At 36.0% G+C, this 72,089-nt stretch overlaps 4 protein-coding genes and 1 pseudogene across 4 annotated transcripts in view; 3 read left to right on the forward strand and 2 right to left on the reverse strand.

Annotated features, from left to right (window-relative positions):
• The first annotated feature begins 10,096 nt into the window (after window positions 1–10,096).
• LOC129282301 (beta,beta-carotene 15,15'-dioxygenase-like) lies at window positions 10,097–27,361 on the forward strand. Its single transcript, XM_064112715.1, has 10 exons — window positions 10,097–10,163; window positions 10,567–10,717; window positions 11,643–11,895; window positions 13,944–14,085; window positions 14,529–14,983; window positions 18,949–19,057; window positions 20,027–20,121; window positions 20,752–20,863; window positions 21,431–21,626; window positions 23,916–27,361. The coding sequence occupies exons 1-9, from the start codon at window positions 10,118–10,120 to the stop codon at window positions 21,583–21,585; spliced, it is 1,518 nt and encodes a 505-aa protein (XP_063968785.1). The 5' UTR covers window positions 10,097–10,117; the 3' UTR covers window positions 21,586–21,626; window positions 23,916–27,361.
• Window positions 27,362–35,835: 8,474 nt separating this feature from the next.
• LOC135157441 (probable E3 ubiquitin-protein ligase HERC4) lies at window positions 35,836–51,906 on the reverse strand. The gene is made up of 9 exons (XM_064112716.1): window positions 51,791–51,906; window positions 50,797–50,892; window positions 50,254–50,469; window positions 49,543–49,638; window positions 49,184–49,302; window positions 48,224–48,424; window positions 41,178–41,361; window positions 39,534–39,636; window positions 35,836–38,356 (listed from the first exon to the last, which is right to left on the reverse strand). Exons 1-9 carry the CDS (start codon window positions 51,872–51,874, stop codon window positions 38,148–38,150), a joined length of 1,308 nt encoding a protein of 435 aa, XP_063968786.1. The 5' UTR covers window positions 51,875–51,906; the 3' UTR covers window positions 35,836–38,147.
• Window positions 43,745–44,432, forward strand: LOC135157523 (uncharacterized; annotated as a pseudogene).
• A 10,231-nt stretch (window positions 51,907–62,137) lies between the features above and the next one.
• On the forward strand, window positions 62,138–66,483 carry LOC129281841 (uncharacterized). The gene is made up of 2 exons (XM_054917768.2): window positions 62,138–62,304; window positions 63,807–66,483. The coding sequence occupies exon 2, from the start codon at window positions 63,850–63,852 to the stop codon at window positions 64,537–64,539; it is 690 nt and encodes a 229-aa protein (XP_054773743.2). The 5' UTR covers window positions 62,138–62,304; window positions 63,807–63,849; the 3' UTR covers window positions 64,540–66,483.
• The window catches only part of LOC129281840 (probable E3 ubiquitin-protein ligase HERC4), a 16,480-nt gene continuing 9,316 nt past the window's right edge, over window positions 64,926–72,089 (reverse strand). Inside the window, exons 6-11 of the mRNA XM_064113281.1 lie at window positions 71,195–71,325; window positions 69,415–69,649; window positions 68,420–68,604; window positions 67,826–67,931; window positions 67,066–67,261; window positions 64,926–65,612 (exon numbers count right to left, since the gene is read on the reverse strand). Coding sequence (XP_063969351.1) covers window positions 65,359–65,612; window positions 67,066–67,261; window positions 67,826–67,931; window positions 68,420–68,604; window positions 69,415–69,649; window positions 71,195–71,325 — 1,107 coding nt within the window. The 3' untranslated portion in view covers window positions 64,926–65,358. The remainder of the gene's footprint in view (window positions 65,613–67,065; window positions 67,262–67,825; window positions 67,932–68,419; window positions 68,605–69,414; window positions 69,650–71,194; window positions 71,326–72,089) is intronic.

Genomic DNA, 72,089 nt, shown 5'->3' on the forward strand with positions numbered 1-72,089 from the left:
AGAACACACGGCTGTGTTTCTGCCTTATATGCGGACGTGAGTGTAAACTAATTTTGCTATGATCGAGTGATAGAGGGGCTCGAGTTAAGTTACGATGTGTTGATTGTTATAATTGTTGTAGCAAAGTGAGATCGTGTTTTTTTCCAGTTGATATTCATATTTTGTTGAGGATTTGGGAGTAATTTCTGTTGCTATTCCGTCTCGTGCATTTTGAGAAAAAATATGTTTTCCGTGATTTTCCGTTTGAAAAGCCGCTTTCCGTCTCAAAAGGCCGATTCTGTGAATTCCGTCCGTTTCCATGATACTCAGAAAATCACTGTCCTTATATTGTTTAAACTGTTCTTCTTCTTCTTCCGCTTATATCGGAGATCAACAGCAGGGTGTTGCATTTAAACTAAGAGTACACTTACAGAGACTGAGGAAAGAGATGTAATACGGCTAATATGGAGTTTATACAGGAAAGTCAATGTAAGCGAAATAAGCTCTTCATTTAGTTGGGAGGTGAGGTAAAGAGAGCATGGGAGTAACACCGCTCTTGTGAATGCATCTCCTTTGGTTGTATCATAGAGGGAGTAGATTTCATCTGGCAGGCGTTTACTTCTAAGCTTGTTGCAGAATTCTTGTCTGTGAGTGTCTACATGTAGGTGAATACATGATGCTATAAAATGGACAATGTCTTCTGCTCTTTCTTGCAGAGCCTCCGGGGGGGGGGGGGGGGGGTACTTCCATTGACGAGTGGATACCATGCGTGACCATGGGGTCTCGAAAAGCACCCTAAACAAGTATTTTCCATATTCTGAAAATGCACCCCTTAACAAGTATTGGCGTGTGAAACCCTGCCCTTAACAGGTATTGGAAACAAAACGATACCCTTTGGCAAGTATTCCCTGATTTGAACCCCTAAACAAGTACAGCGATATTTTAATTGTTATATGTCATGGATGTCGGTTTTACATTTAGTTATCTACATCATTGGGTTTAGTACGCCCCACATCCCACACCTCGCGTAAATCGGACTCTAAACACGTAGTGTTGACTCTTTGGTCAAAAAGTACCCTTTATATTACATTTTAGTCTTTTTTATACCCTCCCAAATTTGGCCCTAAACACGTACCTTTCCTAGCGAAACAGATACCCTTTTTTCATTATTTGAGTGTTTTTGACACCCTCATTACGTTACGTACAGTGTACGTAACATGCCCTATCTTGAAAACGACATCCTTTTTACATGTTTTTGTCGTGCAAATGGTATCCGCTCATCAATGTAAGTTCAAGAAACCCCGTCTCCACCATCGGAAGAAGAGCGATTCCTGCTCGAGCGAGGCATCAATGCATTATGGTCTGACACCGTGAATAAATAATCCCGAGTGGGCATTTTCACGGTAACTGACATTACACGGCACAATGTTTTCACACCTTTCATTGTGTTTATCTCTAAAACAACAAATGATGGGAGTTTGCTTTTGATAGAGTTAATAAAGTGAACCTTGCTGTATACTCTGATACTAAGTTTTCCTATGTAACCACATTTTTTTACGCATCAGCAAGCAAAAATGTGTCGGTAACTGACATTACGCAAAAGGACATGCAATTTCAGGGTGTTCATTAAAATTGAAATATCTCATGTCCCTGAGTAGAGAGATTAATAATTTGAATATGTAAATATACCTCCTTTACTAGGTTAAGATGTGTCAAAATATTAAACAATTCGTTTTTGTCTTTTGGGGGCTATGATAATTTTTCCACAACCATGCTGGTAACTGACATTACACTTAATTTGCCATAGAGATAACACATGGAAATCAAATGTGTGGAATCATTGCATTGTATCTTCTGTGCAGGGCTTCACATGAAAGTGAGCTTGATGTGGAAGTATACCCGAGTTTCTAGGAACATTTCAATGAAAAAACTTTTTCTTTTTCTTAGTTCCTTTCTTTGATTTGAACATTTTTATCATAACTTGTCGGTAACTGACAATACACATTAACATTTACCAGTGCTATATGATTTTCAAAGGCATAATTTTCTTGGTACTTATATGTAAGGCTTTTTAAAATCATAAAAGTTTCATAATACTTCACATTTTTAATTATCAAAAGATAAGAAATGTATGTTTTACTTACTCGGGGGGGGGGGGGGGGGGTGGGGTCATAGCAGCTACATGTTTTCCTATAGTAATTTAATATTGCATTGACTGTACACATGGATTTTTCTGACTATACACCCCTAATATATTCATCAGTTTTATATTGACTTTTTAAACCTTTTCCTTCTCCAACCTCCCCCTCCCCTCAAAAAAGGCAAAATGAATAAGGGTCTCCTCCCCTAGGCTACACGTACCTCTCCCCCGAATCTCATGCAGCCATGTAGTTTTATTGATTTCTATTCTGGTCAGTGCAAGCAGTGCTTATTCATATCTGTCGGATTTCAATTCACTTCATAATTTGTTTAATCATTTTCTTTGCTAATTTCTTTTTTAAGCTGTCAACAAAAAATAAACTCCAGCTTCTAAACTGAAACTGAACTATTTGTAAATTAGAAAAAAAAAACAGTTTTAGTAGATCCATGCAACATTGATCAGAACTGTCAAATATCACTTTTCATCTATACTTGTACACCAAAAACAAAATTGTATCACACATCCACACTACTAAAAGGTGTATAAAAACCAGGAATTTACTTTTAGCGAGGCAATGCTCAAAAGAATCCTAGAAACTAAAAAAGGGACCCTGGAAATCCCCTTCATCACAATGTTAAGCTTTAAAAATGTTGCAGATTTAGGCAATAGGTTGGGAAAAGTACCCCCTACCCCCCAAAAAAAAAAACCAAACAAAAAATTGTCTGATACAAATAATTAGGTACTTGGTAAGTGCATGTACAAAACAATTTCATAGTAATTTTTTTTTGCACGATGGGAATGCAACTTCCTTCATAATTTCAAATAGTATTCCTTGTGAACTATACCTTTTAAAAGTGAATAGCAAGCTCCTTCTGGTGTGACTTTTAAAGTGAAAGACTTAAATAACAAGTATACAATATTTCTTCACCATAAAATTGACCACATATTTGCATTTCAATATTGGTAACCAACGTTTTATCATGGTAACTGACATTACATCTCGGTAACTGACATTACATTTTCCACTTGGTAACTGACATTACATATATTTAATGGTACCCTATGGCTTCATTGTTAATTGGTAATCTTTAATTTTGGTGTAGAAGGGAGGGGTGTTACCTAGAGAGGAAATCTACCAAGTTTCATATAATATATCCTCTTTTCCAGGAAATGAGAAAAAAAAGTTCATGTTTTTGGTAACTGACATTACATACCATATCACATAGTTCATCAATGTTTTTCTATCAGATGAATGAATTACTGGTGTTTCTTTCTGTGGGATTTTAAAAAGTGTTATAATAGCAAGCTAAATCACAGGCGAAAACATCATGATCAAACCTGTTCTTTAAAAATCTGTCAAAACAAAATATGTATCAATATACTATTTTCAACACTAATTTGTATCCATACTTTGGCAGCCATTTTGAAATAAAAAATGGCTGCCAGAGTCGGAAAAAAATGTTGTCTCAGAAACTTCAGGTCTTGTTTTATTAAAAAACATAAAGCATTTGACATGAATATCAACTTGATTTTTTTGCCTCTGTGTCCATCTGTGGTGAAAATGCCCAGTGCGTCTGCACCGACGAATTAGCGCGATAATTCGTAAAATAGCGCACTATTTTGCAAATAATCCCAAGTTGACTTGGGATTGCAATCTCGAGATTAATCCTATGAAGGGCATTTTCACCACAGATGGACACAGAGGCAAAAAAATCAAGTTGATATTCATGTCAAATGCTTTGTGGTTTTTAATAAAACAAGACCTAAAGTTTCTGAGACAATTTTTTTTCCGACTCTGGCAGCCATTTTTTAATTTCAAAATGGCTGCCAAAGTATGGATACAAATTAGTGTTGAAAATAGTATATTGATACATATTTTGTTTTGACAGATTTTTAAAGAACAGGGGAGCGTTTCATGAAAGGACTTGTCGGATGTTTTATCCGACAAGTCCCATTTTATCCGACAGTTACCATAGTAACAGTACCTCTCAGCCAATCAACATCAGAGAAAGATGTCAGATCTGACAACTTGTCAGATGAAAATGTTGATGAAACACTCCCCAGGTTTGATCATGATGTTTTTGCCTGTGATTTAGCTTGCTATTATAACACTTTTTAAAATCCCACAGAAAGAAAGACCAGTAATTCATTCATCTGATAAAAAAACATTGATGAAGTATGTGATATGGTACGTAATGTCAGTTACCAAAAACATGAACTTTTTTTCTCATTTCCTGGAAAAGAGGATATATTATATGAAACTTGGTAGATTTCCTCTCTAGGTAACACCCCTCCCTTCTACACCAAAATTAAAGATTACCAATTAACAATGAAGCCATAGGGTACCATTAAATATATGTTATGTCAGTTACCAAGTGGAAAATGTAATGTCAGTTACCGAGATGTAATGTCAGTTACCATGATAAAACGTTGGTTACCAATATTGAAATGCAAATATGTGGTCAATTTTATGGTGAAAAAATATTGTATACTTGTTATTTAAGTCTTTCACTTTAAAAGTCACACCAGAAGGAGCTTGCTATTGACTTTTAAAAGGTATAGTTCACAAGGAATACTATATGAAATTATGAAGGAAGTTGCATTCCCATCGTGCAAAAAAAAATCACGATGAAATTGTTTTGTACATGCACTTACTAAGTACCTAATTGTTTGTATCAGACAATTTTTTGTTTGGTTTTCGGGGGGGGGGGGGGGTAGGGGGTACTTTTCCCAACCTATTGCCTAAATCTGCAACAATATTTAAGCTTAACATTGTGATGAAGGGGATTTCCAGGGTCCCTTTTTTAGTTTCTAGGATTCTTTTGAGCATTGCCTCGCTAAAAGTAAATTCCTGGTTTTTATACCTGTTAGTAGTGTGGATGTGTGATACAATTTTGTTTTTGGTTTACAAGTATAGATGAAAAGTGAAATTTGACAGTTCTGATCAATGTTGCATGGATCTACTAAATCTGTGTTTTTTTTCTATTTTACAAATAGTTCAGTTTCAGTTTAGAAGCTGGAGTTTATTTTTTGTTGACAGCTTAAAAAGAAATTAGCAAAGAAAAGGATTAAACAAATTATGAAGAGAATTGAAATCCAACAGATATGAACAAGCATTGCTTGCACTGACCAGAATAGAAATCAATAAAACTACATGGCTGCATGAGATTCGGGGGAGGGGTACGTGTAGCCTAGGGGAGGAGACCCTTATTCATTTTGCCTTTTTTGAGGGGAGGGGGAGGTTGGAGAAGGAAAAGGTTTAAAAAGTCAATATAAAACTGATGAATATATTGTGGGTGTATAGTCAGAAAATCCATGTGTACAGTCAATGCAATATTAAATTTTTATAGGAAAACATGTAGCTGCTATGACCACCCCCCCCCCCCCCCGAGTAAGTAAAACATACATTTCTTATCTTTTGATAATTCAAAATGTGAAGTATTATGAAACTTTTATGATTTTAAAAAGCCTTACATATAAGTACCAAGAAACTTATGCCTTTGAAAATCATATAGCACTGGTAAATGTTAATGTGTATAGTCAGTTACCGACAAGTAATGATAAAAATGTTCAAATCAAAGAAAGGAATTAAGAAAAAGAAAAAGTTTTTTCATTGAAATGTTCCTAGAAACTCGGGTATACTTCCACATCAAGCTCACTTTCATGTGAAGCCCTGCACAGAAGATACAATGCAATGATTCCACACATTTGATTTCCATGTGTTATCTCTATGGCAAATTAAGTGTAATGTCAGTTACCAGCATGGTTGTGGAAAAATTATCATAGCCCCCAAAAGACAAAAACGAATTGTTTAATATTTTGACACATCTTAACCTAGTAAAGGAGGTATATTTACATATTCAAATTATTAATCTCTCTACTCAGGGACATGAGATATTTCAATTTTAATGAACACCCTGAAATTGCATGTCCTTTTGCGTAATGTCAGTTACCGACACATTTTTGCTTGCTGATGCGTAAAAAAATGTGGTTACATAGGAAAACTTAGTATCAGAGTATACAGCAAGGTTCACTTTATTAACTCTATCAAAAGCAAACTCCCATCATTTGTTGTTTTAGAGATACACACAATGAAAGGTGTGAAAACATTGTGCCGTGTAATGTCAGTTACTGTGAAAATGCCCTGAACTAGCGCAATAATTGCGTCTCCATTGCAAATAATCTCGAGATTGTTCAGATCGGGATAATATGCCGGATCAGAAATAGCACGCTAATTTGAAAACTTGGGATGGTGCAGACGGCCCTCATGAGGTCAGGATGCAGGAGTGATGTTTTTGGAATCCAAACTGAAGTTCATCTTGAATATTGTTTTCTTCAAGGGAATGCTGGATCCTTAGTTTAAGGGAAGTTCAATCAATTTGCGCAAGGTAGAAGTCAGAGTTATTCCACGATAGTTTCTTGGGTCTTTCACATCTTTGCCTTTCCCTTTGTGTAGAGGAAGAACAAGTCCATTCTTTAGACTTTGAGGGGTGAATGATGATACGAAGAAGGAGTTGAAAACTAGAAGTATAAGATGCCTTGCAGTTACACCAAGATATTGGATGTGTTCTGGGCTGATATCGTCAGCTTTCCCTTTCTTGAGGCTGGCGTTGGCTACATCAAGCTCATGAGAGGTAATAAGGGCTGATTCCTGTAGCATTCGGACAACCTCATTGAGTTCATATTGATCATGAATTGTTATCTGAGAGATTACAGCATTCGGTGTAGGCTGAGCCAAATCTGTGAAGTAGCACTTCATATTTACATAGTAGTATTCAGTTATTGATGAGGGCCAAAATGGCACAAGTGAACGATGTGCACATGCCAAGGTGGACCAAGTTTGACAAGCCCAAGCAGGATGCATAGATCTAACATAGATAACGTAGATTTAACATTTTGTAGACAACAACTGTCTTTCCTGGGGATTTATCAATAAATTTCAGACACTTTACTATCATCCCCAGACACATCAATTGGTGAGCGTAGCCAATATAGCTCAGCGGAACAACCAATGTATGATAGGGATCTAAACTTCTAAAAGCTACGCACTTTGTTAATACAAACTATAAAAACTATGCCAATTTTAATATTTGAACAAATTATCTTTCACTAATTTTTGGTAAATATTCTAAAGATCCATAACCAAGAAGAAAATATCACAAAACTAAAAAATGCGAAAATTCCGCCATGTTTTCTGAACAGCTCTTGATTTTGCCGCCTGATGTAGAAGGGGTCCTAAAGCTACGCACTCGATTATCATGCAAAAAATTGTATTTCCTGTGCCTCAATTTCTAAAATATATTCATAATATTGTAGGAAAATATGAAATTAAAGTGAATATAACTCCAATATTCCAAACAGTTGCTGGTTTTCTCTGCATTTAATTGCAGCCTGTGTAGAAAATTTGAATAGGAATCATTTGTCACTCTGCACTTCACAGATCCACACCACACACAGAGTGCACATTTTGCCATTGAAATTGCATGCACGATGAGTGTGGTGCATAGCTTTAGGACCCCCTACCATACAGAGACTGGAGCTTTTTGTCTAAACAGTTTGTATCCTATCATGATTATTGTTTAGTCTATCTTGTAGTATTGTCTCTCTAGATGCCAACAGTAGGCCTAATAAAATTATTATGGCAAGTTGATTGAGGAAGATCAGCTAAGAATTCACCTGTCCTTCTATGGGGCGATTCCATACGTGTCGTACGGGACATTTTGACAACAATTTCTAGTTTCCTAGCCAAATGCTTGAGCAATAAAATATTCTCTTTGTCAATGATAAAGCTATAGTGGGTAGTCATGTGAAAAACTAATAACCAACACAAAAAATTGATTATGGGTAAATTATAGATGAAAATGTTGTGTGTCGTACAGGACGCAGTGATGCCCCGTACGACACGCAACATTTTAAGCTCTAATTCACCTATGGACGACATATTTCATTTTTTTGCATATCTACCCAGTAGTACTTTAATATTACCACAAAGCAAATTGAAGTTCTTCGTTCGTTTGGACAGCAGGTTGAAAAATGTTGTGAAAATGGCTGATTTTTGTAGCATGGAATCACCCTATGTCACAACATCAGCCAGAGATCTAGTATCCTCCCACTTCTTACTTTCTTTGTATTTTATTTTATTTTATTTTTCATTTTTATTTCTTTTTATTTATTATTATTTATATAAATCAAGGACTATTTTTTATCAGTGTTTATTTTTGATATTCTGTATTGTTAATGACACAATGTTAATTTAAACAGGTAAATTTTCAATGGAATAAAATGAGCCCTATTGGTATCAGTTCATGTCTGAAACAATTATTAGCAAAGAAGAGCCAGGTTTGAACAACGTCAGTGCAGTTGAGAAAATCTATCTGATTCTACCCCTTTACCACAAGCAATTGACGGCAGAGCTCTGTGCTCTAACGCTTTTTGTTGTGCAAATTCTTGACCAAGATTGTAAGGTACAGGAGTTGATGTATGATAAGTTGTATGTAAAAATGGCGAGTTACGTTATTGCCAAGTCAATTTGTGAAAGTACATGTATTCAACATGGCAAGATATGTTGTTTGAAGGTTTGCATGGTGGCATGTACAATCGCTGATGTGGTTTACGGTACACCATGTGGAGTGTTATAGAAACAGTGGATAGAAGAAGAAAAGAAATGGATAGGCGAGAAAGTGGAAATTTGAGAGTAGAGTAATCTTTCTTGAATGTAGTCCTGAAAAGGACTGTAAACCAGAAGAGATTGATAAGTTGAAAACAGCTTGAGTAGTAGCATGGATGAGGAGATGCTGGCTTGAGTCGGCAAGTAGAGATGATGAGTAGAAGCAGTAGAGAGATAAGGCGAGATATGTTATTCTCACCAAGCTGATGTAAAGTGTAAATGGCTAGAATTAATTTATATCCACAGACCATAGCACATGTGCATGAGGATGTTCATCTTTAGTCAGCCACGCTGCGGCTTGCATTTGTTGGACAGCTGGATTTGGTGCCTGCCTGCTGTGGATATAAAATTAAATCTCTCCATTTACTTTTTATATGATTCAAGTCTGTGCTAGAAACATTCTTTATTAAGAGGCACATGTATTTGCCTTATAGAAAACCATAGTTCTTCTACACGCATAGAGACTATATGGTATTATTCATCTCTATTAAGTACTGCTTATCATTATTATTATTATTATACAGTATGTCAACATGGCAAGATTGATGTATCTTGCCATGTTGACATACAACTTTTCATAATATGACTTAGCAAGATAACATACTTGTATCTTGCCATCTAGACAAGTTGTTGGCAGATATGATGCTATGTGAGTGAAATTTTGCACTGTCATACGTTGCAATTGTATGCATCAATGTCTCTTGGTCATTGCCTTATAGTTGTCTTTACTTTCTGTTAATGTTCACAATAAAAAAAATTGATTATTATGGCAATTGAAGATTGACTTGACTTTGGTTTATTATGGGGACTGGCAGACTGGATGAACACTCTACTCTGTCTTTGATGAATAGTGTATCTGGTTTTAACATGAATACATGTATGTAGGTTGTGACTCCGACCCCATGTATGTGAGACCTTCATGAAATGTTCTGTCTCTGATTTCTAATTCTTATGACAGTCAAATGACCATGACTCGGTCAGTTCAAGAAGTGAAATAAGAATTGATAAAAATGGGGGTCGGACATACAAAAAGGTTGATTATTTTATGGAATTGCCCAACTGCATTCACACCATTCAATATGACGATGAGGCATGCTTACACACATTGCAATATTATAGCATCATTTATTTAGATGTCTTTTGTTATGAGTGGGACTTGAACCCCTCACATTAAGATCAAACGATCTTATCAGAAACAGGTGCTCTAACCGACTGAGCTATGCCTCCCAGATATTACTGTTCCTACAACAACTTATCATCATCATTATTATCATTATCATTTTGTTTGATTTTTCTATTTCCCCAGACTCTCCAGGAAGGCATTCGCCCAAATGAATATTAAGGATCATCCTGAAGGAGTCCAAGCAAATATTAAAGGTATGTAAAAACTAATTCAGTGTTCACAAAATACTTTATATCCGAAAAAAGCATATGAACATTCAAAAAGGGAAAATCAAGGTTCTATACTTAGAAAATACAGGTAAAATTCATGACTATTTTCAGGTTCCACATATCTCAATAAAGTGCAAAATCAATTCCCTTTTTTATTGTGATGTTCAATTTCTTTCAATTCTTTACATTTATGTTCTGCTATGACTTGAGAAGCCCATCTTTGACCTTGTTAAAACTTGCCATTTACAAATTAAATCTCCCCTGAGGTCAATATCTTGTACTTGGAGGAGACATAGAACACAGATACCATACTTGACACATTTTTATCTTTGTGAAACATTCTATTGTCATTTATGTAATTGAATACTGTATTTTTTTTACAATGCAGGTTCTATACCCGGTTGGCTAAAAGGAAGTTTCTTGAGAACAGGTCCAGGAAGGTTTGAGGTTGGAGAATCTAAATACAAACATTTCTTTGATGGCCTGGCCCTCCTTCATAGGTTCACCTTTGACAATGGCTCAGTCATGTACCATAGCAGGTCAGTAAATCTCTGTTCAGATATATAATAATAATAATAAACATTAATTTGTATAGCGCAGCTTTTATATGGATATATTCAGCTGCGCTTGTTCAGAGCTCTTTTTACTTATTTTTACACATATATGATTCAACAAAGCAAAAATTCTATCCCAAATATACCATTGCACATCCACATACATCAAAATCAATTGTGTGTTCTTTCCAACTGGGCCTGTCAAAAATTCATTTTTACTAACTTCACTTTTCGCTTCTCTTTTAAACTTGGATTACAAGTCGGTCACTAATTCTCAATGTGGTAAAAAAATTATCTCCCAAATTTTACACCTTGATATGAAGTATTTGTTCTGATTATCATGATGTACTAGTACTGTGGGGGCATTGTGGTCCAGTGGTTATGACTCTCTTCTTTCAATCTGAGGGATGTGGGTTTGATTCCCAGTCATGTCATGTTTTCCTTTGAGCATTAATTTACCCACATTGTGCTGCTCTCAATCCAGGTGAGGTGAATGGGTACCTGGTGGGTGTTTCATAAAGCTGTTCGTAAGTTAAGAGCGACTTTAAGAACGACTGGTGATCCTTTCTTGTGGAAAATTGTATATTCATTGGCGGTGGTTAAGCACGTAAGAAAGGATCACCAGTCGTTCTTAAAGTCGCTCTTAACTTACGAACATCTTTATGAAACGGCCCCCTGGTAGGAAGAAATTCTTCAAATTGCCTTAGCACCTGTAGGCTGCATAGCTAAAGCCAGAGTAATAATGATAACAATATAAGGTGCAGTTGAGTATATACTGTAGAAATTGCACAATATACATGTAAATGTACAATAATTGTTTTATTATTAAGATTCTATGCACATAGTCATGCTCATAATTTAGCCACAATCTTAAAAATTCATTTACCCTATGTTTTTCTCTCTACCTCAGATACTTGGATAGTAACTCCTACCAAACAGCTATGAAGGAGAATCGCATTGTCTTCACTGAATTTGGAACGGCTGGGTTCCCTGATCCCTGTCTCAACATCTTCAGTCGCGCCATGTCTACTTTCCTAACCCGTCTCAAGTTCACAGACAATTGCAATGTGAACTGGGTCCGTTCTGGAGACCAGTTTTACACTATCACAGAGACTCCTATGATTCAGAAAGTAGACCCAGTGACACTGGAAAAGGAAGAAACGGTAGGTACACTGAGAATGAATGCGGCTTGGTATACATGTAATTCCATTTCAGTGTGAACTGGGTCTGTCCTAGAAGACAATACTCCTATGATTCAGAAAGTAGACCCAGTCACACTGGAAAAGGAAGAAATGATAAATACACGAAGATTGGTCGGGGTTTGTTCTAACTATCAATTTGAACTGGGTCTGTTCTAGAGGGTCCATGACTTTTGCTCATGTGACAATTGGTGCTATAGAAAATCTGCACATTACGCCAAACATAAAAACACCTAATCTCCAAAATCAAACAAACCCTTATCCTTATCTTTGCATTATTCTGAACCAAACACTCTATTACAATTCTAACTCTAACCCTTTGTTCTCTGAGAGCAAATGTTGTGTCTCTGTTTCTGGAAACAGGCCACTAATAGAGTGGGTGTGTTTCATAAAGCTACTTGTAAGTTAGGAATGACGTAACGAATGACTAGTGACCCTTTCTTGTTCTATAAAGTGATGTATCCTAGCAACAATGAACATGCTTTATGAAACACCCACCAGCTCAAATCAACAAGGCATAGAACCAATAACACAAAGCACACCCTTTCTTTATTTTTCTTTTCTTACCCATATAGAAGGGCGATTCCATACGTGTCGTACGGGACAATTTGTCAACAATTTCTAATCTCTTAGCTGATTGCTTGAGCAATGAAAAAATATTTTTGGTCAATAATAAAGTTATAGTGGGTAGTCATGTGAAAAACTGATTACCAACAAAAAATATTTGATTATGGCTGAATTACGGGCGAAAATGTTGTGTGTCGTATGGGACTCAGAAATGTCCCGTATGACACGCAACATTTTCACCTCTAATTCACCCATGGACAGCATATTTTTGTTGGTTGTCATTTTTTCATATGTCTACCCAGTTACTCTATTATTACCACAAAACAAATTGAAGTTCTTCGTTTGTTTGGACAATAGGTTGAAAAATGTTGCGAAAATAGCTGATTTTTCTAGCATGGAATGGCCCAGAATGGAAAACTGAATTTCGTTTAAAGCTTTATTTCAGTCTAAGCTACATAGATTTGATTGGTAAAGATTCAACCGTTGAAACCTTCAAAACTCACCTAAAATCCTTTATTTCATTTTCAATTAATAGTAACTTGTGAACATGTCCCTCATGCACTATACACATACATACTGTACATGTGCATAGTGCATTGAGCTTCTGCGTAAGCTACATCTATGTATTGTAGAAATCGCTATGTGTTAATTACATTGCAAGATATTAAATGATTAATTAACTACATGTTTCTTGCATTGTGGTATTTCTGCAAATACAATGTAGATATACTGGTACACTAATGCATGGTATCAGATAGTTATACAATGTCCAAGGTCATCAATATAATTGTATTCTAGGTAGTTATCATGGTGAATTGGAAGATAATGAGTACAAATTAAACCGACTGAATAGAATTAGGGGTTCATGAAATAAGAGGTGAACTGGTATTTGGTGTTTTAGGGAAATGCTTGCTGAAATTTTGAGGAAATAATCCCAAGTTACACAGATTATAGATAAAAATGTCTGCTTCTTTCTTTCTGTCTCTTGCTCTTTCCTCGATGCTTAATCTGTCTATCTATCTATCTATGTATCTATCTATCTGTCCATCCATCCTTCTATCCATCATTCTACTCATATATCTATCTATCCATCATTCTATCCAGCCACCCATCCATCCATCCATCCATCCGTGATGATCCGTCCATCCTTCCATCCATCCATCCACCAATTCATCTATTTATCCATCTATCCAACCATACATCCCTACATCTATCTCTCTGTCTATCTACAGATTGATCTTCATTAATGGATGGCTAGATAGATAGATGGATGTGTGATCTATATATTATGTAAAATATATAGGTAGTGTTACATTCTACATGACTGTCTTTATCCCTGAGCAAGGGGGAGGGGGGCTCCAGATAATTCAGATGATATAAATTCTAATTAACAACAATGCATTAACATGCAAGTTTTGCTCAATCACTTTATTCTCTATCTGTAGATTGATATATCTAAGATCATCTCAGTATTCACTGGTACGGCCCATCCTCACCAGTGCCCTGATGAGACTGCGTATAACCTGGGTGTTAACTTTGGTGCAAGAAGTACTTATAATATCATCAAATTACCACCACAAACTAAAGGTATTTATGTGAAGTACTTCAAGTGTTTAGATTTTACTCTCCTTTCCTCTATATATTGAGGTATCTAAAAGCAATCATTTGTCATTAGTCTATTTTTGCATTATGAGAACTCTTCATACATTATCTCTATTTTCAGAACCTGGAAGGTCATAATTTGCCAAGAGTCAGTTTTTTTAAATAACCATTTTACTGTTTGTTGGTTAACCATCAGGAGAGTAGATACTTCTCTAAAATTTATTGAAAATTCACATTTCACTTCTTAAATGTGCATCTGTCCTCCATATTTCCTCGGAACCATTATGATTTGGTTTTGCTGAATTTGCTTATTATGAAAGTGATGTTTGTTTGATCTGGGGAGTCACAGATGTTCAGAATTTAAAAGTGTCTACATGTATGTGCACAAACCGTGTAATCATAATCCTGTTTTCATATTCTCTGTGAAGGTAACGATGAGTCCATCTACAAGCAAGCATCCATTGCACTCACGATCCCCACCACGGACACCTACCCTTCCTACTCCCATAGCTTCTTCATGACACCAAACTACTTCATCCTGGTCGAACAACCTCTCTTCATCAACATGATCAAGCTTGCATCCCTAGCCGTAATGGGCTACTCCTTCCTTGATGTCCTAGACTTCTGCCCGGACAAGCCCACCAGGTTTCACGTTGTAAGGCGCTCTGACAGCACTCTCCTGGAGACCAAGTATGTCACCGAGGCACAGTTCTTCTTCCATCAGATCAATGCCTTTGAGAAGGAAGGTCACATAGTACTTGATATGTGTAGTTATAAGGATAATGAGATCATGAAGAGGTTGTACCTGAAGCCGTTGCAGGAGGATGGTCTGATGGACGCCGGATCACTCTGCAAGAGATACTACCTTCCTATTGACGTAGAGGTAAGGTTTAAAGTGACACAAAATGGAAATTGTACGGAAGATGTTGGTAGTATAGAATCGGTAAAGGAAATCTGTTGTCTCACGATGCGGCAAACTGAAATCGCGACGTTTCAACTGCACCTGCTAGTCTTTATCAGGCAATGAAGTGGGCAATCGCTGCGTGCGCCTTTTGTACCGTAAGCTGCGTGCCGTAACCGCCGCGCTATGATTGGTCGGAACAACCGACCAATCAGTCCAAACGTCGCAATTTCAGGCTGTCGCATCGTGAGACAACAGATTATTTCCTTTACCGAAAATGGAAATTGCACAGAATTCAGGAATAATAATTATACTTGCTTATATAGCGCTTAATACTTACTTTGTCAGAAGTCTCTAAGCGCTCTACAGTATATGCAGCATAATTACCCTGGCTGTGGAAATCTTGGAAATCACTTTTTTTTTGCTGAAAAATTCAAGTCAATTTAATTTTATTTTATTGTCCACATGGAAATTTGTTTTGCTTATTTAAACATTACATAGTACATATATGACATGAATAGATACAATTCTACAAGATAACATTAAAATTAGTAAAATAATTGAATAATGAAAAATAACAGTGCAAAATCAAATCAAATTCCAAGTTTAACAAAACTACCTATTAATGCATTTGGGTGATTCCATACGTGTCGTACGGGACATTTAGAGAACATTTGACAGTTTTTTGACAAGAAAAACTAAAAATATTCCAGTAACTAAAGGTGATCATGAAGTACTACCAGAGTGTTAGAAAAACCAAGACTTAACATGACTTTAATTCACATCCTGTATAATACAGATTTAAAATAGTAATGTGTCGTACGGACGCAGAAAAAGTGGCTTTTTTAGAAACCTCAAGTTTGTACTCTAAAGTCTGTGAGTTGGACAGATAATTTTCATAGAAACTGAACTCAAATTGATATTCAATTAACCAAGAACAAACACATCTATGAAAGCAAGCAAAATAAACATTCATGAATAAATAAAGCAAATTGCAATTTTCGAGAACATTGTGGCGTACGGGACACTCAAAATGTGTCGTACGGGACATCTCTAAATTGAAGCAAAACTTTCTTACTTCATGTCTCTTTGACTTCTTCAATCACTTTATTTGGCTGATGATAATGAAAATCCTATCAAACTAAAGATATTCATTATGTTAGAAACCGCTATTGGCTGAATATTTCTGTCAATTATCATAAACAAAATAATGTGTCGTACGGGACACTTGTGTGTCGTACAGGACACTTCTGTGTTGTACGGGACACTTGTGTGTCGTACGGGACACTTCTGTGTTGTACAGGCACTTGGTGTTGTACTCGACAGCCTGAATAAAACAATGAACTTTTTATCAATCAGAAGGGGAGCATTGCCGCTAAATTCTTCATTTTTAATGAAAAGTCTTTTAATAAGTAGTCATTCAGGACAATATAATTAAGTAACCTCAATATATACAATCGGGAGCGAAATTTTATCATTTTTTTTCATGATGGGAAATATACAAGGGTTCACAGCATTTTTATGAGCTGAAAAACTTGAGGTTTTGTGTGAAGTTATATTTAGTGAATTAATTGATGATTTCCAATACACTATTTAAACAATGAATGAATGAAACTGTTTGTGTAAATTATGGGGCTAAAATGTTAAAATTTTTCATATAAAATGTATATATACATGATATATGTCACAACTGTCACTAGTAATTCCACAAAGTATTTTTTTCTAAAGAAATGCGGTTCTACTTTTTCAAACCATTCTGCATTTCATGAAACCATATGGTTTATCTTATTTTCCAGATTTTTGTGAACAACATGGTTTGTCTTATTTTCCAGGTTTTTTTACAACTTGAAAAAAGGAGTTTCAATACTGTATATAAAAAATAAGTGATCATCAAGGGAAGTCCAAATAGATGACTGATATGTATTTTGTTTTACATCTTATAATAATTCCACATTAGTATGCAAAAGAAAGTCATCTTCCAGGCTAGGGTAGATTAATTATAAAGGTTTTCTTCTCATGCTCAGTGACAAAGAAATTATTCTGCTCTGACCAGTGAAAATCACCAGTTTAGCTGGAGGGGTTCAGAAAAGAATACGCCTACATGAAATCATATTAAAATGGTTAGAATCACCAAAGTACTTTTTCAGTTCACTTTATGTCAAATCAATTACTTGAATTAAAATAGGTCTACTATTTATAGTTTCTGAATCCAAATCCTGCAATTAAATGCATTATATATTGTGTGTCGTACGGGACAACTATTAATAGGACAATTATTGAAAAGTGAAGGGCAGTAATTAGATTTTTATGGGATAAATCGATCACTCATGGGTCAAAGATAGAGAAACTGATTTTGTGAAATTGCATCATCAAAAATAAAATTGTAGGAAAAACTTTTGCACTTTCATGTGTCGTACGGGACATTGCCAAAAATAGGTTCGGAAAAATCAGGGCTGCCCCTATTATGGATCATGAAAATGTTGTAGATATTATTTGGAACCATCAATGATACGTTATTCCATTGACCTGCAATATTTTCAATCTTCTCGTGCTTTGCCAATAATTGTTTCAGGTAGTGTTTGTACTTGACTATTTAATCAGCAAAAATTATTGAAAATTGAAAATTCCATTGTTCCTTCCAAAAAAAAATATATCTGACTTCACTTTTGGTTATAACTCATTATTTTCATAAAATTTAGGTATCATAGTAAAATATTACACTACTTATGACTTATTGAAAGCATGTTGAAATTTATGATATTTTTGAAGTTCTAGTGTGGAATCGCCCATTTAGCATGTTTGTTGAATGGTTCTGTCCTGTAGCACCTGTCAAAATTTCAAAGTCAGATAAGGCCAACAAATTGCCTTTCTTTGGGATGATAAGCTGCACTTTCATTATAAGGCAAGAATCTTGGTCCTATTCATGTAGATTTTGTATGTGTGTTTGTGATGGTTATAAACTGGCCATACTTGAAAGAGAATCTAAAGTTAGACTTCAATTCATAATGTGAGGATTAAAATATTCAAAGCTTAATCTATCTTAATAATCTTAATCTGTCTTTACAATTATCAGGATGTTTGGCCCATAGCCTTATTTGCTGTGGACAATAGACAATTAGCAATGTTGGTTCTATTCATGGGGAAAGCTGTGTATGTGTGCTAACTGTAATAGACTGGCAATTACTCAAGAGAAGGTGATGTCAAATTTACACTTTTGATAATTTAGAGGATCAAAGCAAGTTTTTGTATTAGCTTCCAGCCGAACTCATTAATCAATATCCATTATAGTTATTTAGGATGTCCTGTTCAATTGCTGAGGACAGTAGGCACTTGTATGTTGCTGCATCATAGCCAATGCTTTGATCCCCATTCCCCCTCCTACCAAATATTTCTCAGATGAATCTCATACCGTGTTCAGACTATCTCTGGCTTATCAGGGACATCCCACGAAAAACTCAGTCTGAATGGTCAAGAGAAAAATTCAATTTCCCATTTTCTTCCCTAGTTTTTGGAATGATAGGTGACCTTAGCTCGTAGTCCGATGGGGCACAAATTTTTTCCGTCATTAGTGCACATGCGCGAAGTGTGGAGATAATAAACAGGTTTGCCACGCACATCAGTCATCCACGAATTGTCCCTCTTGGTTCATCTAAATCTGATTAGGTTAAGATGAACACAGAAATTTAGATGAACAATGATCTTTGCTTCCTTTCAAAGTAACATACAGTTTAAATATATTCTACATTTTATATCTATGCTCGTGTATGTTAATTTATTGCCAGCTTAGGCAAAATTTCTGTTTTTAACCAAAAAAAGTCAAGGGGGTCATTCTGCCCCGCCCCTGGGGAGTACTAGGGTTAAGGATGCTATTTAGAACCCAATAGAAACCCTATTCAAACAGTCTGATTTTGAAATTAAACTGATGTCTTTTCATCTTGATATTGAAGGGTTTCCAGCCAGGTGATACTGTATCAACCATGCATAAGAACGAAACCACTGCTATCCTTGAAGCGGAAGGTACAGTCTTCTGTAAGCCATTTGTCCTGGGTGAACTTGGTAAGTCTCCGTCCTCATCTTTCTTGAATTACTATGCTTTGTTTTTCTGGATAAAAGATAAGAACTAGGAACATGAATATAATATTGACTGCCTTTATTAAAAGGGAGATAATGTCCAATATATATTTCCTGAACTAGTCTCATATTTCCTTTGAGTCTTGACAAGGGCAATATGGACCTACTGAGGGAAATATAATGTGATATCCCGAAAATTAAGCCAGTCAATATTATCATAACCTGTAGGCCTACAGCTGTATTATGTGTAATTTTATTCAAGCTATTATTTATAGCAGTTTGTGTCCCTTATACTTTGCGAACTTGATGAAGTAATCCTTGCTAAGTTGTGACATAAATTATATATAACACACGAGTGCACCATGCATGGCGCGCACATGCACTTACATGTACACAAGACTTGCGCTTGGATTGGATGAAATAGGAATACAGATATTATGGACCAATAATTTACTACATAGATGCAATAGGAAAATGATAAATTCCTTGAGGAAGGATGTATGAATATTATGGTCCCTAGTCGTACAGCTGAACACTGGCTTGGCAATTTAGTATTTGAATTGATCATACAGACAAAATACGTGTTTATATCTTGTCTCCAAAATGCGTCATTCAGGTGATAATGCGAAATGTAGATACATGGACTGGTATGGGCGGTATGGTTGTTTCTAGAGGCTCAAGGGGGCCACAAAATGTGTACATGTATAACCTGCGGCTCTGCCTGAGCCCCGAAGCCATTGTCAGACCAAAATCCAAAAGAGAGGCTTTAACTTATCTCTCATTTATCAATACAATACTTGGACATCTCAGTTTGACTGTACATTAAGCTACTATCCTGATTATTTTAATAAGGTAAAATGTTATTAAAGTTTGCAACAACAACATGATAAATCACATAATTGAGTTGTTGATATTTTTACTGTGTCTTTCATTTCTGCCTATGTTTTCATACAGGTATGGAGATGCCAAGAATAAACTATGAGAAGTACAATGGCAAACCTTACCAGTATGTTTATGGTATCATATCTTCTGCTGAACGTGATAATGGGGTAAGTATATACAGTAGATGGTATTATATAAATAATTAGTAAGTGATTATATTACCAAATTCGCTCATCATATGTGTCAGAAAATATAGTGGTGAAACACACATTTTCAAAGTCTTTATTTTCTCAAAATAATAAAATATAGTAAAAATAGCTGATCAGTGATTTTGTTATTTTTCCAACTTTACCTACAGGAAACACATATACAGTAATATGATGCCATTTTCAATTGACCAAAACATTTAACATGTGAAGAGGGGTCCGATTGTAAGCTGATATCGTAAAAAGGAAAATTGAATTTGGCAAAAAAATGTATATCTTTGATATTTTGTACCAGTTATTTGTGTATTTATGGAGGAAGTTTGATGAATTTTTTTGGATATTATGACTGAATTGATGAAAAACATTAACATGGTCCACTACCATACCATGTTGCTTGAGGATCTGGCTAAAAAAAATTGCATGAAAGGAGCATCAAATATATTTAAAAAAAAGCCTCAATTCAGTTATTCCATATTTACATGTGTTTTCCTATAATATACTACATGTAGATGTATTTAGGATATTCTTTGAATTTTCAGTTTTATACAGGTGTTCAATTTAATATGTACATGTACATTGTATTTTCTCCAGATTGCCAAATTAAATGTAGACGATGGAACAAATAGGCAGTGGTATGAAGATGGTTGCTTCCCTTCTGAACCTGTCTTTATCGGAACACCAGAGGGCCAAGATGAGGATGATGGTGAGAAGAAGGTTTTGTTTCAAGTAAATTTTATGTCTATGTAATTTATTTCCTAGTCTTTTCCATCATTATACCTGTGATCATGACCAAACAAATTTGAAAGGGATACATGCATAGAATCATTGTGGATACTTCGAGGTAGACCATGTAAATTTTGTGGGCGTAGGAATCAGCGTACAGATAGGGGGTCAGTTGGGTGGTAGGTTGGTAGGATGGTTTGTCTGTTGAAATTTAATGTAATATTCAAATTATAGGTAGGCAATATCTATATGCTATAATGTAGTATAATAGTAATAATAGTATAATGTTGTACAGTGGCTGCCCGGCCCACGATCAATTGGGCAAAAAGAATTTTTTTTAAAGTATTTCTATTTCAGATTTTATTTCAAACAATAAAATATGAATTTTCATTTTTCATTGTCAATATCTACTCACAACTCTCACAATGATATATTTTGTAATGATACACTGTATATAGCTTGAATATTTTTTTTTAAAGTTTCTAGGCATATTGATCTGTTACTTGAATGTGTAATCAATACCAAACCTCAATATTTATCTCTGCAGGCATTGTCTTATCATCGGTGATAAACTTTAATGAAGGGGGTTGCCCTTTCCTGTTGGTTCTTGATGCCAAGACTTTTACTGAGATAGGACGGGCGGAGATACCCATTGAGGGTATGCCTTATGGTATTCATGGTTATTATGCAGAAGGCATCTAGAATACTTCCTGGATTTCACTGTACAGGTGATGAGAAAACAGGTAAGACAAACTCTTATGGTGGAATCCAGATAGCCATGGCTCAGATAACCTGGGTTAACTTAGGCCGTGTTTTTGCTTCCACTTTTCAGGTCAGAATCAGCATTTCCAAATGTGATTAGTCCAAAACACGGTTGCGTCCATGTTTACTTTCATTTAAACGCTGTTTCAAAACGCCGATCGTAAACTCACAAAAAGGTGCGTTTGTAAACGTTGTTTGACCAGAATCAAGCTTTCTGGGGAAGTATAAACAGAACCACGATCGTAAACGTGTTTAAATGACGTCATTTGGTACATGCTTCTGGCGAGATGAAAATCCGCAGGCAAATACAGTCGCATTGCTCCATGGTCGCATGTTACCTCCACGGAATTACCTCTCATCTCCCTTGTTTTGCATGTGTAGTACCATTACTAGTATTACTCTTCCAATGTGTCATCACGATGAACGTTGAGGGATTTACACCAAAAAAACCTGGAACATGAGTTATAATGAGGAGACATCGCCAGATGCCCCAGTAGCATAAACAGAGAGATACTTTATTATTTTGTATACTTAATATTCTGTATTTTTTCTTACTATTATCCTCACCATGGTGGAAATTATATGGCTATACCAAGAAGCTCCATGCAATGACTAAAATATCGGAAATTGTTCGATGTTTATATAACAGTCGACGTACCTTCCCCATAACAACACTCTGAAAAAAACTTTCGAAAAAGGGCGCGCCCAATTTGACCTCGCTTTCCTGCTCAACGAAAATTACGATGCGAAGCCAGCTAGAGATCGTGATTTCGCCTCTGAAAAGTTAAGCATAAACAGCACTCCCAGAACCACGTTTACGATCGGCGTTTTGAATCGACGTTTGAAAACGCTGATTCTGTCCTCGCAATGGAAGCATAAACACACCCTTAGACCACACTTTTATGAAGTGCCAGCTTGTTGTCAACTTATTCACCAATTAAAAATTATTCTCATCCTGCTGCAAGGAGTTCTTAAAAATCAATTAAGTCGTGAAATGGGAAGAATGTGAAAATACAAAAATATGAATTTTAATGGATTTATTGATATATTATAATTTCCATCAATATGTAAGAAATATTATGCAGCCCAACATTCTATGGAAGTGTGGTTTAAAATTCTAGTTCAGACTAGGGTTGAACGTAGAGGTTTAATTATCAAAATACCAGCCTTGATGTTTTGATTATAGAGAGTGGGGGATTCAAGTATTGTATCAACCATTTGATGTTGGTGTTGATATTTGACTGAGCATGACACCAAGGAGAAATGAAACTGGTCTCGTGTGGGTTAATCCTAGACATTTGCTCTGGCGACAATTGGTCTGATGGAAAATCTGCTCATCAAGCCAACATAAAACCTAACCTCCATAAACCCTCATCCTTATCTTTATATTATTCTGAACAAATACTATTACAATGTTATCCTCATTCTGACCCTATGCCTTCTGAGATATTAAGACCAGAGCAAATCTTGTGTGACCGTTGTGTCAAGCTATCATTGAAATGCTTTGGGCCTTATTTGTAAATACAAATTAGATGATAGAGCAATAAAAGGCAATCTTAAATATGCTTCATCCACCAATGCCGAATTAGAAATTACCCAATGGAGTGGCTGCTGTAATGAGTTCAAAAGAGGGCTGGTTGACCATAGAATGATTTTAACTTTCAATGAAAATCAAGTGAAATAAATGACTTAATCTTTATTTGTCTGTGTTCATAATGTATATTATATGATTCATGTGTAAATGTTATAAATAGATTTGAATAGGCACTACTTCTCTTACGGGACATTTTTTGTGTTGTTAAAAACAGTATCAAACAATTTTTTTTTTAAGTTGGCGCAAATTTATACGTTCACAGTTGTATGGACCCTCCACCTACATGTATGCGTATGTAGTAATTTTGATATTCTGCTTTTTGTTTTGTACCTGAATACTACTTTATGTGTTAGGATGTTTTTATTGTTTCGTTCTTGTTTTGTATGATTTTTTGTCAATTTTAAATGAATAAAGCAAACGAAAAGTGTATCAAATTGAATTGAAGCTCGATAATGCCAATTGTTGAAAGCCATTAATTTCAGTTTTTTCTTAAATTGAAATACTTGTCAAGCGGTTAATATGCCTAAAACTTACAATGTTGTACTATGTAGCTTACATATTTCCCATTTGTCAATTTCATGACCTTGGTTGTGTAATGTTATACATGTATGACTATGCATCTACACCTTATAATGATTAAGTTGATTCTTCAATATTCTGACTCTCCTTTACATAGGTCCTTCATTTAAGATCTCATCCAAGGGAAATAGTTCCAGTGGGGAATCTGTATCTACTGTATTGATCATTGCAAGCGTCATCACTGGTACAGCACAAGTCCCGGAACTACAGCCTCTCCATTGGTGTTGAACAAACGTTCATGATGTCATCTTCCTCGTCATGTTGAAGTAGTACTTTTCTTCACAATATGAGCTTCATTTAGCACCCTATCAGAGGAGTGCATTGAAATTCAAATGCAGATTTTAGTCATGTATTTAGTCAGCAATGCTACTTTATAATGTTGATATTTTATTCATATAACCTAGAATCTATCTTCTATGTCATTAAGTGGCTAAGCCAAAATTTTGTCAAGTTCATGTATTTATCTGGTTATTTTTGCTCCTTTTACTGTTGAATCATAATTATCAAGTTTAACATGTTTTAAAAACAATTAATCTCAAAAACATCCACATGCATTTTTAAATTTACGCATGCAGGGTTTAGCTTGCGAGGTGAGCATGTAACTTGGGTTTCTTTAAGAGAGGTAGTTGTACTTAATAATAGAAAGTTATTAAAGAAGTTCACTAAAAGAACATCAAATGTTTTTAAACTTGTAAATGGTATTTTGTGGCTAGATTTGACAAAATTCAATGAAAACAATTGCACAATACATGTAGTTTTAAAAGTTAACAGGATAATAATGTGAGGCTATTATATTATTCTTAAAGTTACAGTCATGAGAATTGACATACATTTCATTATATACGTATGTTTGTATATATTTGTAGTTATATATGTGCAGTCTTGTTTATGGCCCGATTCATGCCATACTACCCAGCATTGGTATTACACAACTGCTTTCATACTGCTTCATGTATACTTTTATTGTAAAAGTAGAACTGTGCTTATTTCCATGTTTTTTTTACCAAAAGAGCTTTAATTCTCGCTACCCCAAATAGGAACAAAAATCTCATAATGCGCGAGACGAGATAATTTTCACTCCGTCGGGTCGTCATCACCACTTCCGGTTTAGAGTCATGCTCGCGCGAGGTTCGCGATACTGAGTTTTCCACCACGCTGAAATCGATGCCAATCAGCGTAATATGTACAGAGTATAATACTTTTTATTACATTTGGTCAGTTTTGATTCCATTTGAATTATAAATAAAAATAAAAAATATATTTCACGTGAGAATAATTTTTATTCATGTTTTTATTTGGTTATAAAAAAATCAAACAAATAATGAATATCTTAAAATTTTGCATTTAGCGACCGGCCTGACATCACGATCGTATTCAACTAGACACTAAATATATTCAGCATTCATTTCGTTCAATTTTTCGTCGACCACAAAATGGATAAAAATCAGTTTCGGATCTTAAAAAAATCTTAACTGACAGATGAATACCGTGCAATGGAAAGCGTCAGGCAGAATTAGTGACTTTAGCAGAAAAGACTGTAAAACTGTTAGTGAAAGAGAGGGTTGTGATCACGAACTTTCCGAGCGAAAGCTACGTTGTGTTGTTGTGCATGACGGCACTGTTGATCTAAATGGCAAAACAGTGCGTTGGACTTCCGAACAGGAAGTTGTAATACCGAAAAAGCTATCCCATAATGCAATGCACGTTACAGGGATTTTCCCGGATCTCGGCGAAATCGCTATTTGGGGTAGCGAGAATTGTAAACCAAACCCTTTAATGTTCAGAAACTGCATTCCGTGATTAAGTTATCACATTAAAGTACTCCAAAAGCTATTCCATTTTTAAAGTTTTTGTTTAAAAGTACATTTTATGTCAATAATCCAAACTGAGCAGTTCTTGATACTCCCCGACCTTCCTGTCTTTTCCTTTCATTCTATCTCTTTACTTTTCTCTATTTTCTTTTCATTTCTCAAACCTTTTAGCCCAAATACACAATAGTTGTTTCAATTGACCATAGTACAAAACCATGGACTATGCGAGTTCTTGTGCATTATTATGCTTATTCATTGTGTACACTAAGAAATGTCCAATTAGAAATGTGTGCTTTTGCAAAGGGCGCTGAATTCATGCTGGAATGAAGCGTGATGATAACAACTAACGAGGTAATGAAGGTTTGCCATGAGTGTGTGTATGATTCATCAAGGGTTTTTTTTTTTAGATTAAGATTGTTAATGGATGTTGTTTTTTATGTAGAGATAAAGATTGACAACTATTAAACCTAGATATAATTTCTCTTATTAACGGGTACATAGAAATATGTATGAAACTCTCTTATTGGAAAATCAAACGTTTTGTCTTACTCTGTTTTATTTATTTATTCATCTATTTTTGTTCATGTATTTTTTTTAATTTTTTTTTTATTCATCTATTTGTCAAAGGAAATTTTAATGTGATTATTTATTGTTTTTGTTTTTTGTCCTTTGATTTATTTCCAGTGTGCTTAATTATGTATTCATGCTATTTATGTACCGGTATCAGTATGTGTAAATTGTGTGCAATCTTTTTACTCATGAGGTCTTGGAAGAGTATGATATATTTCATATATTTATGATGCATATATTCACTTGTATAAACATGCCACCTGTGTCATCATCACTTTATAAAAGCATGTTTGTGTGCGAAATACATGTATGATGGTTTTCCCCTTCTTTTTAAACAGTGTTTAATTGCCATGTTCTTTGTATTCAATTTGAATTAAATGTATTTTATTGATGTACAGAATGTTATTTGTTAATATGAAAACCAATAGACTGTGTAAAGCATGTACAATATATCTTATTTTATTTACTTAAATTTATGAAAAGTGATATAATCCTTATACATGTATGTAAGGCCGTGTTTATGCTTCCACTTTTCAGGCCAGAATCAGCGTTTCCAAACGTGATTAGTCCAAAACACGGTTGCGTCCATGCTTACTTTCATTTAAACGCTGTTTCAAAACGCCGATCGTAAACTCACAAAAAGGTGCGTTTGTAAACGTCGTTTGACCAGAATCAGGCTTTCTGGGGAAGTATAAACAGAACCACGATCGTAAACGTGTTTAAATTACGTCATTTGGTACATGCTTCCGGTGAGATGAAAATCCGCGGGCTAATACAGTCGCATTGCTCCATGGTCGCATGTTACCTCCACGGAATTACCTCTCATCTCCCTTGTTACATTTGCATGTGTGATAATTGATTTAAGTAGTATCACTAGTATTACTCTTCCAATTTGTCATCACGATGAATGTTGAAGGATTTACATTAAAAAAAATCCTGGAACATGAGTTATAATGAGGAGACATCGCCAGATGCCCCTGTAGCATAAACAAATAGATGTTTTATTATTTTGTGTACTTAATATTCTTTATTTTTTCTTACTATTATCCTCACCATGGTGGAAATTATATGGCTTTATCAAGAAGCTCCATTCAATAACTAAAATATCGGAAATTGTTCGATGTTTATATAACAGTCGACGTACCTTCCCCATAACAACACTAAAAAAAAAAACTTTCGAAAAAGGGCGCGCCCAATTTGACCTCGCTTTCCTGCTCAACGAATTCGAAGCCAGCTGGGGATCGTGATTTCGCCTCTGAAAAGTGAAGCATAAACAGCACTCCCAGAACCACGTTTACGATCGGCGTTTTGGATCGACGTTTGAAAACGCTGATTCTGTCCTCGCAATGGAAGCATAAACACACCCTAATTGCGCTATTGTACATGTACATTCTAATATATTTGTGTTTAAGTACAGTAAATCATAACATTGTATCTACATGTATAAAGGGCAATGTAAAATAAAAATATAACTCTCAGCTCCAATGATATAAGGGGGGGGGGTGAATCTTACAGGGTTTCATACTTAAACAAGGATATGTTTTCATGCCCTCTGTCCCAACAAAGTACATGTAGCTACATTGTATATGTAATTCAGCAAGTCATAGCAGAGTGGATGGACAAATTTAAAGTCTTCATTCACCCTGTTGTGTGTTTGAATCCCAGGTACATGTATGGTGTCATTTCCTTCTGCAAGAAATTGATAGACATTGTGCTGGGCTTGTTCCAGTTGTGGTAAATGGGTACTGGCAGGAAGATATTCCTCAAAAAGGTGTGAGCACTGGAATCAGTAGTGTTGTGTTGGGATCGTTAATATCTTAGTTGGGAGCATCAATGACCACACAGGAACGTTCGATGTACAATTCAATCAAGAAACTTTATCACTAATCAATCTTCAGCGATATTACATGTAGAGTTGAAATGTATATCACAACGTACGTCGATGTAGATCTTAACTCTGTGATGATCTTAACTTATCTAACCTCCACCCTTGGGTGTACACTCCATATATATTCAAGCTTCTACATAAATTATAATCCAAGTGTTTGGGTATAAGACAAAAGGGGGGTTTGATTATTGGGAAGGGGGAGGCAGTTCTTTGTTCTATGATTAGGGGTTGTTTGAACTACTAACAATAAGGGTTTTTATTGGCGTGGATTAAATAAATGAATAAGGGTTCTGAGAAGGGGGTATGGACATAAAATGATGTCTAGGCTATATGTATGTAGTTATTTATACAATCACTACATTACAGTAGCTGAACTTAGCAGGAGTAATTATGTAGGAGCGCCTTACGCACCTAACAAGCTGGACATGTGTGCTTTACAATACCCTATATTATTATTATAATTACGATGAAATAAATACTTATTTTTTGTAAGATAAATCTTGCTTATCATTCCTTGCCTGAATGCCTGTAACTCTATTTAAGAGAATGGGCAGGCCAAAATAAACAGAATCAATTAAGTATAAAGCATTATTACCCATATACAAGGCATTTTAGTAGATAAATAGATATTATATTTCGCTCGGTACTTTCAATCCAAGACCGACAAGGTAAACATTTGCCATGTTGCCCTCCCCGGGCTTTGCCCATAGGAATTCTGTACAAAAACAGAGGGCAATAATTGGTCATATTTCTGCTAGTGGGCTTGTGCAGTAGGAGCTGCTAATTTCTTTATTTGAGAAATCTGGCTGGAACCAGTTTCTGAACCAACACATTGTAGATAGTGCGCAGCGCGGCCAGTGCATACACAAAACCAGGCGCAAGATTTCTATGCCTTAATGTGCACACCATGCATGATGCGCGCCTGCCAGGTAACAATTTAAGTCACAATTGCTTAGCAAGGATTATTACTTCGCTAAGTTTGTGAATAACCTGAAATCAGATGGAGTGATAAGCCAACAGGCATACATGTATAAATTGTTCCAAATAATAGTTTGAATATCACATTGTACAGCGTTAGGTAATAATAATGATATTGACTGGCTCTTCTTAAGGGAAACATCATATTGCCCTTAAAACTACCATATTGCCCTTGTCTAAAGACTCCAGCCAATATGATTCTGTTGCGGGTGACGTATTTGATGTTCCCCTCAAGGCCAGTCAGTATTATATATATAACATACCCTTCATCCCCCATGTGTAGCCTATAACATGACAAATATTTATGGTGTATAGTGCTTGGAGACTATGTCAATAAAGGCTTTAATAGTCAGTGGACGGGTACTAAATAGATACCAAAGAAATACTCTTTAATGAGAAGTTAAGAAAAAAAGAGAGATTTGTTTGAATCAACAACATTGCGAAGTCGATGCATGTCACACCTTGTAAAATAAACTAAATCTAGTGTGTATTAGGGGGAAATTTTTTACTGTAAATGATTGTTCTGCATAATTCATTTAAACATGTATATTCTCCCCATTGTGCTTTGTGTGTGCTCAAAACTACATAGTGTCTTGGAAATTTAGTCAGTATATTTTGTGACATACATGTTCACCTTGTAGTAGTGTCAATAGACATAAAAAATGTAAGCCTAAAACTTTATGCAAGTGTGGAGTATAGTGTATGATACATAAGCGATTCATATTAATTCACTGCCTCAATGCAAGAAACGTATATTTTCATATTGTACCATTTGCTGTTTGGGTAAAACAATTAAAAAATATTGTGACATAAAATCTCAATATACGCTATTTTTCAAGAAAAATAGTGGCAATTTACATGTATTTAGTAATAAACTTTGAAAAAATAGAATTTCATATTACTGCATTTTGAAAATTTTAAAATTTTACCGGATAGGCTATTTTGTATGATTATAGAATATATGGAGTTCTAGTGGTTATTACAGTACGTCTTATGCTATGTTTATACCAAAATCAATCTGTGAAATTGTGTGTTCTCATTGTGCAATAGTCTCTTGAAAGCTGACCAATGCTCAAACCATTCATGTTTATGGTAACTATCAAGAACAAATCTTAATCTACTATAATTTAGTCATCAGGAGAGGGGTGACTGTTTTTTTTAATTCATAACTAACCTGAGCTTGATATTGTGTTGTAATTCAAGAGATCATTTTTTCTAAATAGTGGAGGTGTTGTGGCTCAATGGACAAGTCTTCCGGACTTTGAACCACAAGGTCTGGTGTTTGAATCCCACCACAGCACTCTCATCCTCTGGCAAGGCGTTTATCTACATTACCACTCCACCATGTGTAGTAAATGGGTACCCCGGAGGAAGAAATGCCGTATGCACTGCATAGAAACATTGTATTAAGCGCTATATCATGTTGCATATTATCATTATTTAAATTGTTTCTTCATACAATGGATGCTGTAGGTATTTATATAAATATATTGAATGTGTTAAGGGCCTGAATATTTTGCAATCCCTGCCACCTCAGAAAAAATATTGATATCGGAAATTTCATTAATCAAGAAATTTTATACTAAATAGGTTCATTATTGCGGACTGAAATAATCGCTAGAGGGTATTCATTTGTCTCGCAATCTTGATAAAGAGTTGCAGCGGCACTCGAAAGCTCATGAACTTGTAAGCTAGTGAACACTTTTTGCGAGAGTGATCACGAATTTCCTTGTTGACCATAGTAGATTGCGAGACAAATGAATACCCTCTAGCGATTAAGAAATTTTATATTCAAGAGTACTACACAGAGCATGATGCATGATGTTTGTTTTTATTCAGGCAAAGAGAATGATCAGTGTAATTTATGCAAACAGCTGCAAGATTATGTCTTGATAAAGGGCATTAATAAATATTATTGCTATAAATCAACATGTCTATTAATTGTGTTACCTTTATGAAATTACTATTTTGGTATGGAAGATATAGCTGTACAGGGTCATGATAAGCTTAATGTAGTCTGCACGCACAGACCTAAATATGATATTTGAGACTTTATGCCCCCCCCCCTTTCCTGGATGTATTAGGGTTAAAAACTGAAACATTTGGACATGCACCCATTGGGGCTAATCACAAGATTGAACAGAACAGGTTCTATTATATATTGCTTCGTTCCAGCATCCTGTTCATATTTGTGATTCTGCTTCAATAGGCATATGTTGAAAGGCTTCGATATGTTTATAATATTTCCAGAAATCTGTTTTACTTAGAACAGGTAAAAATTGCTTTCAAAAATCTCTCTTAACCAAAAAAAATGGCAATTATGACTTGGAGAAGGAAAGCTTCATACCGGACAATACACACAACCACAAAATACTTGTCGCCTATTATCATAATTTCAATTTTAATATCAAACACATCAAAATAATGAAAATATGTCACAATACGAATGATTATTTTCAGGTATCAAACAAGGAGAAAAAAATTAAATCTTGTTTGGAAAGGTAGGCCTTATACAAGGTGGGTCTGATATATATTATATACAACAGATAAAACAATGCGAGATATAATTTGCACATGCCCTAACAATGTCAATATATCAAGAAGATAATGTAGCTTTGTGATTCGACCTTTGTATAACTTCAATTGTATAGAGGCTGCATCATGTGAGAAACATCTTACACATAGTTGATCCTGTAGGCCTTATTTCAAACTCTGGCAAAAAAAAAAATCAAAATTCATTTCTTTCCTAACTTAAAATACACCCCAATTGCTTTGATGCAAAAAGTCAAGTACATGGGCAATCCGGTGGATTCACAATGAGTGCACAACAAATCGGTTGCAGTGAACAGGCCGAAATTCGCAATGCCTCATGGGAAAAAGACGACATGATCTGTTGCGCGCCCTAGTGCATGCATATGATTATGCTACGCTGGCCGATGCGGTTAGGCTGGCTTACAAAAAATTATGCTGTTAACCTGGGTCCAGTAGGTGGGAGAGACATTTGCAGCCCATCTTTTATGGTGAAATTTAGGCCGTTTTCAGTGAATTCTTCCACTTTTGCCATGTTTTTGGTTTTGAAGCATCAGTCGTATAACAGCACTTTAGCACTGTGTAATGTCGACCCTGAAGTTAGAAATTGGCCTATCCGTTGCAATTGATAGATGGCGGCCCATATTGTGAATCCACCGAATTCCATAAAATAATTAACTGCTCCAGCAACAATGAATTGAGAACACTGTCATCATAAAACTAGAAAACAGAGACAATTCACTTCTAGAAGGTCCCATGAGTCACAATCTCATTAGCGTTACAAAAATTATCTTATCCTGTGACTGATGACAAATTTATGCTACTAGGCCCTTGATTATAGATCTTTATTTTTCTACAAATATATTTGGTCAATGGCTGAGAGCACTTGCAATGCAAATACTGGCTTATAAAAATCAATCTTGAGTTTTGCAATCAACTGCAATTTGATGATGTATTGCAAATAATTATCTTGCCAAACTCGTAAGTGCAGTTTTCACTGAACACATGAACGGGTTGATTTGCACAGGATGCTTATGTCGAAAAAATAAGTCCAACGTTTGCATTTTATGCTAAAAAAAGTATTCTGATATAGATCCTGCGGGGTCAGAAAAATATAGTTCCCACTTATAAACACGGGATGCAAATGTCTCCTCAAAGAAAAGGCAACACTTCAAAATATTGTTGAATTTCTCCAAAAGGCTATCACTATTTTGAGCAAATGGGGGGCTTCAAGGTAGAGGAATAAATTGCTCAATGATTAAGGCAAAACATATTATTGCTAAAATATGCAAATGATATTTGGTCACTCATATTTCATATTCTATTTTTTGCTCAGAAAGGCTTTATACAAACATAGAAAAATAAGAAATTATCATGTTTTAGAGTGATATTTTCAAAACGATCAAATTAATACATCAAGAGAAAAACATAAGGTGGAAGATAATAAGATCAAGAAAAAGGATAGAACAGATCTTAAAACAACTCGAGTATATTTCATAACTTTGGACATGTCCATAACAAAATAGCAATAGAAATGAGAGATAACATTAAAAATATCAATATGGGGAAACGAAACATCACTTGATTGTGGCTCAGTTGTGACTTAATGTAAATTAATTGATTACTTGCTTTTTAACCCTAAGAAGACGGGGGGGGGGGGGGGGGGGGCTGATTCAGCCCCCCGAAATTTGTCGTGATAAAGCTGCCGCGCGAATTTTTTTGACCGCATCACTTACTGACATTTTAAATTCAAGTCTCGCGCAACTTTTGAGACCAAAGTTGCCACCCCCGGGTACGCGGTTCCGAAATTACGCAACATATCGTAAGTGCATGCAGACAAAAAATTGCACAAAAACGTGAATTTGTGTACAAATCCAATGCAAATACTGTTTTTAGCGAAATGTATCATTATTTTTCCTTTTACTGATTGAAATCAATTAATTCCATCTTATTTATGGTCAAAATAAAGTTCCCGACAATTTCCATTGAAAAAACAATAAAAAACAGAAAGTCGAAAAACAAAGAAATACATAAGAAATTTAGAAAACAATAAAATACATGTACATATGAAAATAAATGTGATTTTGAATTTTTTTTTGTACATTTGATCAGATTCATATAAAGTGTCTGTGTACCAAACATCATTTTAGGGGCATTATTTAGTTAATTAAAGCAAACTTTTGATTTTACGCATAAATTAGCATAATTAATTAGCAATGAGATTTTTCGAAGAATTTGATCTTGTAGTTTTGTAGATTATGTCATGGGTAAAGTGCGTGCCAAGTTTCGTCGTGATCGCATGATCGATGGCCGAGATCATAAGGCATCAGTCTTCTTATACCCTTTTTACACAGGATTTTCTTAACCCCGGACTATCGCTAACCCCGTACTATCCTTAACCCCGTACTATTTTTTTTTCCTTTTCACACATGCCAAATTGTTATCGCTAACCCCGGATAAGGAATGCTTGCTTTTCACACACGAAACTCGCTAACCCCGGACTAGTGGTTTTTGTCGATCATTCGTAGGACAAGTACTTCACTCGTACCTTTTTACACACGCTAAAATTTCCTTAACCCCGTACTATATAGTACGGGGTTAAGCTTAGCCCACTTTCGTTTTACACTAGCGATCTTAACCCCGTACTATCGCTCTTAGCACCGCAATTGCTGGGATAACCCTGCTTTTTTGCAGGGCCAAATAATCCCGTACTAAAGGTGGGGTTAGCCCACTTTGCAAAAATGCTGTGTAAAAAGAAAGTGGGCTAAGCTTAACCCCGTACTATAGGTGGGGCTAAATTGCCATTTAGCCCCACCTATAGTACGGGGTTAAGGAAATTTTAGCCTGTGTAAAAAGGGTAATAGGCATCAAAATAGCCCAGTCTATTTAGGGTTAAAGAATTTATATCTGATATCTTTAACTACATAGTACATATGTAGGAAGATTATGAAAGGAATACTCATACAGTTTACTGACAGAACAAAAAAAAGGATAGATTTTTAACTTCTTCATGATTTATACTGTACAATGACTATGTAACCTAATTTGGCTCCCAAAATTTGGTTACACGGAACACATACACACACTGCATAGTTAAGATGCCATGTCTTTTAATACTAAGGAAAATTGCTGTTAATAAGGAGTTTTCAAGTTAATTCGTTTAAATAGGGAAAATACTATAGTACAAAGGTCCACTCAAAGAGCATTGCTTTTCACTTTGGATCCAGGCATCGCGCAATGTAGGCCTTAAAATGGTAATGTATCAGCCCCGGCTGGATCAGCCATTGCTTCCCCCATCATTCATATCATGACAGGAACCAGCTAAAACATTTGGGCTAGACATTAACATATAGCCCCATACATGCACTTCTCTGTACAGAACATGTGACTCACAGAAAAGAGTTAATTTGTGATTATTTTGGTTATTCCATATTTGCAATGTGTAAACAGCATACTGTAACGAACCAGTCGACTATGGTTTGGATTATCTTGCATTAAAATACGGGGAGGGTGCTTTTTGTGCACGAGAGCTCAGAGTACGATTAGAGATAAATAGCAGTTTCAACGTTGCCTCCGTTGTTTGGAAAACAGAACACGCCAAGATCTCTGTATCACGCCATATAGGGAAACCGCTCGCATAAAGGATGGCTAGTTCATTGAACGGACCGGCCCTCCAGCATCCTTGACCTGATCTAAAGGCGACCGCACACCTTACGGAACAAATCGCATTTTGCTCATTTTCTGAAGATGTGAATGGAACATATCATTTTATTTGAGGTTGAAATTAATAGAAATAATAATATTATAACAATTTTGAAAGATTGCAAGCCCTTATTTTGGAGTAAAGTCCAAATTAGGTTCAAATCGTAGCCAATCGTAAGACTGCTATGGCGTCATTACGACTAGATATTAAATTCGCTTTTATTCTAAGAAGGATGATAGCATAGTCACAAATTTGATCATAGGTATTCGTACGATGATTCCGAACATTACACAGTAAGATATTCCAAGTCTCAATATTAGCATCAAATTCTATTACATTTTATTCTGAAATCGGGTCGGAGACCAGTCGTAAGGTGTGCGGTGGCCTTAAGACAGAGGGCTGCCACAATACACTAATCCTTTGTTACATTACAATCAGCATTTTCCAGAGTCTACAAGATAGTCTCGAAATCGATTTCAAATCAGAATTTTAAACTATAATTGACTTTTAATAAATTCATGCAAATAAGGGCCTAAAATCAATTTTAAGTCCAATAGCTGACCAAGTTTATTTTATCATTGAAGAAACACTGAAAAGTTTTTGACTAAAGCATGTTTGACCCATTGATATAACATAAGATTGATTTTTCTAAAGGTAAATATTTCTTTCATTGAAGCCATGCCTCAAATCACATATTCAGTAAGACTCATTAACCTGGTATCAGCAGCTGACAAACCTTTCATTAATATTGAGTCTACACTGAATTCAGTATGATTTCGCTCACCTAAATTCAAGGTTCGTTCAAACCTGTCACGACAAACTTAAACAACACTCGGCAACAATTTTGTGGGTGAATTTAAATGGTAAAACAGGTATAAAAATATTAGAGGCAAGAGTCTTTTGCAAAGTGAAAAAAAACTGCATATCATCAAAATCAAAATAATTTAAAGGAAGTGATCATTCAATTTGACCCCAAACTTAACAATGTAATTATCATGAAGTCCTAAAATTGTCAACATGACCTGGGGGTGTTTAATAAAGGATCGCCAGTCGTTCTTAATGTCACTCTCAACTTAATACGGACAGCTTTATGAAACTGCCCCCTGGGTAACTTTTTGTCAGACATTTATCGATTACACATATCTATTAACATAAGTGAAGAATCTGTCAGACAATATCTATGGCAAACATGATTTAAATTTGTTGACATCATACCTGAAGAAGAATTTGAAGTTGACATGGCCTTTGAAATAACCTCACAGGAGTTAACACTGGATAGGTCATAATGTCAAACATCAAATTATGGACCCCATTCTTGATCATCACGCATGTATTTCTACTTGCGTCAAAGCTTTTACATACATGTACAAGTATATCCAAGTAAGTTTGACCAGTCTCAGAAAAAGACTTCTCCCTGTTAGACCATGGGACTGCACTGGTGTAGGATTCCAGAGTGCCCCCCCCCCCCACGCAAGCAAGAACCAGTGACAAAACAAAGGCCTTGTTCCTATTCTTGAAGAAGCAGGAGTACACAAAGTATATAACATATGGGACTCGGGATAGCAATGACAATGTCAGTAATGCAATAAGTTTTGCCTTTTTAGTGAAGTTAAAGCTTTTCTTTGATAGTGTCTGTCATAAATCGTTAGATTCAAGAGATTGGACAAATGATGGATGACAACTGGTGCACCTACACTTCAAAGGCTGTATGACTACACCAAATAACACGGGTGGGGTTTGGTACATGTATATAAACAGCCCACTGACTATTGAATTCTCCAAAGCACCTGCCAGAGGGCTCAACTGCTTCCAATATTCAACGATTCTTGACTACATATAAAATATGTCACTTATTCTTTGAGATCATCCAAATTCTTTGCTGCCTTAGGCAAGTGTGCATGTACCTGGAAAGTATTGATAACGGTGTTTGCTACAGGAAAGATGGAGATCTCTTTCTAACACATATAGCGCTAGTGGAAACTACAAATTCATGCAAACAAGATTCCTTCCTGTCAAAAGCTTGTCTTTAAGAATACATAGGTAGGTCTAGGATATTGGAGGTGGTGTACGCTACAAGAAAGATGGTCTAGGTGATCACATTTAGGGCTAGTGGAGTTCCAATGTTCATGCTAACGTGAAGCCTTCTGTATGTTATACTGCTGTCAATGGCCTGTTCCCTGTTGTACAAAGGTAGACCTGAGCGAATGAAGCAGATGTGCATGAACTACAGGAAAGACAAAGAACCCATCTCACAGGGCAAAGTGACCACATTTAACACCTACAACATATAGGACTAGAGGACTTCTAATGTTCATTCTAACATGAAGCCTTCCGTATGCTCTATCGCTGTCGGTAGCTTGTCTTTGAGAATGTCTCTGTCTGTGTATATAGATAGGATCTAGGATATTGAAGCAGGTATGAGCTACAGGAAAAACAGACTTGGTAATCACCCATATCACATAATATATGGCTAGTGGATTTCCCATGTTCTTGCTAACACAAAGCTCTCTGTATGCCCTATTGCAGTCAGTAGCTTGTCTTTGAGAATGTCCTTATCTGTGTACATATGTAGATCTAGGAGAATGAAGCAGGTACATGTATGTGCTACAGGAAAGACGATCTCGGAGATCAGACACACCACAAATAGGAATAGAAGAGTTCCAATGTTCATGCTACCATGAAGCCTTCTGTATGCTCTATTGCTGTTGATTGCCGTCTTTGTCGTACAAAGGTATACCTGAGCGATTGAAGCAGATGTGCATGAACTACAGGAAAGACGAAGAACCCATCTCACAGGGCGAAGTGACCACACATTGAATACATACAACATATAGGGCTAGAGGATAATGTTCATGCTAACGTGAAGCCTTCTGTATGCTCTATCGCTGTCAGTAGCTTGTCTTTGAGAATGTCTTTGTTGGTGTACATAGGTAGGTCCAGGAGATTGAAGCAGGTATGAGCCACAGGAAAGAAGTCATTGCCACCCTTGACAGGCTGGATGATGACCTGAAGGCTTGACCAGCCTTGAATGGGAATGTGGTCGTTACCCGTGAGGAAGACTAAAACAAAAACAAACATTGAAATGGTCAACTACAACAATATTCATATTGTATTCTCTAACCATGGCCCTGTAATGCAAAGATCAGCGATTAATTGCTTTATAAAATGGCCTATCAGAACCATCTTTGCAAGCGCATTTTGCTCAGTAGACTGACTAGGAACCAATCAGAGATTGTTTTTCATATTAGCGATTCATCGCTAACCTTTGTGTTACGGGCCCCAGAATATCATAAATCTGGTTATCAATACAGCACTTTAATCAACGTACAGGTAAACTAGCATAAGTCTACCTTCCCAAGTCAAATATTCGCGTTGGTCGAATCTTCTTTGTAGAGTAGATTTTGCACAACATGTCTTATACACCTCTTCTATTAGGGTTGAATGTCTCCTACATGTACTGCTATGCTCAAAGGTTAGGGAACCCCAGCACAAAATGCACTCAATCATGCCGATTCTTGAATGTAGACAACAACACTACACTACAATGTCCAGAGAAACAAACTTTGTAAAGTGTAATATTTTATCACCTGTCTTCACAATTAAATATCTAAAACATGGCAAAAACTTGAACACTTTAAATATTTTTGATTTCTGGTGGGGTTCACTTACGTTTGACCACCACTTTACATGTAAGTCAAAACAAGTTTCTGTTGTCCCAAATGAGTCAACTTAGGCAAAGATACATGTAGTATCTAATATAATACAGATTATTTACTTCAGTGTTAATGTACTCTGTTAAGTGGATTTTATTAGTCTTGCTTGCACAACATATACGCACAATCTCCACTTCCTGAGGTGATTACAAGCCACTCAATTACACTCATAATGCTGGAAAAAATAGAGGTGTGTGTGACCGCAAATAAAAGATAGCTGACATTGCAATACATGTAGCTCCTATTAGACAAAGTACACAAATAGCTGAAGAGAATAATTTAGAAAGCTGAAATCAGCTAAACATATAGGGTGTAGTGTTAGATCCAGGGTTGAGGTTAGTCAATTGACTAGTGTGTGGAATTCATAGCGTAGCAACTGTCGCCAGAGAAAATATCATGGAACCTCTCAAACCCATTTAAAATCCTATTCCTATCTATCATGTACTCCATCCCTTTATACCAAAGAGAATTATTTGATAAATACCTCAATCTGAAGATATAGAAACAACAATTATAAACTCACCTAAGAATTTCTTCTTTGCATCTACCGAGAGCTCCCTGAATACCTGCCAGAATAGCTTCACCGTAGGATGATGTTTGTAGTATTGCCCCTTATATTCCACACTCTGGAAAACAATGGCAGTGTCAAAGAAATTATGAATGCTACATTATTCTTCCAATTACCTTTAAGTGAACATACCAAAATCAAATATCCTGGTTGGGCTGTTAAAGGAAAATGAAACTCTTGGAGCAAGTTAGCTTTTGTGACAGCAGAAAAATCAAAGAATAAGATCAACAAAAGTTTGAGTAAAATAGGATTAGCAATAGAAGAGTTATGAGCATTTGAATGTCGAGATCACTAATGCTATGGAGATCCTCCCATTGGCAATGCGACCAAGATCTATGATGTCACAGATGAACAACTCTCCCCTTTTGGACACTGAAAATATACCCCAAAACATCTCTTTTTGCTCATTCTAATCATATGACAAATGATTCATCAATGATATAATGTTGTGAAACCTCTGTACTTGTCCTCTCATAAAGAGAACACCTCACCGTGTGATAGGCTCTATAAAAGTGAAAATATAAGTGAAATAAGTACTAAAGTAATGAGGGAGTTGTACGTGTGTGACATCACAGATCTTGGTCGCATTGCCAATGGGAGGATCTACATGTACATGGCATTAGTGATCTCAATATTCAAATGCTCATAATTTTCTTATTATTCATTCAATCTTCCTCAAACTTTCAACAATATGTTTCTTTGATTTTTCTCTTTGATATGGATTCAGTTGGTTTCAAGGGTTTTATTCTCATATGGAAATATATATAAATTTTGAGGTCAGCTCAAGAAAAGCTGTATCAAACCATATAAAGACAGGGCTGTATTGATGCCTAAGAAGACTGGGGGAGGGGTTAATTGAGCCCTGAGCTGTTCAAGCTCAGACCGATTGAATAATAGTCTTCATGACTTCAATTTCTGTGAATCCATTCAAAGGTACAACAGAATTGACTGAGACGCTGAATTGGGGTAAGAGTACATGGATTTCCATTGCTTTTTCATAAAGTCTGGTGTAAGAAAATTGTAATTTACTCACCAGGAAATGTCAAGATGAACAAACTTTAGGGGTTGTTAATTTTACGCAAAGTTACCAGGAAGCTGTTTCACAAAGATTGAAGTCTTACTAAAATTACAATTTAATTCCTAGTTGGGCGCAGTATAAAACGCATCACGGCATTAGTCAGATCATGCTAAAGGGACACGCACAACAGAGTTACCATCAATTAGATAACACCATACATGGATTACATGGTTGATATCATGTGCAATTTTACTTCAAGTCAAACATACAGTTGTGCTCAAAAGTTAGTGAAACCCATCGCAAAATGCACTCCTTCATGCTGAGTGTTGAATGTAGAAAACAACACTACAATGGCAAGCCCAGACTAACAAACTTTATTGAAATTAATAACCCAACTTCACAATTAAATATCTAAAACATGGCAGAACTTGAGAACTTTAAATATGCCCATTTTCTGGTGGGGTTCACTTACTTTTTGGCACCACTGAACCTCTTGTGAGGTATTTCCCAGATCACTTAATATGCCAAAACATGGACCCACAAACTAAAATCTCTTTGACTTATATGATAATAAATCTGACCTTCTCTAGTTCATCCCAATCATAATTCTCATCTCCAATCACCATAGCCATGAGCTCTTGAGGATGGAATAGATTAAGAACATGGCCGCCACACACCTCCAGGAAACCCTCACTGAATGCAGAGAACTGAGGTTCAACAGACTTGTTCAAGACGTAGTCCACATATGCATCTATGTAATCTTGCCTGTGATAAAAGGGAGATTAGGGGGTAAAAAAATAATGCTGGTCAAAGTTTTCTTGAAATAAAGTAAATCTAATACATTGATGGAACAAAGTGAAATATTGATGTTACTAATAAATTATACCCCAAGAACTCAGGTTCCACAGACTTGCTCAAGATGTAGTCTGCATATGCATCTATGTAATCTTATCTGTGATTAAAGAATTAACATACAGGGTAAACAAATATAAAATGTGTTCAATAATGAGTGTATGTATATGTAAGTCACATGTTCACGCTTTTATTTATATGCAACTTTCCAACCATGCATATTGGGTGAAACACTTTATCTCTGCCATGTAAACTATATATTTCTCCCATCAAACGAAAGGCCATGTTTATGATGTAATTAATCAGGCATGGATAATACACTTGTGATGTCATAATAGAAAACAGATGTGACATCTGTGCAATCCTATGACATTCAAATCAGATTTAATAGTTTCCTCTGAAAATTCACATTGCTGACCCGTTTAATAAAAGGTAATGATCATTTTCAGTGATCAGTAAATTTTTGTGAGAAACAAGGGATAGATTTATAGAGGAATAATTCAGGTACTAAAATATATAAATAGTCCAAATTGATTCAGATTGTGCATGTGATCACTAGCCGGATATCATGTGAACTAATCACAGCGTGCGTTATGTAGAGTACACTAGTAACGTGTGCACGTAATACAGCCATTGCAGTCTGAAATTCCTTCGAGGCAACAAGTTTCCTAGGAGGTCGCAACGTTTTTGTTTTCCCCAACGACGAAATGGCGATATTCATCAATTCTTTTAGTCATTTCATAATCGGAAAGAACCAGAAAACAATGGGAAGAGGAGAAAGACTGCAGCTGAACCGGCACAGACACGTTCTCGGGCAAAACGAGGTTGAATTCAAGGCGCCTGCCAGACGCAAACGACAGCTGCCTCACACACAACTCAGAATGTAGCTCCACCGGGAAGCAGTAGGCCTATGACGGGGAATGAGCCCGGACAAGCCCCCTCCAGAGCAGCGCCAGAACCTATTGACGTTGAACTGGGATGTTCATCCGACCGTTCATCCAGCCGTTCAGCTAGGAGGCCAGCAGCTTCACTGGGGCCTGTGCTGCAACCGTCCACTCAGGGTCAGAGTCATCCAAGCACCGCTACCGAGGGCAACCCCAGTATTACCGCAGGTGAGCCTTCTCGACCTGAGTACATATCAGTACGAGATCATACAGATTGTGTGCCTGGCCATGCTCACATTACAGGGCACCAATCGCAAAATACTAGAGAACAAAGTCACTCTGAGATGGTACGAGAGACCCCATTCACAACATCCTTCCCCGAAATTGTATCTCCTAGTGTTCAGATAAGAACTGACCTTACTCAGAGTGCACACTGTGTCCATGATAACGAGGCTACAGGGCCAACTGATCAAACCTTAGTTAGCATAGAACGGAGACCCAACACAGAGAACTTGAATAGAGGCTATCACCACCCTCACCATTCCCAGATTATTAGGACAGGCATTAGCACCAGGGTCCCTCCGAGCATAACAGACGGCTGTAGACTCCTTTCAAGTGTTCCGCATAAACCACCACATGAGCCCATCACGGCCTGCATCGCTCACCCAGGTTGTGGCATTCATAGCTCACCTTTCCATTAACAGGAAATCTACCTCAACTATCTCATTACATGTAGTAGTAATTGCCTATTTACACAACATGTATGGGTGGCTGGACCCCACAAAACATTTCTTAATTAAGAAAATGCAAGAAGGAAAGAAACGAGACAGGACTAACAAAGATGGCAGGAGACCTATCACCTGGGACTTACTAGGCAAACTTATACCCAACCTAAACCGGGTATGCTTCTCCAGATACGAGTCAATAATGTGTCAAGCAGCATTTTTGTTGGCTTTCTTTGGCTAACTATGTTGGAAGGTTATGTAAGCTATGGGCAAACAGTTATGAATGCTTCCTGTGGTTACTAATCAGGGAGCATATTTGTAATTCATCTAAGCATGTACACAGCTTCATCCAAGTATTATATAACAATTAGCCATAACTATACAATTATAATAAAATCCAGTTAGCTAATTAAGTAGTTGGTTACTACATAGGGAGCACATTTGTTGTTCATCTAAGCATGTAAGCAGATATAATACAATAATAATAAAGATAATAGCCAGTCAGCTAATTAGGCAACTGGTTACTGCATCGGGTGCATGTTTGTAGTTCCTCTTTGCATGTAAGCACATATCCAAGCTCATAACAATCAGTTGTAATAATACAATAACAAAGATAATAGCCAGTCAGCTAATTATGTAATATGTCAAGAGGGACTTTTGTTGTGTCAGTTTACTGGGCACATGTACATGTCTAGAACATGTTACTTCCGGGAGCTCCTCCTTTTCATTGCAGAAGGGACTGGAAACTGGATCTGGATTGTAGGGGATAGCCTGGTCAGGAGAGCAAAAGAAAGAGCTTCACAGCGCAACTATCACCACTTTGGAGAGTGAGGTATCTTGGTCCGTTGGCATGGGCAGCATGGCGCCACCCTCCAGGATCTCCCCAGGATGGTCTCCAACCGGCTGAGATGCGGCACTCCTCCCGCATTAGCAATTATCCACATAGGATCAAATGACATCGGACAATATGATGTCTGCCGGTGCAGGATGGCAATTGACACAAACATCCAAGATCTACGTATAAGAATGCTGCACACCCATATCCCCTGGTCTTGTATCCTACCACGGCTCTTCTACTATGGTCGCAAGCAAGGCTCTACATTGTAATTCACAGGAGGCCTTGGATGGGGTACGTAAGTCTCTTAACAAATACGCTAGGAAGAAATTAGCCAGGATGAGGGATGCCACCATCATCAAACATGAATGTGATCCCACGATCCACAGCCTCTTCAATACAGGTTCGGACATTCTCATTGAAAGTTTCAAGACAGCAGCAAGGGAGGCAGGATTTGTTAAGATGATGAGATGAGACGAGCTTGAGAAACATTTTGAGAACTCGAGACCACTGTCAAGGTTCCTTTTATGTTATATATGTTGGTGTTACTACTTTTGTTGTTTCCATATATTTATGTACATGATTCATTTTTACATGCCTTATGACGGACACCTTCAACAATACTACCTTGCTATAATGATATGCATGTGTCTGGAAATAATGATAATAATAATAATTAAAAAAAACTGAATAGAATGAATAGATAAGAGAACAATGGGTTTCTTTTTCATACTTCGGGGAGAGTAATATCTGTCGTCTATAAGGTCAGCCACTATGACTGATTAACCTAGACGTAAAATGTTTCCTAGGTAATTGGTTATATACCAGCTTGGCGTTAACCAGCAAAAAATGCTGTCCTGCTGAATTTCTACGGCAGTTACCATAAACAGAAACAAACAGAAACAGAGAAATACAGCACAAGAGGGTGTATACTGTATAGGTCAATTATGACAAACTAGTGCTTTCAAATGAACCAGCATGGTAAAGATTGTTTATTGTACGTGTACAATACTTTATTTACACCAGGAAATGCCTGGTTGATCAGAAGTCGCAAGACGCGGCTGTCCCTGTGGTGACATGCATAAATTTGAAAACAAAAACAAAAAAGGAAAGAAAGGACAAATAATAAAGACAGGAGAGCAAAGTATACTGTTTTGGGTCATACTCTTTGAAAAAATACTGATTGTCTTGGGAAGGTTCTGATTTTAAGGGCTGCATGATGATTGTGAATGGTGTGTAATGCCTTATCCAAGCCATTATGTTCAGTATCCTCCATCTTTATTACATGCATTTAGTCCTGAGATGATTATATCAAGTGCTTTATTTTAAAGGAGAAATATATTGATTATGAATATGGCCTTATTATATATCAGTGGAAAGGTAATGATGTGAGGATTACCATTAGGTCATTCAAAAATAACGAAAATAATACATAAGGTGGAAATCGCCAATTAAAAAGCGCTAAAATGCCTCTCCGAAATATGCCTCGCATCGGTCTCTGAATTGACTCGAATTTGATGACGTCACTGTCTGTACGAGAGGCGTGATTGGCTCTACCACGTCAAGCTCCACTTGCATGCAAAACCTGTTGCGAGGGTACGTTTTCTCCACACTGACACTGAATACTTCGATCATGAAATGAAAGAAAACCCAGAAATTTATCTAGATTTGGATTTTCAAATTGATGATTATGAAGATGAAGAGAATGATGATAGAGTTTCTAACTCTAGAAAAACAAAGTGACGTGGATGGTGGTAAATTAAGGGAATTACGCCGGTGATGATGAGTAAGACAATTCAACTTGCAAGCCGATTCGCTACCAACGCATGCAGCTGCTAGCTGCACCGCGGGTCAAATCCATAAAAATGAATTCCATGCAGCATGACCACATCCAGACAGAGTCTCTTTCCTCTATCAACAACATAATGAGAAGGAAAATTATAAAATAACTGTACTTACAAATAAGTGATATATCCGAACCTAGGCTGAAGGTAAATCAACTCAAGGAATGGCAGCAGACGATATGCACCGACGATGAATTTCACGTGGCTGGAATAGATTGTCACTTGTTCTGTTAGATAAAATTTATATCTCATTATTTTGACTAAATTACGAAACTCGGAGAATTAGTATTCTACATAAAAATTAAGTAACACCTGGTACTATTTTTTGAATTAAGATAAAATATTTTTGAAGCAAAGAAATTGAGGTAAATTAAGATAAGATATAAAGGATCATCCACTTAGCCGCACGCGATTGTAAACAAACAATCAAAAGCACATGGCCAGCTTGCTCCACTTCAGTGGCTTGCTCGCCCATAGAGTTGGAGCGTAGCTTTATCCAACTCTATGTGCTCGCCTTGCTGATTGTTTACAATCGAATGCGAGCTAAGGCGGATGATCTTTTATATCTAATTTTAATTTACCTCATTTTCTTTGCTTCAAAAAGGTTTTATCGTAATTCAAAAAATAGTACCAGGTGTTACTTAATTTTTATGTAGAATACTAATTCTCCGAGTTTCGTAATTTAGTCAAAATAATGAGATAGAAATTTTATCTAACAGAACGAGTGACAATCTTCCAGCCACGTGAAATTCATCGTCGGTGCATATCGTCTGCTGTTATTCCTTGAGTTGATTTACCTTCAGCCTAGGTTCGGATATATTCACTTGTTTGTAAGTACAGTTATATCATTATTTTCATTCTCATTATGTTGTTGATAGAAGAAAGAGACTCTGTCTGGATGTGGTCGTGATGGAATTCATTTTCATGGATTTGACCCGCGGAGCAGCTATCAGCTGCATGTGTTGGTAGCGAATCGGCATGCAAGTTGAATTGTCCGACTAATAATCACCGGCGTAATTCCCCTAATGTATACATGTACCTCGTCCTCTATCCACGTCACTTTGTTTTTCTAGAGCTAGAAACTTCATCATCATTCTCTTCATCTTCATAATCATCAATATGAAAATCCAAATCTAGAAAGACTAGATAAAATTCTGGGTTTTCTTTCATTTCGGGATCGAAGTATTCAGTGACAATGTGGAGAAAACGTACCCTCGCAATTGGTTTTGCATGCAAGTGGAGCTTCACGTTGGAGAGCCAATCACGCCTCTCGTACAGAAAGTGACGTCATAAAAAATCCCCAATTTCGCGGACGTAATTCTGCGTGTTTGAAGCATTCAGAGAGAGAACTTTAAACTATCAATTAACTGAGTTCCATCGGTCTCCATGATAAATGATTTACACCATCGTGTTCTCCTTATTTTCTCCTTTAATTTGATATATGATTCTCCATTTTTACGATTTTCAATATAGTTCTACTTTAACCTAGAGGGAATGTCCTTTTATAGGCCATTTGCATCCATGCATTGGGCACTCTTGTAAGTTTAATAAGTGTTTAATGTGAGAATATGTTCCTTCTTTTAAGTACTTATTTGTGATTGTTTCGATTTTTATTTTTTATATCTATCTTTTTAACCATATGACCCTGGGAGCAACCTCGATAGGTAATTGACCTTTGTTGCTCCCCCACATTCTAGACATATTATATATATATTTTTTTCTGTATTGTAATTTTTTTTTCTTTTTACATTCTTCTGCTTTGTATTCAGATGTTATGTGATTTTACTCGTAATGGTGTCTTTGAATCTTTTATGTACATGTACGAATGTGGAAATAAATTTTATGAACTTATACCAGGAGTTAGGAATAAGCAGCTCCATGCCAGTAAATTGGGTAGCTTTATTTGCAAGCATGACAAGCTTATGTATGCTCCAAATTCACGTAACATACGAAGGGGCAAAAAAAAAATTGGATAGGTTTTTGTTCAGAAACAATTTGTTTGAAACCTGACAGATCACCAATATTAATATCAAAGTATATGCTCCAAAGATGCTGATTACCAAGATTTAGGGGAAATACCCGTGGGAACTACTATCCTGCAGGTGGGTCACGTGATCAACAGCCCCGGGGAGGAGTTACTACCCTTCCTGGTGTTCACATGACCATATCTTTCAGTGAGTTTAATGGTATGCAACAGTTCTAATGCATATGTAGTTTTTGTTATGTCTCACGACATTGTTCAGACTGTTTTGATGTTCATCACCTATTATGTTATTTAGGCATATTGCCTCTGTGTTTTGAAGCCTTGTAAGGAAATAAACGGCGAGAAATGGCATATCATTTGTCCACTTGTTTTTGTCGTTTTTAATTTATGATGTTAGTGACTATATCCAGGTATATTCATAAGATATTCATAATATCTTTCTAAAGAAATTCAGTTTTTTATGCTACAAAAATAAATGAAGTAAATGTACATAAACCACACACCTATTGTTGACAGTGACTTCAGTATCTCCACCGTTTGGGATGAGGTCCGTCGTCTGGATATGTCCAAAGTTATCCTCATCAATCTGGAATACGAGAGGAAAAGAATCCTTGAAGCTTTCCTCATCCTCGTAGTCTAGGAGCGCCTGAAGGTGATGAGCTACTTGGGGTTCTAACTTACTAAGGTCTTCTAATGTGGTTTTCCTGGAGAAATTGCAAAAACAAGTATTTGAAAGAAAGTCAAGATGGTGACGTAAAATACAGGAACCGAATCAATAATATAATCAACCATTTATGTACATCCATCCCCATGCTTTCCCCCATATTACTTCACTTCACAAACTGCTATGGAGCAGTATTCTGAGATCCATTTTATCTCTGAACTCATTTGTCAGGAAGCTGTAACATATAGGGGGTCCAATCAATCTACTTTATGAAACTGCCCACACATATAAAAAGGTAGGTTGGAGGCTCATGTACATGTATTTCCTTTTGTGTCATATAGAAAAACGAACATAAATAACATCACTATAACATGTTTATAGAAATCTAAAAAAAATCATCAACCCAATTTTTTTTTAGAACTTAAAATACGATCATAAAACAACATCATTTTCAAATATTGAGTTTTTTTTTATATAAATCCCCATGGACATTGTAGCATGATACTTTATTCCAAACTACAGATCATATGTGGGTAATTTCATACAGTATGTTTATCTGACCCTTTACATGTTGGACATTCCTGAAATGACTTGTAATGGCTTAATATGTATCATGGTTAAAAGTTTGCTATGTGAATTTATCTAAAAATGGGGATTGTTCATTGAAAAAGGTTGATCATTCTATAAAATTTCCCATGAATAAACCATTTGAGATATCAGAATCAGCTTTTATAAACTGTAAAAAAAAGAGAAGACTGATCACTTTGAAAGATTTCGATCACTGAATGCATTATCTTACCTTCCTAGTAGTTTCTTGTATAAAGCCAGTGGGAATGGTAGTGATATGATAATATGATTGTAGATAGCTAGACCACATACCAAGCCAACCAACCGGAACATGATCGGATCCTCAAATGACTGAAAGAAATAAATCAAGTAATAAGCTCCACTTGTTAAAAATATACAATCACTGCAGATGAGTAAATACATGTACATGTATAAACAACACGAGATCAAGCCTGGATTTCAATATTTTTAGGGCAAGGCTTTTTATTATAGGGCATGAATGAGTTGAGTTGCTCAAGTTTTTTTTTTATTTATAATAAATCCCTTATCTGTGGGGGAAAAATACATTGATAGCAGATTTGGAATGCTTACTTTGCTGTTGAACCAGATCTTCCTTGAATCTTCATAGAATCTAAACATTCCATACTTAGGGTCTAGGATCTCTCTCATTATAAGCATAAAGAATTCCTGGGAGGGAAATAAAATTATACAAAGTAATAGGATTATTCATGACATGATATCCATAGTGTACATGTAGCATGTGAGTAGCTCTGATAGAGGCTGGCTAAGCCATTAAAGTTACAGACTCAGCAATAACATTCCATTGACAGAACTAGAATTGGACGCTCAGACTGCATTAAAAAGAGGTTATGTAGGTTTGTAATCCACTTGGACTACTAGCAGATGGTCTAAAACTCAGACTATTAAAAACCATCCAATCCAATCCAAAGGTTATTTGATATAGCGCATTTTCCTTTTGGTGACAAAGCGCTGTGCACACACAACTTCAAGTTTGGGCCACTATAACTATTATTAAACAACTCAGAATGGTCAGCTTAGTTCATGCAATTCATTATCCTTTTAAGCAATAAAGATATTTAATAGCTTTTTTTAATTGCTCAATAGAGGAGGCTGTCTTCGCAGCAACAGGTAGGTGATTCTATCATGGCTAAACCCACTTGGTCTACTAGCAGATGATCTTATTCTCAGACTGTTTAAAACTATCATCGCTAAACTCACATGGTCTCACAGCAGATTGTAAGTCTTTATATCACAATGTCCTGGTCACAAGACCCCTCTTACCTTTCTCACCCCGCCAGCATCCACCGCATCCTCTCCTACAAACCCAACCTTGAGAGGTTTCTTGAAGTCTGCTGTGTGATATTTACTGATCTGATTGATTGTTGAAGGGACAATGTTCTTTCTGTGAATACAGATGACCAAGCAAGGGTTGACTGGATCTATCTGGGTGCCCAACATGCTCTGAAGGTTTCTTCTTTGGACGTCTTCAATCGCAAACTGCAAAGAGGAATAAGAACAGAAGGAGAGAGTAAAGATGATAAAGCAATGTACTTTTGATGAATACACATGACCAAGCCTGGGTTAACAGCATCTGTCATCGTCGTCATTATCATCATCATAATCATCGTCATTATCATCATCATAATCTTCATCATCATCATCATCAATATAATCATCATCATTACCATCATCATCATCATCATCATCATCATCATCATCATCATCATCATCATCATCATCAACATCATCATCATCATCATCATCATCATCATCACAATTAAATTTGGTATTCATTGTTACCTAAAAGCTGATATACCACCATACCTTCATTTGTAGTAGAGCATCTATATGAAGAAGCTGTGTCTTGGTGTTGGTATCAAATATAAAAGGGTAGTCACAGAACGTGAATGGATGGACGTTCTGCAAGGAATGAAACAAGGAAAAGTATAATACGATGTATTTTTTATTTATATCACTCTATATTCTTCTTTGGAGCAGGATACATCCATCCACATACCTAATGCTTTGATATCTACACTCACAAGGATGATAATTGACACATGATAGAAATATTAGGCTTACAATATGCAAAACAAACACAAGATTTAAAAAATGTACTATTAGCTTTAACAGGAAATTTTGACAGCCATTGGTTGTTTTCCTATAAAACAGGTGCTTTTGAAAAAAAAAAGTGGAATACAGTATTATGAATCATAATAAAATTGATGTAATTGATACATGTATGCATATATTCTTCTTAGCACCTCAATATATCATTGTACCTGGGTCCCATAACAAGGCTTAGAGATTGATCGTACACTTGATTTTTACTACATTGGTCAATGAAATCAATCATAACAATTCATTTTATGATCATTATTAAGCTCTATGTTACAGGGTCCTTGTCTTAAATTGTCGTAATCAGGTAAAGGAATATTTGCGAATTGATTAGATGGGGCAGTAGTTTAGGAAACCAAGCTATGAAGTTACCTCATATGGAGTGTTATCATTTTCAAAGAACTGCAACTTACCTTCCAAGAAAGCTAAAGGCAATTCAAATTGATAAAGAAATTAATCAAATAATTGAAACTGAAATATATAGCCTACATTTTATTTGCAGTCCAGATCAAATTTTATTTGTTAGATTCAATAAGGATTGTGGATTAATACGCTTTATATCATTATCAACTACATGTTTGCATGAACACTGACTTACTTTTCAAGTAAAAAATAAAGTTGCCAATTTGAAGACCATGAGATCTGTTACAATCGATTTGATCTTAGTAGATCTATTATTATGAGATGGTAAATTACTTACACCTGATCCGACTGTCTTCTGTAGAAAGAGTAAGAAGTGTTCTTGTACATCAATGTATTTGCTGATATCAGGTATGTAGAACATGTAATAGGGTAGGATTTCACCATGGTTGTGATTCACCTGCAATTAAAAAAATATATATATTAATTTCAATTAAATTCACTGAGTCATCTTGTGTGGGGGGGGGGGGGGGATCGTGGTCTAGTGATTATTACTCTCTTTTTTTTCTGTGTGAGGGACGTAGGTTTTAAACTCAGCAAGAAATATTGTGCTGCACTCAACCCAGGTGAGGTGAATGGGTACCTGGTAGGAATTTATTCCTTGAAACGCAGTGCACCAAACAGCTCTCTGCTAAAGCCAGGTTAATTAAGCTACATTACTGTAGAGCGGTTAGAGACTTCTGATCAAGTAGTGTTAAGCACTATATAGCCAAGTATAATTATCATTATCATCAAACATTAAAAAAAAACATAATGCACATCAAACAAATATAAAAATATATTGAACATAAAAATTATACTTCTGACAGTATCCCAGAGTAAAGCTAAATTGCTTGATAAATATGGGGTCCCAAGAAAATTAACAAAGCTATTTGAAAAAGAAAACACTTAAAAATATATTATATTACAATATTTGAAGAAAAATCAGTGAACAGTCACTTTTGTTTTACTTGAGTTGTATGACCAGAGGACTGACGTTTTTTTCCTAAATGATTTGTTTCAAAGAGAACATGTCTAACATGCACAAAGTAAACAAAGTGTAATATAATTTGCTTAATAGATTCATAATTGAAAGAAAAAAAAACATATTCAGATTCATGTTTTTTTTTACAGTTTACAGTAGTTCAAATATTGTAAGCAATAAGAGAAGTTCTGTTTCAATAATGACAGTAGGCCTAAATATAAATATGTGCTCAAACTTTTACATTATATCAGAAATCTCTAAGTGCTCTACCATAATGTACATGTAGCATAATTACCCTAGCTTAAAGCAGAGCAGCTCTTTACGCGCACTGCATTTCAAGCAATAAATGTGCTTTTGAGCTGTCAAAATGTGAGCTGTTCAATAAAAAAATAGGCCTACTTACATGTATCAACACACAAAGAGGGAGAGACACCAACTAGTCCGGTCTGTTAGCGTCAAAAACACCCTACTTGTGGACACGGTGGACAAAATCATGATTTTTTCTCCAGACCTTTGTTTATGTATGAGAATTAAAAATGGGGTATGCTCCAAAAAATCTGGCTGCAGGAACAGTGAAAAAAATGGGTGAAAATGTCAGAATTTATGAGTTTAGATTGGTCTGATATATAGACTAGCGCTAGTGCAAAACTCAATAGCAGTGCATTATTTTGCATTGGTTTAGTTCTTGAATTCAGACCCTTTTTGAACAGATATTCTGTTTGTCCTCACATCTCAATGCACTAAATATCTGAATGCAGATGCTAAACAAGCCGAAGGGTGGTGGTGGAGGGGGTTGAATGTTGGTGTGTATGTACATATTTTGGTCTTGGGGTAAAGATGTGCAATACACATTTTTTGCATGTGTTGCCATGGTAACAGTGTATTATGGCAAAAATAAGGTACAAATCTTGCAGTTAGAACTACTTCCTCTGTTTTCATCAGATTGTCATGAAATTTGGCACACACATTGGTCTTGAGGTGAAGATGTCTAAGACACATTTTTGTGTGTCTTTCGGAAATTTTGTTGCCATGGTAACAACAAAACATTTGGTGAAAATTGGGAAAAAAACCTTACATTTCAAACTGCTTCATCAGTTTTCAATCAATTCACATGAAATTTGGCACACACATTGGTATTAAAGTAAAGATGTACAAGGCATTTTTTGTGTGTGTTTCAGAAATTGTGTTGCCATGGTAACAACATATTATATGACAAAATTTAGGTAAAAACCTTGCAATTTGAACTACTTCATCAGTTTCAAACCAATTCTCATGCATGAAATATGGCTCACACATTGGCCTTGAGATAAAGATGTGCAAGAACCTTTTTTTTGTGTGCATTTGTCAGAGAGTGCATTGCCTTGATAACCACATATAGCCAGAAATGCAGGGAAAACTCACAAATTGTGGATCAATCTACTTCTCTGTTTTCAGCCTGTGCTCAGAAAAGTTTACACAAATATTAATTTTGGGTAAAGATTCATATTCAGTGTTAAAGGGGAATCCAGCCTTGGTCATAAAATGTTGTGTGGAAAAGGAGAAAAATAAGAATGTTGAAAGTTTGAAAGCAATCGGATAAGCAAAATAAAGTTATGGCTGCTTTAAAATTAAGATCCCTAAGGCTACTAGTATGTAGATTTCAAATTGACAATGGTTAAGTAAATTATGACAAGGGGCGAGGCTGCAAGGACAACTTTCCCATTGGCCTTGTACTTTGATTTTTGGTTTTCTCCTAAATTCCATTGGGGCCGTAATATAAACCTGTTAGTATAATGTTTTATGTCCTCATGAAAGAAAGATACAATTTGAAGTAAAACTTTTGAAAATGACATTTTAGTCCATTAATTATTTCTGTACATGGAAGAGTGGTCCTTCCCTTACATCATTATGACATCACATATGCGGCCAATTTGAAGTCTTCATGGGTATATAGTGATTACCAATGTTTACAACTTTTATATATTCACAACTTTCTTATGGTTTGTCCGATATTGTTCAAACTTTGACCTATTGTCTGATTTTTCCTTTTCCTCTAAAAACAAATGTTTATTTGGGTTGGATTCCCCTTTAACATCATAAGATAGCGCAGGGTATTCATGGTATTAATCACCTTCAATAATATTTATAGGTTTTTTTTTTGGGGGGGGGCGGAGGAGGTCCTTAAAAACTGACAACATAAAAATATAGAAGGTTAAAGGCCATGGCCATTAGGAACTTAAACACTCTTAAAGAAAGCACCCCTTCCATTTTTTTTTTTTTTTGGGGGGGGGGGGGCTTTAGAAAATTGCCACATAAAGAGTAAAAGGAAATAATTACAACTAGGAACTGACCCCCTCACCCAAAAAAAAAGGGGGGGGGGAGAAAAATCCTTTACACTTCAGCGTATTAATTTAAAGCCTAAAACATTCTGGTTTTGATAAAAGATCATTTCCGGTGCCCAATTAATCAACGTTTTATTTATCTCCTACTCAGTATTTGTTCATTTCAGTTCTTACTCTGACTTTCTTACATCACTTTTTGCACTTCTTGCACTTTAGAGCTTTACCATACCTTCTTGTTTTGTTTCCTCTCCCCCCCCCCCTCTTTTCTCCCTCTCTAAGTACATTTTTCTTTGCTATTTTAATTCATTATTATCTAGCAACAATTATTCCATTTTGAATGCTTACACCTACACTGAAATATAATACCATGACATTTATTCTTTTCTTCATAATCTTTTAAACTCTATTTTGGCTACACTCTGTCCTAAATAATACTATTAGCTATATTTAATGTCTAGTTTAAAGAATTGAAGAAATGGCTGTCATGATATTATATTTTGGTAAAGGTGCATCAAATTCATAGTTGCAGCATTCAGAATGGAATAACTGTTGCTTAAAAAAAATGGATTTAGTTGTTTTCCGAAAATCTTCTGTGAAAATTTTAGTTATATCACTGAGTTTTCCCATTCCTGCAGTTACCACCATCTGAAAGGGACATGACTAGAATATATGTAGAGAAATAAAAGTAATCATTTGCTCAATGAACAGTGAATACGTTCGTCCTTACTCCAATGGAAAATTATTTGCATTTTTTGTGACAGTCAGATCTTGCATCCAACAATTTTGCTACTGAAACATAATATTCATTTTTTGACAATTGGAGATGTAGGATGTATACAGCAGGGGCTGTCACAGAAATATACTGAAAAAATTAAATGAAAGAAAATAGAAGGCAAACATTTATTGTGCACATATGCATATTTTTGATATGGTATGTTATTGAGTCATGGATTTGCAAGTGAATTTCTAAAACAAGTGCAGAGATTTTTGTATATATATATTTCTATAATTAGTTGCATGCATGATTAAAGGTACACTTTATAAAATGTCAGAGAAAATATACTTGGAGAGATAGAGGGTAAAAAAAAGGAGAGAGGAAACATTAGATGGTATGGTGAAGCTCAAAATCGAGAGTGATGTGATATAGTTAAAAAGAAAGAGTAGGAATGGAATATGAATAAAAGACTGAATAGGAGAATATGAATAAACAATGATTAATTGGCTACTGTAAACAATTTTTTACCAAAGCAGAATGCATTAAACATCAAATGAATGGTCTGAACTCTGAAGTGCAAATGACTCTTCTTACCTTTTAATGGGGGGGGGGCATTTTTCAGCCCCCTATTTTTTCAGGGGGGGGGTTAAATTCCTAGTCATAATCCTTTAACTTTAACTTTTATGAGGTCATTTTCTAAAGACCCCCCCCCCTCCCCCCCCCAAAAAAAGGGAGTAATGTCTCGCTTTAAAATACAAAGACCCCTGAGGGGCAAAGGCGTAGACTGGTTGAGCATGGGGAGATAGAAGTGGTATGGGGAGGGGTGCACATCTTGGGGAGGTGGAACTAAGGTTTGGAAAATTAGCCGTTGAAAGTAGAAGGGGTACACATTTTGTTTTGCTTGCCAGTGTTGGAACTCCTTTGCCACAGCAGAAGGTTTCACATTCACCCAGTGTACCCCCAGCCTATGCCCTTGAGGGGTATGGGGAGGGGTGCACATCTTGGGGAGGTGGAACTAAGGTTTGGAAAATTAGCCGTTGAAAGTAGAAGGGGTACACATTTTGTTTTGCTTGCCAGTGTTGGAACTCCTTTGCCACAGCAGAAGGTTTCACATTCACCCAGTGTACCCCCAGCCTATGCCCTTGAGGGGATGCTTATTTCAAGAGTGTTAATGGACACCGCCTTTAACCTTTATTTTGATGTCAGATTTTAAGGACCAATCCCGCTCCTCCCCCAAAACCTAGAAATATTACTTAAGGTGACTCATATATTTTAATGCAGTTTAGAATTTAATATGAATCTTTACCCAAAGATGAATATTTCTTCCAACTTTTATGAGCACTGACTAAAAAAAGGGGAAGTCGTTTGATCCACAATGAGTTTTCCTGCATTTCTGGCTATCATATGTGGTTACCATGGCAATATACTCTCTGACAAATGCACACAAAAAATGGTTCCTGCACATCTTTACCTCAAGGCAAAAGTATGAGCCAAATTTCATGAGAAATGGTTCAAAACTGATGAAGTTGTTCAAATTGCAAGGTTTTTACCTAAATTTTGCCATATAATATGTTGTTACCATGGCAACACAATTTCTGAAACACATACAAAAAGTGCCTTGTACATCTTTACTCTAATACCAATGTGTGTGTCAAATTTCATGAGAATTGATTTAAAACTGATGAAGCAGTTTGAATTGTAATTTTTTCCCCAATTTTCACCAAATAATATGTTGTTACCATGGCAACAAGATTTTTGAAAGACACACAAAATGTGTCTTAGACATCTTCACCTCAAGACCAATGTGTGTGCCAAATATCATGAGAATCGGATGACAACAGAGGAAGTTGTTCTAACTGCAAGATTTGTACCTTATTTTTGCCATAATACACTGTTACCATGGCAACACAATTTCCAACACATGCAAAAAATGGGTCTTGCACATCTTTACCCCAAGACCAAAATATGTACATACACACCAACATTCAACCCCCTCCATTACCACCCTTCGGCTTGTTTAGCATCTGCATTCAGATATTTAGTGCATCGAGATGTGAGGACAAACAGAATATTTGTTCAAAAAGGGTCTGAATTCAAGAACTAAACCAATGCAAAATAATGCACTGCTATTGAGTTTTGCACTAGCGCTAGTCTATATATCAGACCAATCTAAACTCATAAATTTTGACATTTTCACCCATTTTTTCACTGTTCCTGCAGCCAGATTTTTTGGAGCATACCCCATTTTTAATTCTCATACATAAACAAAGGTCTGGAGAAAAAATCATGCTTTTGTCCACCGTGTCCACATAATTCCGCTAACAGACCAGACTAAACAATTTGCACTTTTTCTTTCAAACATTGAATGGCATTTACATGCCATAAATGGGAGTTGTTGACTGGGCCCGTTTTCTAAGCTACATAAGGGAAGTTATGAATTGATCCAGGTGTTTGAGGTTTGAGCCATGGGGAATGTTTCATTAAAAGTTTTGTCAGTGATTTCATTGACTAATTTCTTCTCAGCCAATCAGATGCAAGAATTTCAGTAGCTTATAACATCTGTCAGTGAAATCACTGACAAAATTTTTCATGAAACACTCCCAAGGTCAAGTCTTTCCAATGGTGATGTTTAAATGTAGTCCCAGAAAGAGTCACATCCAACTGATGTCTGCAACTCAAAACACTTGAATTACTTACTTTTAATGAATATGCTGACAACAAATTCATTCTTCTTCTTTACATTGTGTAATCATCAATAGCAAAGCAAATATATCCCTGGCATAAAGCCATATATCTCTGGTTCCCAATAAAAAACCTCCTTCTTACCCTGAAGCTCAAGTCAGTGATCAATTATCGATCCATTTTAATATGCTTGGTACTTTTGACCTGTTCACATGTAGTTTCTAGCTGCCACATCAATACACAATTTGGCAATAATAAAACTCTTTCAATGGGGGAAATTCCCTATTTTCCTTGCAGGTGGCAAAAGGAACTTTAAAGAAATTCAATGATCGATCATCTGTGACACAATTGACTGCATACACATACAAGTCATGTTGTGCTGCGCTTTTCAAAAAGACTTCAAAAGAAACTTGGGGGATTTTATTCCTCTCAGATACATATAATTTACATTCCCCAATACTAAACTCATCGCTAGACATAGCTAACACCTTAAGCAGTGAAATACTGGAATTTTGATCTTTCTACGGACGACTAGTACCTTTTTCAACTTGTGTTTTTTTTTCTTTCAAGAAGACTACTAAGTTGCTGACTGTACCAATACATACACTGTAAGTATACATGCACAAAAAGCAAATTTTAAGTACTCTAAAGTTGTTAGCAGTCGATGACTTTGTTCAAATTAGACTTATGTTGTTAATTTCAACCTTTGTAATAGTATCCAGATTTACATCTTTAATTCTATCATCATCACCACTATTATCATCACCATCATCATCATCATCATCATCATCATCATATTCATATTCATCATCATCATCACCATCACCACTACCATCATTAGCATCAACACCATCTAATTAATATTGACTTTCCAAACATTATAAATTATTCAATTTTTTTTGTCAAAGTAAAATTTATATGGAACATGCTGTGTACATGTACATCATTCCCAATAAAGCTGAAATAATTTTGTGCAATATTACTCAAGAGAGTTAATGAAAGAAATATCTTTCATCTTTCAGGTCAAGGATTCCAATAACAATGCAATCATGGGAAGCGGTTCTTCAAAGGGTGTGACCTTCATCACAGTGAAGAGCACCCCCATTGGACAGGGAGATGGTTCATTTGGATTGCTATTGGTAAGGAGTTCCTCCAGGAATGGATCTACGAGTGGAGAGAATGACAACCTCAGAGAGGAAGACGTAAGTAGTATCAACAGGAATAGTGGACAGAATGATAACAATGTAAGAGATGAGAGTAGGTCTCTGCAGGAATGGCAAGAAGACCAGGGAAGCCTAGATCATGAGCTTCAAGATGAAATAGAAAATGGAATAGGAGATGAAGAAGATGAGATAGAAGATGAAGAGGACGAGGAGAAATATTTGGAGAGTAATGATGATGATGACATAGACGAACCAGCGCAAACTTTGGTAGTACATCAAGAAACTGTTTTGCATTATGGCAATAATGCAACGATCATCCAAAGGGAAACAATCGTAATTAGATCAAGGGCTGAGTTTACCCCTGCACAAGAAAGCCAGGAGGAACTAAACGAAACCAATGATGAAGAGTATATGAGAGAGCACTGGATAGACAATATACTTCACAATCCTGAGGACAGTCATAGCTCAGGAAGCGGTTCTGACATTGACACCGGTAATCAGATCTTCAACAACTCTGATGATTTCTTACGTTTTTAAAGCATTGATATTATGTGGTGTCTTGCAACATCACAGCCTACTCGAGATAGAAAAAATGACAACGGCTTTGGCAAGACTTCAAGCAGAAACTTCAACATAAGTATGAATTTTTCATCCTATCTGACAAACTTATCTTTGGGCTTTTCCCCCTGTGGAAAAAAACAATCACAGGGGCTGAAGAAATCAAACTCTGCAACATCTTGTTCACCAGCAGGTGCTAGTTTTGAAGACAGACATTTTCCCTCTATTGTAACATGCTTTTTCTTGTATTTATCTTTACTTTTTGTGCTTGCTGCTTTCTAAGCACCTTGAGCATTTAATCAGAATGGAAAAGAAGCTATATATATCAATCTTATTATTATCATTATTTTTTTTTTATGGTAAAATCATGCATATATGTACGAGTATTTCATGTGAAAGACTCATCATAAATCTACTATACACTGTATGATTTAGATGTTATTATTTCCATAAGTTGCTATGTAATTTTCAAATAGAAATTAATGAATTAAATTGGACTGAATAAAGATGAATAACAGGAAGGAATCTGATGTTTGAAGGTTTGCATTGTCATATGAACAATCACAGAAATATGGTTTACTACAGTACACCATGTGTAAATTCCTTGAAAGGACTTAGGGAAAGTGGAACCAAGAGGTAGAAGTGAAATGGATGTATAGGTGAGAAAGTGGAGGTTAGAAAGTAGAGTGTCTCTTTCGGAAATCAGTGTAGTCATAAAAATGACCAGAAAGAGCAAAAGAAAAACTAATAGAAGGCAAGATGAGATGCTTGAGTAGCAGGCTGGCTTGGGTTGGAGAGGGGAGAGAGGCTCGAGTACAGAGAAAACTCGCTTTAAGTTGGAGAGATAAGAGAAGGCTGGCTCGAGCTGGTGAGAGGAGTTGTAGAGCAGGAGGCCATGATCAGAGGAAATAATCTGATAGCCATGGTTTATTTAACCCCAGGTTAGTTAAGACCATATAGAGTGCTATTTACCATCACCTTCGTCAAAAACAAATTATTTCATTTCTAGATGAAATATAAAAGCAATTTGTTCTCCTGGAAGCCGTTTCATAAAGCTGTTCATAAGTTAAGAGCGACTTTAAGAACGACTGGTGAACCTTTCTTACGCGCTAAATAATCACCAGTGAACATTTAATGGTGAATATCACGTAACACAAGAAAGGATCACCAGTCGTTCTTAAAGTTGCTCTTAACTTACGAACAGATTTATGAAACACCCACCTGATTTAAAACAAAAAACAAAAAATTTATCTCCATACTATTAATAAAGTTTGTAGAGTGCACCTAATTTAGATTACATATAAACCCAGAAATAGGAGAAAAAAAGAAAAACCTCACAAGTATGCCAAAGAATTTTGTATCACCTAGGTTTACCTCCACAAATCTCTGAGAACACTCCAGTCTTCATAAAATGCATCCAACATATCTTCTCAACTATAAGCTTAAAAAATATTGAAGTTTAATCATTTCTACTTTAGTTCTTTATTTCTTTGTTTATTTATTTGTCATGCATCTTTACTTTCTTTTCTCTTTCACTGTACCTCATTTGTATTTTCTATTTGTTAACATTTTCCAATACTGTAGATATAATTTCTAGCTTGCACCCAGTAAAAAAACTGAATACATTCTCTCAGAAAATGAGTCAGAAGAAATCTTAAACCAACAGGATTTGAAACCTGTCATCTACTGATTGCCACACAGTGACTGTACTACCAGACTAACACTGAGTAGATGACAGGTTCAACTCCCCAATAAGCAATCTTACTGGGTGCGAGGAAGAAACTGTATCTCCAGCATCAAACTTCCCAAGTGAGCCTATAACATTCCATTTTGAAATAGTTTTCTTTTTAATGATTTTTAATATCATTATTTGTACTTGTTACTTCTCAGCCCTGTGGCAGAAAGTACTTGTAGGTTTCTTAATCATTGTATCGAAACAAATAAAATATAACAGATACTCATTCACTCCATTTTGCTCTCTCTCTGTCTCTCTCTCTCTTTCTTTCTCCATCTCTTCCCATTATGGGGATTTTCCCTTTTGCTCAGCTGGTGGTAAAAGAAAATTTTCCATTCAAAAATGTTTTGATGATCAGTCATCTGTGACATGATGAAACACTGTGAATGAATAGTCCATGGTTACCAATTGCATGGTAATGTGCTTTTCAAACTCAAAAGGATTGTGCACTAGTGTACTTCTGAAGCCAAATAAATACATGTGATCCCTAATATTCTCATGTCTCAAACACAAGAAGACAATGTTACCATGTTATTCCGGTAAATACATAGGTAGTGACATTGCCTCAAAGGATGTTCCTGTCTGAAAAGTACTGTAATGGATCTTAGCAGTATTGCTTTTATTTCAAGAAGCATCTCCTAAGCTGATAAATAAGTGTAAGTATAAAAGTGAAAATATCTATGGACTTTTAAGAAGTTTCCCTTTGAAGAAGTGATTCAGCAAATGTTTTGGTAGGAGTGTCCCTTCTATCAACTGTGAGAAAATTAAATTGATAAGTCACACCATGCATTAATGAGCATATGTTTCAAAGGAAAAAAGTCACATTTCAAAAGGCAGATAAATCATTTTCAGAATTAATTCTGGCGAATGTTTGGGTAATGTAGTTGCTTTGTTATCTGTCGATATTCTACTACTGTGTTTGCATAGTTTGATGAGCACAGGTTGATGAACACGATTATAGGGGGGAATTTATCAGTACAGCCCTCAAGAATTGAATATACCCATCAAAATTATTGAGGAAAAAAACCCAAAAAATTGTAATAAAAGATATCATCAGTTTGTTGTTGTTGCATAGAGATGAGAGATAACTTTAACAGATAGCAATTAATTATAAAATTCTCTCAAAGGATGGCATAAAAAATGTCTCATTTCAACTCCGAAAAGTGTCAATTTCACCTTAAAGGTGCACAATCCTCAGCGCTGTTGGCAGTTTTGTACTAGCCGCCATCTTCATTACAAAGATCATCAACGTAATTTGCATGCAGCTGTCAATCATCGGCCAGTTGCACAGCATATGCACACATTCACAAACTGTATACATACGCTACATTGGCGTTGGCCCAAACATCAGCTGACGTCACTTCACACAGCAGGAGACACAACCAACCTGCAAAGGTCTTTGAATAGCAGCCGAAGCGTACGCGAACTAAGAATCGCCAGATTTGGGGCATTCAGAACATGGCGTCTGCGTAAGCGTCGTATATAAAAGCTGGTGTCAATAGGTAGCTGGTACAGTCTGCAGCACGTATGTATGTCCAACAGCGCCCTCTTGAGACCAGGGATTGTGCACCTTAAGTGGGTATTCATTAGTCAATGACTTGACAGATCAATTTCACACAAGGGTATGTTAACATATGGAAGAACACTTCTACTAAATCGTTTTTACTACAAAGATTTTAAAAATGTATGCCATTTGGATTTTGGGGGAGGCTGTCTTTTTTGCATATTTCAAATGCAATGTAATAAATGACTAATAGCAATTGTCTCAGAGACAGTAACATAGTAATTTGAATCTCTTAATTGAATGCTAATTGCTGGATTACTACCCAGGGAGTGGAGTAAATGCATTGTACCTGTATGGCTGCGTAATCTGTAAAGCGCATACAGATATCGTTCCAATAAGTGCAGCCTCGTAGTCTTCTACAGAGGATCGTAGGTTCAAATCACAGCCATGGTGTGATTTCCTTCAGCAAGAAATTGCTCCTCATTGATCCAAAGACGAGGTGAATGAGTTCCCAGCAGGATTAATTCCTTGAATGCACCAGGTACCTTAAAAGCAGCTGGAGCTAAAGCCATTATAATATATAGTGTGCCACTGAATAGGCAACTAGACAAATCAGCGTTTTATGAGAGATATTATTATCATTGTTTCCTCCAGGCCAAAGACTAAATTCAAGAGCAACTACAACCTTCATTCAATCATGGGATGCAGTTCTTCAAGTAGCAATACTGCCTTTGAGCAAATCCCTCCAGAGCCTCAGACACCAATGCGTGCTGCCCAAAGACAAGGTGAAGCAGAGATGAACTTGATGACATCGCCGGAGGAACAATCAATCCAAGAGGACAGGCATGAAAGGGAGGAGAGAGCAGAAGATGAGGGAAGAGAAGAAGGGAATACAGAGCCTAAAAAAGATGAGGGAATGGAAGATGGGAAGGAGAGTATGAAAAGGTTGGATGTTGATAATGATAAAGAAGAATTTACAACAACATATTTTATAAAGAGCAATAACAAAGAAGTGGAAGAAGCGATGAAAAGCTTTTTTGAACGGAACACTGATCCTGATGCAGAAGAATTGCTGAAAACCTTTATGAAAGAGAGAGGCAACACAGATGAGGGAGAACTGCTAGAAACCTTTCTGAAACAGGACACCAACCCCAATGCTGAAGTGAGGAAGACCTTTACAGCTCAGAGCACAGATACAGGGGAATTAAGGAAAACCTTTACAACAAAGAGCATTGTTCAACAAACAACAGGTAATCAAATTTTAACCCTCGAATCAAGATCTATCAATGTGGTTAGCACCAAGGAAGAAAGATGGGAAGGTCCAATCATCACAGAGATACATGTTGATGAGTATGACTTACTGAACAAGACCGCAGAAACAGAGTAACATGCATACTCCTTCATGAGTCTCTGAAACCCGGAAAACATGGGTTGTTATTAACACTGCATTTAGATCATCACCACTCCTTTATGAAAGGAGGGGGGAGTATGGCCCTTTCTTCAGACATCGGTCGTAGATCGTGCAAGAATGATGATATCTACGGGACTGCATAGGTATATTTCACAAACTTCATATATTTCATTTTGTATTAATCAATTATGCTAATTTATTCATGAAATCATACTTATTGCTCTAATTCACTTGATAAAGCTCCTAGAATGTCGATTTTTGGTGTAAATATTTTGTATAGCATTTCTTAAAATTTCAACTGAAAAAAAGAATTCTAGTACCAATATTGATTTGTTTTGTATTTCATTGTTTTTATTTCTTATGTACTTCTTTGTGTTTATTTGTCTTAATTTCTTTATCTACAAAAATTTTTGGTGACATTATTTCAGCCAGAAGTAGCATCAGAATGAATGGCTCTTGTCAATGAAAGTAAATATAATCACACATTTACTCACTGGGCATGAAAGCCAAACAATTGTTCAAGTTCTATATGTGCTGTACAATATAAATCCTGAAAAGCCTGACATGGGAAGGTGTTACGGCCTGAAATCAAGAAAAAAACCAGAAGAATGGCATATCTGATACTACTAGATGTTATGGGAACAAGAACATAATAACCTGGGGGGTGTATCACACAAATTTAAGTATGACGCATACACGATAGGCAAAGCGCAATATTATTGATCAATACGCAGAAGTGCGCATCCTCTTGACATGATCTGACCAATGCGGTCATGCCTTTTATAACACACACAACTAGACATTTAAGTGCGACTCTAAGTCATACTTAAATCTTTGTGAGACACCCCCCCCCCCCCTGGAGATGACAAAGAATTTGTTGCTTACCTTACTGAGTTTATCTAGGACCCTCATGCATATATCTAGGAATGACTGGTCTTCAGGGCAGAGTTGTCTGAACGAACCGACCTGCAGAATAGCTTGAATACCATCTTTATGTACAGTAAGAATGCGGTTTAGATGTCTCGGCTGAAGTTTTGACCACCAGTGAGCTAAAGAATGATTATAAAAAAATTTCAAAGAGGTTTGAACTCGATGACTGTTGACATTCACAAATATCTTTTCAAGGTATGCAAAGTGTTAGAAATTAAAAATGCAATAAGTCTTGATATACATGTATATGCATTTTAACAGTTTCACTGACTATTAGGTCAAGTATTGTTTATATTTACAATTTAATAGTTTAAAAGCGGTAACACTTTGTACTATCTAGAAATGGTGCAATTACACACAATTCATATGCAATAATTAAAAACAACAATTTTATGATCTTCCAACAGATGCTACCGCCGAAGGCAATAAATCTGAACTGAAAAGTTATATTTTATTAAAGATACATGTACCACAATTTTCTGTTTAATAAGAGAAGCATTCTCTACAAAACCTGTGTTATGCTTGTATACTGAAACAATTCTCTACATCAAAATGTCTGCCAAGTAATATAAATTTCCGTCCAAGAAAACAAATTTGATTGAAGCTTATACTTGAGGTTGAACTTCTTGGTATGTGTCAAGAATTTCAGACAGAAATATCAAAGGATACCAAGGAGTAAAACAGGTTCAATCTGTTGACAAGTTTCAAGGATTTTAGGAGGTGGAGAGGTCAAAAGCAGAGAAAATATACACAGAGAGTAGAGGGTGGTATGAGCCTAAAAAAATGTCTGGAATAGCCCTGGTAATTTGCAAAAGATGTTATTATCTTTTCACATTTTAACAGAATATGATGTAATCTATGAGGAATAAATAAAACAAGCAATAGTTTGTTTGTGTGTTGTTGTGTACTGATCAAAATGCAAAACTTTCATGTCATAGAAAAGTTATTCGTTGATATTTCAATACATTTCAATAAAGTCATGGTAACATTTAAAATCTTGTTTCCAATTTTTATCTTTACTTTATTTTCTTTGTACTATCTGAAATTCAAAGGAAAAGAGTGAGTGTAATCCAGTAAGATAATTTTCAATTAGATTCCCCAATAGCACTTTGAAGACATTTCAATCTGTTTGTCACAATTTCCTTTTGATTAAATACAAACTTTTGTTACACAGCCTAGCCTAAAATTCTAATTTTTCTGTTTTCTAACATTTTTATAGTAGTTTCCATGATATACAAGCACTGCAGTATGAGAATAAAGCTCGGCAAACACATGCTACACACTGAAAACTGGTTTAATTGGCAGATTTTTCACTGAACAGTCTCATTTTTACTGGATTTTGCGGTGATTTCCCGGACTTTCAATGCACTTTTCGTAGTTAAAAATTTATGGCATAAAAAAATCACATTTTCCATGAAATTCTGAGAAATCTGTGTTCTTCCAGAATTTCATATTTTATTTCTGTTTTCCATGTTGTGGAAAACTAGTGGACTTTAACCTAGACCTGAATTAATTCAGTTATAGGACTAAATGAGTTAAAAGCTTTTATGCACAATTGACAAAGCGACTCACCTAGTATTTTAGCAGCTGCTCCTTTCAACCCACATAAGGCACTCCCTATTTGTGAAATGGTATGTCTGCACCACCGTTCCTGAGGCCTGCTGAGGACGGGACATTCCATTAATAATAGGTAGAGTCTCAGGGCTTCAACATCTGGAGGGGATTCTGGAAGACTTGGTACAAGGCTCGCATTGATGATGCCAGCTAGCTGTAAAGTAATCACAAAGGAACTCATATTTAAACAAGCTGTGTTTAATTGTTGCATTTTAAAAGAACATACTCAAAGTCTCGGCTAAGATATGAAACCCTTTATCTCACTACCAGTATCTGGAAAGTGAAGATTCCTAATGCTTGAGTCAACCCCATACTTCAAACCTTGTGTATTTGATTCTTTGAAGCTCTCACTAAATTTCGTCTACACTCAAACAAGTACTTGGATGGGTCATTGTTGATCAATTTAAACATTAGGATCCAATGGTCATTTGATATAGTGTCCTTTCCTTTCCATTACAAAACACTGCATGCGCACACTACTCCATTCTTGGCCACACCTCGGAATGATCAGCTTTGACAGTCCATGCGATTCATTGTCCTCTTAGCAAAATAGATGTGATTTAATGACTTTCCTGAACTGGTCACCAGAGGGGGCCATCTTCACTGTGCTTTCCTAGCTCATTAATAATCTGAAAACTTCATTTGGGTGACTTTTTGTTGGTTTTGGGGGTGGCTGGTCACCAATGATTTCAAGTAGTAGTCTTGAAGGGTTACTTACTATTTCAAGGATCATGTTCTTATCAGCAAGATGTTGGAAGGCAGTTCTAGCTGTGTCAAGGTCCACCCCATGGTTTGACTTGCCACAGCAATAATGACCATTGTTCCTGTATCAAGACAAAAAAAAACTATCAAAATACAATAGTACCATGGTTGTATGCAAAGGGGGTAAAACGAGTGGGGAAAAGTTTTCCCTTCTCAGATAAATTAATGGCAAAACAAAAATCTTACTACGTCTCAGCATTAATGATCATTATTCAAGCATAAAAAAATAATATACATTTCATAGTAATTTCATTAATCATCATGGATGAAGTATTCAAAGGTGGTGACGAGGAGAGGAAAAACATTTGTTCCTGATCAGAGAGAATTAAAAGATGAAAATAAAATCATACAAAATCTCAGCAATAATGATCACTGTTCCTGTATCAAAAAAAAAAACATTTCAAAGAACTTTTGTATGCAAGTAGGAGAAGGGAACATCTAAGGACACTTGCCGCTTTGCAGGAAAAAAGAAAACATACAAAACCTCAGCAATAATCACCATTATTCCTGTCTAAATAAAAAAAACATTTCGGATTCACTTAGTACTCACGCTTTAAGGAAAGACGCATTAAGACAGGCTGCTGATGAGAAAACAACCTCAGCTGTTTTTCTAACTTCAGGAGGTGGCGATACATTTGGTACAGTAGTTGAGAGTTCTTTGATAAGGTCTTCTGTCAGGCATGTGGGCTCCTGGTGAGGGGTACACTCCCTGAAGTCTAGAGGCAATTCTGGATTCTATATATAAAAAATATTAAATGAGCATTTTGAGGGCAAACTGTTAACAAATGCCAAGTCAAGATAAGATTATAATCTTTATGAATTATTATCTTTGTATCGATGACGGAAGATGATGAACCTATGAAAGAGCATAGGATCTAGAAGAGGACAACATAAGAGGAAAGGGAAGACCAGAGGTAACATGGAAAGATATGGTAAAGAAAAGCAGTGAGGTTGGTCTGAATGGGAAGGATGCTCAAGACAGAAAGAAGTGGAAGGAGGGAGTGTCATGACATGAAAGTCAGAAATCTTTGGCAAGCAGGAAAATGTTGACTGGAATAAATGATGATGATAAAAATAATTCGTAATTCGAAAGCAATCTTAAATGAACAACATATAAAAAGACAACTTGTAATGGTCATATTACACTAAAAAAAGATTAATACCCATGAATGAGTTGATTTCTGATGGTTATCTACAGACATCCCCCCCCCCCCCCATTTACAAGTTACTTCTGTAATTCCCAAAGGAATTTGGACTACTCCATTCCAGAAAGTCATGGTTTCACCAACTGACTTCTGAATCATGTAATACCAATAACATAGGGACTACCGAATTCTGCAATTCCTATAAGTTTTGTACAGGAGTCACTTGTTCCTATATGTAATAAACAATGGGCTAACCTGTTGATCCCATAGGCTTTGCACAGGGATAATTGTGTCCTAGGAGTAGGTAATAGATTAACCCATTAATTACTAAATTCTTTAATTCACACATGCTTTGTACAGGGATCACCAAGACCTAGAAGGCAATGGGTTAAATACTCACTTCTGCAGCATCTGTAACTGTACAAAAGCAGTGATGACCGCCGGCATATATACACTTAACCACACAGCCTTTAGAAACACTCTGTTCCTTTATAGAGCCGTGTGGCACCCAAAGACCAGGAACTCTTAATGGATTGGAACAGGACCTGGATTCATTCTGGCCTAACTGACCATGAATTCCTTGACCAAAGGCATATAACCTGCCTTTGGAACCCTCCAAGACTAATGTATGGTGTCTGCAAATTTAAAAATGTAACGTTATATAAATACATCACAATATTGTCATCTTTATAAAATCAGAAAGCTGCTGAATAAGACATATCTGCCTTTAATACTAAACTTTAAAACCAAGTACCAGTACTGCTATCACTCAATAAGTGAATTGCATAAAATTATGACATGTAACTTTGACGATTACTTCATGATGTCTTTAATTTCATTCATCATCTATTTAGTTTACCCATCGCAGACATATGCAGCTAGTAACATATTCAGTCTGAATTGCATATCATCGCTCTCATAAAAACAACATTTGCCCAAGTCAAAACATTAAATCAGAATTCTATGTTCGTACAATCTGCTCAATGAGACATACACTTGAGGCCAGTAGTTTACATACACCCAGGAAATTCAAAGAAAAGTTGACACTTGCCAAACATAAAATTTACTGTATCTTATAAAATATTTGTGCTATCATGACGAATTTGATGAAAATGAGTTTGTCATGCCCCTTCATCACATTGCTTTGTCATCAGGAGCTGAACAATATTTAGGTGTCATTTTCCCCCAAAATCTTCATATTTGTGCTAGTTACTTCTCAACACAAACATTTCATAATAGAAAATGTAATATAAATCATAGATTTGACATTTATATATTTCTATGAAACAATGTTTGAAAATATAATAAACAATAGAATACATTTGGCACGAATATTATTTTTTTTCTTCAAGGAAAATTCCACCTGAAATATACTCAAATCCCAACGGCATCCCAATCATGTGAAAGAGCTTAATATGCTCTTTCATTTGATACCAAATTTGTGATGTTAGTATTCATACATGTACTTCTGAAGATACAGTAAATTTTTACGATGTTTGGCAAGCAAACAAATTTCACTGAATTCCATGGGTGAATGTAAACTTTTGGCCTCAAATGTATGTATTGATGGTTTACTTGCCCGATTAAACTCCTCTTTTATACCACAAGTGGTGTAATCATCAAATAAGATAATCGCATCTGTAAACTCAAATTTCCCTTTTTTTTGTCCAGATTCTCATAAATGTGCAATATTACTTCTAAAGGTAATTATTTCACTATTTATACATATATATTTTCAAATCTAAAATTAGAGCCTTACACTTCTACAGATTGACATGTTCAGAGCTAGTTACATTAGATAACATTACAGAGTGATTTTTGCAACTCTTGAGGAATTAAATGTAGTATTGATTGGGATAAGGAGAGTAGTGTAATTATACAACCTTTAAAACTAAGTTTTAAAAAGCTTTATGTACAAACACCTCCAGCAAAAATTGAGCTAAGGGGGTGTTTCACGACGAGTTAATTGTGACTCAAGAGTCGTGCTTAAATGCCAATGCACACATGATATGTAAAGCGCAATCTTAGTTTTTTAGAATGCAGTAGTGCGTGTCCTCTTAGCATGATTTTACCAATGCAGTGATGCCTTTTATACCACAAGCAACTAGGAATTAAAATGCGACTCTAGGACACACTTAAATCTTTGTGAAAACCCCCCAGGCCTTTGATATTCTACTTACTTTCCACAAGTCAACTGTGTGATGTCACTGCCCATTAGGTCAATAACCTTTCTTGGATTGACCTCATTGTAGTTTGACCCATGACCTAGTTGACCTTCTGACCCCTGGCCAAACATGAAGACACCACCATCCTGGGATTAAAAACAGAAGAGAATGGTTTCTTAAAGGTACAGTCCACCAACAAAAGAAAAAGTTGATTTGAAAAAAATATAAATAGAAAAAAAATCAAACAAGTTTTTAAATGAAAATATTCAGTTAATTCCTCCAATTATAAAAAAAAGAACTGTTTGATTCCTCCTGGAAAAAGAATAATCATAATTACTATAACTCCACATTAATCCTATGGAAAAAAAAATTATACAATTGTTTTGTGAAAATTAGCAAAAAATTTAAAATGCAATAACTTTTTTCATTTACATCGGATTTCAAATTACATTTTTCAGTGCTATTCTCTTAAGATTTTTTATTTCCTTGTCAGATTTGTTCAAATTGAAAACTTATTTGTTCCTCTCTCATTAGCAATTTCATAGCGTATTGTGTAAAGGAGAATTTAAATCTCTATTCTACTCTATTTCCAATCATTGTTCATATGTATATTTACTTTCTTGAAGCACCATGAGCACTAAAAGATGGACCTCTACATTATATAATTCGTCACTCTGATTATTTTCATCATTTGACTCAAATCATTCTTGGGGGTGGACATGACCTGTAACATATCTTGGCAGTGGCATCCACTGACATATTTGTTCTCAGCAGATGTAACAGCATCTGAGGTTATAGCCGTTATAAGTTTAAAATACAAGCGATTTCTCAGCAATTATGCATCATCTACCATAATCATTTGACACTAACAAATGGTTGGTTGGTGATTTCATTGAATTCTATTTGAAGT

Source organism: Lytechinus pictus, chromosome 18 (assembly GCF_037042905.1).
Source record: "Lytechinus pictus isolate F3 Inbred chromosome 18, Lp3.0, whole genome shotgun sequence".
Lineage (NCBI taxonomy): Eukaryota > Metazoa > Echinodermata > Echinoidea > Temnopleuroida > Toxopneustidae > Lytechinus > Lytechinus pictus.

Bases quoted from the DNA above. Each gene is read 5' to 3' on its own strand.
- LOC129282301 (XM_064112715.1), top strand. From the start codon at position 10,118: ATGAATATTAAGGATCATCCTGAAGGAGTCCAAGCAAATATTAAAG. The intron at 10,164-10,566 runs GTATGTAAAAAC...TTTACAATGCAG, and splicing joins AGTCCAAGCAAATATTAAAG to GTTCTATACCCGGTTGGCTA. The intron at 11,896-13,943 runs GTAGGTACACTG...CTCTATCTGTAG, and splicing joins CACTGGAAAAGGAAGAAACG to ATTGATATATCTAAGATCAT.
- LOC135157441 (XM_064112716.1), bottom strand. From the start codon at position 51,874: ATGTTCTACATACCTGATATCAGCAAATACATTGATGTACAAGAACAC. The intron at 50,470-50,796 runs GTATGGTGGTAT...TCCTCTTTGCAG, and splicing joins ATGCTCTACTACAAATGAAG to TTTGCGATTGAAGACGTCCA. The intron at 48,425-49,183 runs GTAAGATAATGC...CAATTTCTCCAG, and splicing joins TACAAGAAACTACTAGGAAG to GAAAACCACATTAGAAGACC.
- LOC129281841 (XM_054917768.2), top strand. From the start codon at position 63,850: ATGGGATGCAGTTCTTCAAGTAGCAATACTGCCTTTGAGCAAATCCCT.